The following is a 72,089-nucleotide window of genomic DNA, read 5'->3' on the forward strand; positions in this document are numbered from 1 at the left end:
TTGTTTTTGACATGTTTTAGAAAATGAGTTCTTTGTTGTCATGTGTGCAGCATTCCACATATTTTTCTAGTTGACTCAACACGTCTCTCCAAGTTTTTTCCCCCCACTTGGCCCCTTGGCTGATTTTCCGGATAGTTGAGACAGATCCAGCACTGCTCCCTGTCTCTGCATGTTCACTGACCCCACAGGATTCCAGGAAAAGCTCAAACCACACTTTTCTCCTCAGGCCTTCCCTTTTACAGTAAACCATTCATCATTACACAATCCGACATGCTACAGAAGGATGTAAACAAGGATCTTTGTGAGACACAAAGCATGAAACTATTTTTTTTTTCTTTTTGCATCCCAGCTTTATAATAAGCTCTGATTGTGGATCCAGCAAACTTTTCTGATCTTTCTGGACTCTAACAAACCTAAAAACTGAAGTGAATCTGATAAAATATGATTAGACGGCTATTGTTCTCAGTGGTAGCCTCAATAACAACATTTGTGAGACACAAAGTTCTTTTGAAACATAGTTCGCTGACTTAGTAGACTGAGAACTTTCCAGGACGTTCCACAGAGCAGCATCTGGTTCAGGAATGGAATAAAGTTATATTCAGGAAATTGTTATTTGTTGTTAATGTGATAGTGATTCTAGGGAAAAGTGATAAAGTTAATATTTTTAGCCAGTAATATGAAAAGAGATATGAATAATCTGAGCACAAAACACATACAGATACAGCTAACGGCATCCTGTTATCCCTCTAATGTAGGATTTGATGTGTAATGACCAAAATGCCATGATGATGCAACATGTTCGTTGAGTTAGAAGAAGTGAAAATTGCACCATCAGAGACAAATGCTTGAGAAACAGGATGTTTATCAACACTTTGTGTACTACTCAGTCACGAGCCAGCCGGGAACATCAAAGTTCTGATCCGATCTTTTACTCCACTCCCTGGTTTTCCATGAGCCTTCCCTGTGCTGCAGCCAGCACACCTGTCTCTCATCAGATCATCCATGGCTCCACTGACTACTTTTTCACGTTACCCATAATGCTTTGTGCCTTGGGGGGAAACCAAAATATAAACAAACTAAAACAACACAGCGTCACACACTGACAGAGTAATCTTTCGAATTTAAATCTCCTTAAAACCTTCAAAGAAGTGTCAAAACTAATGAAACCAAAGCTTGAAGAAATCTGCAAAGCCTTTTCTGTGGGCTTTGAGAATTCAATCGGTAAAAAAGCGCTTGTAAATATCCTATTGAACACTTTGAACATCTCGACTTCAGGTGACAGTGAGTCAGCCGACTGCTTCGTCTGTCGACACAGGTGTTCCAACAATTACTGACCTGCAGAAGAGCTTCGAAAACACAAGATTGACACTGATCAGAGATGAATCCAGAGTGAAATCGTTTTTGCTGGGTGCTGGTTATGACAAGAGAGCTGTAATAAAATACAAAGCTCCTTGTGCATGGGAACACGAGCACGGAATTCACTCAGTCCAGTAAGTACTCATCTCATCTCATTTCATTATCTCTAGCCGCTTTATCCTGTTCTACAGGGTCGCAGGCGAGCTGGATCCTATCCCAGCTGACTATGGGCGAAAGGCGGGGTACACCCTGGACAAGTCGCCAGGTCATCACAGGGCTGACACATAGACACACACAACCATTCACACTCACATTCACACCTACGCTCAATTTAGAGTCACCAGTTAACCTAACCTGCATGTCTTTGGACTGTGGGGGAAACCGGAGCACCCGGAGGAAACCCACGCGGACACGGGGAGAACATGCAAACTCCACACAGAAAGGCCCTCGCTGGCCACGGGGCTCGAACCCAGGACCTTCTTGCTGTGAGGCGACAGTGCTAACCACTACACCACCGTGCCACCCCAGTAAGTACTGTCAAATTTATTCTTTAAGTTGATTTTGATTTGACAGGGTCAAATGCTAAATGCTACAATCCTGACATAAACAATAAAAGGTGAAAGCTGTACCACCTTTCAGATTTTAAGTGTCGGTCATAAAAAGAATTTTCCCCGACACCCAATTATTTTTGTTTCGTGGACTGAAAGCTACTGAATTTAAATCACAGACTTCCAATTTTATTATTATTATTTATTATTTTTTTAAATAGAACAATTAATGGGCGGCATGGTGGTGTAGTGGTTAGCGCTGTCGCCTCACAGTAAGAAGGTCCTGGGTTCGAGCCCCGGGGCTGGCGAGGGCCTTTCTGTGTGGAGTTTGCATGTTCTCCCCGTGTCCGCGTGGGTTTCCTCCGGGTGCTCCGGTTTCCCCCACAGTCCAAAGACATGCAGGTTAGGTTAACTGGTGACTCTAAATTGAGCGTAGGTGTGAATGTGAGTGTGAATGGTTGTCTGTGTCTATGTGTCAGCCCTGTGATGACCTGGCGACTTGTCCAGGGTGTACCCCGCCTTTCGCCCGTAGTCAGCTGGGATAGGCTCCAGCTTGCCTGCGACCCTGTAGAAGGATAAAGCGGCTAGAGATAATGAGATGAGATGAGAACAATTAATGAATTTCGAGCCACGTGGCCCTAAATACTTCACTATTTTCTCCTGCTTCACCATGACCCAATTCACGTCATGCATCACGTGGTGAGCTTTCCCCGTTCATGCAAGGCATTGTGGGATACAGATTTGAAACAGGAGAGAAAAATGGAGGACGTGAGTGTGCAAATGAAATGTGAAAGACCGACTACAGTAACGGAAAGAAAGTGAGAAGAAAAGACGTTATGTTATATACGAAGGAAAGGAAACGCAGGACCAAACTAATAAATATGGGCGCTCAGCGAGCACCTCGGTGTGATCAGCTGTTCGTTTAGCGACAGACTGATGGAACTGTCAGTGCACGCTCAAAGGGAAACCTGTAGATGGCAGTAATGCAACACTGTGGATGCCAGCTGCCGTAAAACCCAAAAGAAGAAGAAGAAGGTAAACCTGCGCATGCGCACACGGACTTCCTCTGTCTGCTTGACTGCGCCAAGCGAGCGATTTCATGCACATTATTTGCTTTAATCCCCTCAAATTAAATAACTTCCCAGCCACAGAATAGCCTGATATTTTGTTAAATATTACAGAAATAAACAGATATCACAATCACTACATTTCAGACGGAACTAAATTTCACTGATTCTGAATGAGAAATTTTCCATTTGTCATGAAGGCAGCATTCAAAGTGCGGTGATCTTGAACCAGGAAACATCTGTAGCTTTTGAGAAGCAGATGTGACGTTAAATAATGCGACCTTTATATTTAGCTGGGATTAAAGGGATCCGTCAGTGGATTTACTATTAACCTCATGTTAAGTAAAAGTATTTGTAGATTTCAACAGTCAAACATTCATTTTCAGAGACCAAGTGGTCTAGAAAAATAAATTTTCATTAAAATACCAGACGGGGCTCCCATGGAAGTGACGTATGCGATGACGTGGCATTGTGGAAGTTTGAAGCAACTCGGCTGTTTATATCCCCTGCTTCCGTCTTGCTTCCATCTGTCTGCACCTAACCCCCCCGCTCCTCGGGAACAGATGCCACTGCTCACATCCCCAGAAGATACAGAAGAGAGAGTTTCATTGTGCTCAAATGAACATGTGATAAATAAAGGCTTTAAAAATTTTTCCTAAAAGTAATGTTAACTCAGTTCCTCTTTCCCCTTTGGGTTATGTGAGGGTTTTCCAAAATCAGACATTTGCCATTATGAACATTTGAAGTAAAATAAGCTTTTTTGTGTGCGTTTATTAAACTAAATACTTCCGAGAACAGGATCAGTGTTATACTTTAATGAATTTTTGAAAATGCTTCTTTTTCAAACTGGCTTCATTTTAACCTTTGCGTTTTTGCTTTCCAAATGTTTTTGCCGTTTTACAGTTGGTCTAGTGTACCGTTATGTAGCACTTTGAGATTTGCCTCAAATGTGAAATGCAGTGTGTGCCTCTATGTGTCAGCCCTGCGATGATCTGGCAACTTGTCCAGGGTGTAACTCGCCTCTCACCCATAGTCAGCTGGGATAGGCTCCAGCTCCCCTGTGACCCTGTACAGGATAAGTGGCTACAGATAATGGATGGATGGAAGTTCAAGAAGCAGCTTTGTGACCAAAAGGTCACCAGTTTGATTCAGTTGGACAATGTGTGCTTGGGGAGAATGAATGAACACATCCATGTGCAAGACACATAACATCCTCCCCCCCCGGTAACAGATGCCACTGCTAACATCCCCAAATGGGTTAAATACAGAAGAGAGAAACTCGAGAAAGAGTTTCATTGTGCTCAAATGAACATGAGATGAATAAAGTCTTTTAAAAATTTTCCTAAAAGTAACGTTAACTCGGTTCCTGTTTCCCCTTTGGGTTATATGAGGGTTTTCCAAAATCAGACATTTACCATTATGAATATTTGAAGTAAAACAAGCATTTTTTTGTGTTTATTAAACTAAATACTTCTGAGAACAGGATCAGTGTTATACTTTACTGACTTTTTGAACATGCTTCTTTTTCAAACTGGCTTCATTTTAACCTTTGCGCTTTTGCTTTCCAAATATTTTTGCCGTTTTACAGTTAGTCTAGTGTACCGTTATGTAGCACTTTGAGATTTGCCTCAAATGTGAAATGCAGTATACACTCCCCGGCCACTTTAATAGGAACGTGCTGTTGATTCTAATATCCCTGATCTTGGCTGCAGGAATGGAACCCAATGTGTTCTGCTTTCTGTTGCATGCTGACATGCTTTTCTGCTCACCACGGTTGTAAAGAGTGATGATATGAGTTACTATTTCCTTCTTGGCAAAAAACCTCGAACCAGTCTGTCCATTTCCATCTGACCTCTCTTATCAACAAGACATTTGTTTCCACCCACAGGACTGCCGCTCACTCACTCAGTGTTTGTTTTTCGCACCATCCTGTGTAAACTCTACAGACTGCTGTGTGTGAAAACCCCAGGAAGGAGATCAGCAGTTTCTGAAATACTCAAACCAAATATACTCCTCTGGCTCAAACCAACACCCATACCACAGTGAAAGACAGAAAGTCACACTTCACTGTGAGATCACAATTTTTCCCATTCTGATGTTTGAACATTTTGGAAATTAACTGAAGCTCTTGATTTGTACCTGCATGGTTTGATGCATCAAGGGATCGGCTGATTAGGGAACTGCATCAAACAGCAGGTGGATCAGGGGCGCAGATAGGAATTTTGAACTGGGGGGGACTGAGCTGTCAGCAAATGATTCCGTTTTGTGTGTGTGTATGTGTGTGTATATATATATATATATATATATATATATATATATATATATATATATATATATATATATACACACACACTACCGTTCAAAAGTTTGGGGTCACTTTGAAATGTCCTTATTTTTGAAAGAAAAGCACTGTTCTTTTCACTTTAAACTAATCAGAAATCCACTCTATACATTGCTAATGTGGTAAATGACTATTCTAGCTGCAAATGTGTGGTTTTTGGTGCAATATCTCCATAGGTGTATAGAGGCCCATTTCCAGCAACTCTCACTCCAGTGTTCTAATGGTACAATGTGTTTGCTCATTGCCTCAGAAGGCTAATGGATGATTAGAAAACCCTTGTACAATCATGTTAGCACAGCTGAAAACAGTTGAGCTCTTTAGAGAAGCTATAAAACTGACCTTCCTTTAGTTTGAGCAGATTGAGTTTCTGGAGCATCACATTTGTGGGGTCGATTAAATGCTCAAAATGGCCAGAAAAATGTCTTGACTATATTTTCTATTCATTTTACAACTTATGGTGGGAAATAAAAGTGTGACATAACATTTTAACATAGCCTATGGAAATCCAAAGTTTGCACATTATCATCACGCACAGAAATTGCAAAACTGCAAAACTAGTTTTAAAACTGCTAAGTTCCAACTGTTAACCATAGCGAGAGGCTGGGCTACGTGTGTGTGTGTAAAGTGTAAACCAGTGCATCCTGACTTTCTAACTATGCCTGTGTGTTGCGTGAGCGGCAGTCAGTCAACAACTCTTCGCAAAGTTTCCTTATGAAACAATATGCTCGCTGAAATTATGGCAGGGAACGCCAGATTAAACATTAAAACTGCCTTCTGAGCACTGTATCTACAGGCTACCACCGAAAGAAGGAGGCTACCAGAAAGGCATCACTCCGTACGATTTTACTTTCACTACGACATTACTTTGAACAGACTATCAAAAAATTGCAAGGTGATATGATGAAGTAAGGCACAGTTTAAAAAAAAACGATGCAATCGTTTTCTGCCTTTTGGCACCCTTCATCATGCCGTGTTGGGGTCCTGAACTAGGAGGCGCTGTCCCCGATATGCCTGTCAAACTTGTGGGTAACCATAGCAACCAAGCTCGAGCTCGCAACCCGTGCAGTCTGCGCAGTTGCAGCTGTATATACTGCTGTGCACCTCAATAAACCGAATGGTAATTAGTCTTTTGATTTTTCCGTGAGGTTTGCCTTATGCAAAGAAGACAGCATAGACGTTTTTTCCTCCCTATAAGTGGGGGGGACCGAACGAGGTGAATTTAAATCTGGGTGGGACGAATCCCCTCCGTCCCCCCTCTATCTGCGCCCGTGAGGTGGATGTAGGGGTGTTCCTAATAAAGTGGCTGGGAAGTATAAATAAACAAATATTATCGGGGTGAACAAAGTACTGAGAAAAGGGAAAGTATAGATAATGTGTCAAAAGTGGAAGTATCAAAAAAAAAAACGGGCTCAGGTGAAAGGAAAGTGGCTAAGTCTAAAATGTACTCAAATATGAAAAGTTTTTAAACTGATGAAAATAATGCCATGTTTTCATGTGAAAAGAAAATATGTTGGTTTTTAGGCAATTACACCATTTTATCTGCAAATATCTTTCAATCTCTTGCCATATTTATCATTAGCCTCAATCAGATGCAAACTCATGTTAGCTTTTCAAATTGATGCTTGTCCGCCCTTGACGATTCAAAGTTGATGTAGTTTTGCTAAAATTCTCGCCTTGACTAAAACTGAACATCTGCATGCAGTACTTGGGCATAGAAAAAGGTAGATCTGTTTCTACATGGGAAGCCATGTAGAATGGTTAGAGATGCAGCTTTGGGACCAAAAGGTTGTCAGTTTGATTCCCTGACCTAGCAGGAATGGCTGAAGTACCCTTCAGCAAGGCACCTAACCCCCAGGCTGCTCTGGGTGTGCTGTACATCGCTCTGCTTAAGAGTGTCTGATGAATGACATTAATGTAATCTACTTTATTTGTCAACATCCTGAATTGTGGTGTAAATACAGTGATATTATACACAAAACCTGGCAGCCGTGGTATAAAGAATAGTTACGAATTTAACTTTCAGACTTTCTGGATGATAAACAGGCCTCAAGATTCATATGATAATGAAAATCTCCTCACTGGGCAACAGGAATATGTTTACCTCAGCCGAGCAGACAGGTTTATCTTTGTGCTGAAATTGGGCTGGAAGCCTTGAGAAGTTGATTTGGAAAAAAAAAAATTTGTATGCAAGCAGTTGAGGACTGAACCTTGATGGGACAAAACCTATGTATGACAAGTCAAGCCAAGTCAAGTTTATTTGTATCGTGCTTTTAACACCAGACATCATCACAAAGCAGCTTTACGGAAAATTAAAGCCTTTCAACATATGAGATAATTTTATCCCAAGTAAATTTATTTATTCCTTATGATGAAGCCTGAGGGGGCGGCACGGTGGTGTAGTGGTTAGCACTGTCGCCTCACAGCAAGACGGTCCGGGTTCGAGCCCCGTAGCCAGCGAGGGCCTTTCTGTGCTTTTTGTACCTGTAGTCTGTACAACGACAATAAAGTTGAATCTAATCTTCTCTAAAAATGTTCCATAGACTGGTGAATCATTAACTGCAACCAGGAGAACTGAGGAGAAAGGTGTGGTTTTAGTTGAGCTTTTCTCATAATCAATGTCAGAACATTACTCGGATCAGTGATCAAGCAGAGATAAAGAGCAATCTCTGATCTGTAATAACAAACCATGAAACCAAGCAAAGGTACAAGAAGAAAAAAATAGAGAAAAAAAAGTGACTAGACTCGAGAACTGTATTACTGGATACTGTATAATGTACTGTGTGAGAATGGATGACAACGAACTCACATGATTTTTATCTAAATAACAACAACAACCGGGCGGCACGGTGGTGTAGTGGTTAGCGCTGTCCCCTCACAGCAAGAAGGTCCGGGTTCGAGCCCCATGGCCGGCAAGGGCCTTTCTGTGCGGAGTTTGCATGTTCTCCCCGTGTCCGCGTGGGTTTCCTCCGGGTGCTCCGGTTTCCCCCACAGTCCAAAGACATGCAGGTTAGGTTAACTGGTGACTCTAAATTGAGCGTAGGTGTGAATGTGAGTGTGAATGGTTGTCTGTGTCTATGTGTCAGCCCTGTGATGACCTGGCGACTTGTCCAGGGTGTACCCCGCCTTTCACCCGTAGTCAGCTGGGATAGGCTCCAGCTTGCCTGCGACCCTGTAGAACAGGATAAAGCGGCTAGAGATAATGAGATGAGATGAGATGAAACCTGAGGTGACGATGGTTAGGAAAAACTCCCTCAGTCGACACGAGGAAGAAACCTCGAGAGGAACCAGACTCAAAAGGGAATCCATCCTCATCTGGGTGATAACAGATAGCGTGATTATAAATTACTCACTTCTATAACTGTGTCCTATAGCGTCACAAAGTACAACTGTGTCACCAGGAAATTCATTATAGTTTTAACAGGAAGTCTGTTTTGTTGAAGTTATAAACTGTTCATTGATGGAGACTTGAAGTGAAAAACTGTTCATGACAACTGCAGTCCGAAAGTTATCAGCCATCACAGCAAGACTGTAAGTGTTCAAAGGCATGTTCCAAGTGAGACTTTCAACTGTCCACATGGGGCTGTCCTCCACAACACAGGAGCAATGTGATGAGACTCCAACCAGAAGTAGGGCATCAGGATGGATCAAGCAAGTCTGAAGAACAGAAGAGGTCGGCATCTTACTGGTGTCTCAGCCATACCTGTCAACTTTGAGGTTTGAAAAAAAGGGATATTTCCCAGATTTTTAACTAAAAATAAGGGAAAATTTCGGAAAGTCATACCCTTCACCAAAAGTGGGTGTGTAGTTGAATGGGGGGCAATTTTCTATCTAGTATTTGTGATTTCCTGTACTCTGGTGCATGTTGGTGATAGCCAAGACCCAAACTCAATATGCTTATGGTTTATAGAGTGCATTTGTGAATAAACTATACATTTATTTTTATTTGCTTTCAGTGGTACCAGTTATTTCCCAAATTAAGGGCTAAAATACGTATCTTATGTTAAAATAAGAAAGGTCATTATATAACCAGTCAATAAATTAAATTCCATTGCAATTTATTATGGTTTTACCATAATCATGGCCTCGAAACACTAGATAGATAGATAGATAGATAGATAGATAGATAGATAGATAGAGAGTAATAAAGAGTAATATAAAATATTAAACCAAGAGTGATTTAAAATGGGTAAGTTTCAGATAGGCGGCACGGTGGTGTAGTGGTTAGCGCTGTCACCTCACAGCAAGAAGGCTCTGGGTTCGAGCCCCGGGGCCGGCGAGGGCCTTTCTGTGCGGAGTTTGCATGTTCTCCCCGTGTCCGCGTGGGTTTCTTCCGGGTGCTCCGGTTTCCCCCACAGTCCAAAGACATGCAGGTTAGGTTAACTGGTGACTCTAAATTGACCGTAGGTGTGAATGTGAGTGTGAATGGTTGTCTGTGTCTATGTGTCAGCCCTGTGATGACCTGGCGACTTGTCCAGGGTGTACCCCGCCTTTCACCCGTAGTCAGCTGGGATAGGCTCCAGCTTGCCTGCGACCCTGTAAAAGGATAAAGCGGCTAGAGATAATGAGATGAATGATGAGAAGTTTCAGATAGAAAATAAAATAGACAATGAGTGGATAAAACAGTTAATACACCAATTAGTTTACACTAGGCTGTTTATGAGGTCTTAGCCAGGACATACTTAATGTAAACATGTGTAGCTTACCTTTGATTATTTGGGAGGCTTTCGTTTTCCCCATGGAAAATTTCTTTGCGATGGAAGAGTCTGGGAACATTCCAGCCACGCACTTGTTGAAATCATCAAAGAAAGAGAGGCTAATGTTTTTCTTAGCTATTAGCATCACCATCTTCACCTCAAACCTAATCAGTGTTGCCAGATACTGCTGACGTTTTCCAGCCCAAAATATGTTCAAAACCCGCCAAAATGCACTTGAAACCGCCCAACTTGGGCGGGAAACCTCCCAATCTGGCAACACTGGACCTAATCACTTGTTCAGCCTCGCCTCCAGACAGAGTTATGTAATTACTGATGCCTGAGAGGGCGGGGACGTGAATTCATGGCCCGACTTCCTGCTGTAAACTCCTGTCAGAGGCGCGTCATGAATTCTGGACCTACCGACTTTTTTATATTGTGAAAATACGGGACTTTTATCTCATCTCATCTCATCATCTCTAGCCGCTTTATCCTTCTACAGGGTCGCAGGCGAGCTGGAGCCTATCCCAGCTGACTACGGGTGAAAGGCGGGGTTCACCCTGGACAAGTCGCCAGGTCATCACAGGGCTGACACATAGACACAGACAACCATTCACACTCACATTCACACCTACGCTCAATTTAGAGTCACCAGTTAACCTAACCTGCATGTCTTTGGACTGTGGGGGAAACCGGAGCACCCGGAGGAAACCCACGCGGACACGGGGAGAACATACAAACTCCGCACAGAAAGGCCCTCGCCGGCCATGGGGCTCGAACCCAGGACCTTCTTGCTGTGAGGCAACAGCGCTAACCACTACACCACCGTGCCGCCGGGACTTTTATATAATGTGAAAATACGGGATATTTTCGGGAAAATAAAAAAACGGGAAGACAGCGGGAAATAAGTCAAAATAAGGGATTTCCCGGGAAAAACGGGAGGGTTGACAGGTATGGTCTCAGGATTGACATGCAACTCAGAGAGGGATAGACAGAGGGAAGAGATGCAGGCGGGGGAGGATCATGTCCATAAACCAACAATAAAATTATTCCTCTTCTCTATATTTGTGCCTGCTTGCATTTTTATTCATAAAATCAGAAAATTACTTCATAATCCACAATCCATTCCAAGTTCCAACCAATTCCAGGTTCAGTAACATGACACTAATTGAAGATGATGTCTTGTTGCTTTTTAATCCAACCTAAACACTGCCACTTGTACCATATTTCTTTACAAAGAAAATAAATATGCTAAAATGCTTTCCTGTGTTAAAACGCTGACCACTTGCTGTGCACAGAGCTGCATTTCTCTGCTGGAAAAAAATAATTCATTTTAAAAATGTTATACAAATTATACATTCACTGCATGTGTTTTTCATCTCTCACAAATTTTCCAAATTTGACTTTCCATTGCTGTTAGCTCATCAGGCCGACAGGTGATGATTTATGCCATCATGTGCCATTTTGGAGGGACGTCCAGTTCTTGGTAATGACACAATTGTCCCATATTTTCTCCACTTCTGGATGACGGTCTTCACTGTGCTCCATAGAATATTTAATGGCATGGAAATGTTTTTGTACCCTTCTCCTGGCTGATACCTTTCAACAATGAGATCCCTTTGATGCTTTGTAAGCTCTCTGTGAACCCTGGCTTTTGCTGGAGGATGCAACTGAGTAAATGTCTGAACTATATTTGGTGTTAATCAGAGTCATTTTAATTGATGGCAGGTGTGAACCCAAAAAGACTGAATGCTGCAATTAAAGCAAAAGGTGCTTCAACAAAGTATTAGTTTAAGGGTGTGCACACTTATGCAACCAGCTTATTGTATGTTTTTTATTTTTTATGTTTTCCCCCTAACATATTTGTTTCTTTTTCAATTGAATTGTACAGGTTATAGGTCACATTAAAGGTGGGAAAAGTTTTGAAATTAGTTATCATGGTCTCATATTTTTACATCAGAAAAACATATCATTTTAACAGGGTGTGTAAACTTTTTATATCCACTGTTTTTCCTTCCTGGCAATAAAAGCTCGAACCACCACTGCAAATCTGTCCATTTTCTGATCTCTGACCCTCTCTTATCATTACATGACGGAGCCCTGGGGCAGAAACCACGAGCCACTCCACCATCAACAAACCTGAGTGAACAAGAAACAATGTCGTTAATCGTGACTCATTGTTGTACCGCTTCCAACTAGCAAAAGGAAGTGAGGTTTATAAAACAACTTTGTTTAAATTCTCCTCACACTGGATTTATCAGAATTATAACAAGTATGAAAACATATCCATCATTCTAAACATATCACATCATGCAATCAGGAAGCGTGGCAGAACTCCACTGCACATGGCCCATAGGATCACATGTATGTTCACTGATGTGACATCACATCCACATGTCAGCACTCACTCATGAAACAGGCCTTTGTGCACCCTTAGTGCTTTGGCCCACGAATCCCTGCTTGCAGTTATATTTATCATTGCAGTCATGTTCCTGTTGCTGTGGTCTTTTAAAGTTTACTCCAGGTCATGTTTCTAGGCAGCGCTGATGGTAATCGTTCTGTTCCTGCTGGAAATACTTCTGCTCTGTGGAGCAAAAACAACAGCAGGCTTGGCTCTGATTCTCTCTGGAGCTCTGTGTCATGTTCAGACATCACATCTGGTCGCACAACTGCTTTGTGGGATTTTTTTTCTTTTCTTTTTTCATTCGGGTCTTGTATTTCGGCTCAATCTCAAGGCAGGAAATCTGCATCACTGGAACTGTAAACATAATTTCTGAAGAATAGGAGGAGTTTAGGATAACGTTACACTGACGGAATGAAAGTGCTTCGTCACTGAGAGACAGAGAGAGAGACTGCACTGTTAAAGGACAGGAGGTAAAATAAGCCTTTTTGTCTTGATTAAACTAAATTATTTCTATTGTTTTTAACAGACATGTAACAGGAGCAGATCAGTGTTTTCTTTAAAGAGAGATAAAGGAGTGAAAAATGTTTTAAAATGGCTTCTTTTTCTGGTTTTGTCTTGCAAACTGGGTGACTGTGTAGAATTTTACTCCATAGTTTTACCTCAAATGACAAGTTCAGTGTAAATAAAGTGATTATTTTCAGGATTGAACACAATACTGAGAAATGATACTGAAGTGAAAGTATAAATAATATGTCAAAGTCTTGGTTCAAAATGGATGTAGCCAGACAGAAGAAGAAGAAGAAAAAAAGCAGTTCAGGGTTATTTTTAAATGCACTTGATTTATAAAAAGTTAATATTTCCAACTGATTTGATCTGATGAAATTAATGTAAGGTCACCTCTAATATGTTGAAAAAAATGTTAAAATGTAAAAAAAAAAAGTCATCAAACCTACCTACCTTTGCAGTCGGGGCTCTGATCCACGTCCGTTTAGAAGGTGTGATGTTATCAAATTCCCATTAGCACTGTTTACACTCATCAGTCCTGTTTGTTTGTTTGTTTGTTTGTTTGTTTATGAATCACACTTAAACTGAGAACCTTTTCGAAGGTCTTCCTTCACTGCACAGCGCCTTGGAAATTTATCAGCTTTAAGCTTCCCAGCTCAGAGACATGAATATCAGAAAACCTGTGACCATCTCAACACATACAGTGGTGCTTGAAAGTTTGTGAACCCTTTAGAATTTTCTATATTTCTGCATAAATATGACCTAAAACATCATCAGATTTTCACACGTCCTAAAAGTAGATAAAGAGAACCCAGTTAAACAAATGAGACAAAAATATTATACTTGGTCATTTATTTATTGAGGAAAATAATCCAATATTACATATCTGTGAGTGGCAAAAGTATGTGAACCTCTAGGATTAGCAGTTAATTTGAAGGTGAAATTAGAGTCAGGTGTTTTCAATTAATGGGATGACAATCAGGTGTGAGTGGGCACCCTGTTTTATTTAAAGAACAGGGATCTATCAAAGTCTGATCTTCACAACACATGTTTGTGGAAGTGTATCATGGCACGAACAAAGGAGATTTCTGAGGACCGCAGAAAAAGGGTTGTTGATGCTCGTCAGGCTGGAAAAGGTTACAAAACCATCTCTAAAGAGTTTGGACTCCACCAATCCACAGTCAGACAGATTGTGTACAAATGGAGGAAATTCAAGACCATTGTTACCCTCCCCAGGAGTGGTCGACCAACAAAGATCACTCCAAGAGCAAGGCGTGTAATAGTCAGAGAGGTCATAAAGGACCTCAGGGTAACTTCTAAGCAACTGAAGGCCTCTCTCACATTGGCTAATGCTAATGTTCATGAGTCCACCATCAGGAGAACACTGAACAACAATGGTGTGCATGGCAAGGTTGCAAGGAGAAAGCCACTGCTCTCCAAAAAGAACATTGATGCTCATCTGCAGTTTGCTAAAGATCACATGGACGAGCCTGAAGGCTGTTGGAAAAATGTTTTGTGGACAGATGAGACCAAAATAGAACTTTTTGGTTTAAATGAGAAGCATTATGTTTGGAGAAAAGAAAACACTGCATTCCAGCATAAGAACCTTATCCCATCTATGAAACATGGTGGTGGTAGTATCATGGTTTGGGCCTGTTTTGCTGCATCTGGGCCAGGATGGCTTGCCATCATTGATGGAACAATGAATTCTGAATTATACCAGCGAATTCTAAAGGAAAATGTCAGGACATCTGTCCATGAACTGAATCTCAAGAGAAGGTGGGTCATGCAGCAAGACAACGACCCTAAGCACACAAGTCGTTCTACCAAAGAATGGTTAAAGAAGAATAAAGTTAATGTTTTGGAATGGCCAAGTCAATGTCCTGACCTTAATCCAATCGAAATGTTGTAGAAGGACCTGAAGCATTCAAGTTCAAGTTACTTTATTTGTACCCGAAGGTAAACTTGTTTTACAGTGAAGTGAGTCAGCTTTCTCTTCCACACATGCCAAACAACACTTAAAAGATCTAACATAAAACACATAAAACACAGCGTGATAAACATATAACATTTAAAAAAAAACATGATCAAAAACGTCACATAAAACACAACATAAAAACATAAACACATAAAACCCCACATGAAGCTAAGACTTATTAAAAAGGGGTCATTCCATGTCAATTCACACAAATGCCCAAAACCTCCCCAGTGACACCTCTTCAATTTGCCTTATTTTTATTTTCTTAGTGCCTTATGATGTCAAATGAAAGAATCCAAAATTTTAGCTTCCTAGCTCGAACGTTTTTTTAATTTTGGCCCTTCAAAGTTTGGGTGCCACGCCCACTTTTGGGGTCTGGGAATTGCACACTTAATTTGCAAGCATTTTTGGAGGCCCATATTTTTTGTTCTAAGGGGGATATAGACCTGTAAATTGCTATATCTATGTATTCTGGCCCTATCTATCAGATTCTGCACCTAAAAATAGCATAGGTTTACTAACTTTATAGATATTAACCCCTTAAAAGTGGATTTTTTAATGACAATAATTTTATTTTTACATTTTGGGGGTCCATATCTTGGAAAGTTTTTATGTTGATGGCATTTCAACTGATTTATCATCATATTTGGGAACTCTACTGTGTACTTAGAGAGTTTCAGGGCACTCAGAGCTTTAGTGGGGGTACAGGAGGGCCCCAAATATGGCTTCGGGACAAAATTGCCATTTGGTACGTCCTACTTCAGGCCATTAGTTGGCCATGTGGGCACATGATGACTGGAATGAGCCTTTAACCCTATCAACAGACACCTTTTATCAAACTTTTAAGCCAATAAAAACTTTGATTATCCAACTCTTTCCATATAAACTAAGCATTTGTATATGGTACTGTTTTTGCATCTCATCTCTCATCTCATTATCTCTAGCCGCTTTATCCTTCTACAGGGTCGCAGGCAAGCTGGAGCCTATCCCAGCTGACTATGGGCGAAAGGCGGGGTACACCCTGGACAAGTCGCCAGGTCATCGCAGGGCTGACACATAGACACAGACAACCATTCACACTCACACCTACGGTCAATTTAGAGTCACCAGTTAACCTAACCTGCATGTCTTTGGACTGTGGGGGAAACCGGAGCACCCGGAGGAAACCCACGCAGACACGGGGAGAACATGCAAACTCCACACAGAAAGGCCCTCGCCGGCCCCGGGGCTTGAACCCAGAACCTTCTTGCTGTGAGGCGACAGCGCTAACCACTACACCACTGTGCCACCCCCTGTTTTTGCATATTTTCTGAATATCCTAAGTTCGGAAAGTAGGTAAACTATTGTTTTGACTGCCTATTCATGTTTAAGGTAGTAAAAGCACACCCATATAGTGATTTTAATCTATGGGAAGATTATTTATACCCAATACCCCATTAGTTATATTGACAATTACAAGGGATAAACCCTTTCCCGGCTGTTTCACGATGCTGTTTTTTTTTTTTTACATTTGACACCTTTCCATGTATCCAACCAAACTCTGACCACTATACACTTAATAGTTAAATGCATCTTTCAAACAGGAACGGGAAAGATGCAAATAAGGGGATGATCCCAAGAAAAACATCCTAGTTGCTTTACTACATTTGTTCTGACATCCGATCTGGAAGTTAAACTTAGACTCATCAGTTTTTTTTTTCAAGAAAAGGGGAAGGGGCCCCTCGCCACTCATGTGGGGAAAATTAGCATATCAATTAGTAAAAAGGGGAAATTTTATATATATATATATATATATATATATATATAAAATATTCATTCATTCATTCATTCATTCATTATCTCTAGCCGCTTTATCCTTCTACAGGGTCGCAGGCAAGCTGGAGCCTATCCCAGCTGACTACGGGTGAAAGGCGGGGTACACCCTGGACAAGTCACCAGGTCATCACAGGGCTGACACATAGACACAGACAACCATTCACACTCACATTCACACCTAAGGTCAATTTAGAGTCATCAGTTAACCTAACCTGCATGTCTTTGGACTGTGGGGGAAACCGGAGCACCCGGAGGAAACCCACGCGGACACGGGGAGAACATGCAAACTCTGCACAGAAAGGCCCTCACCGGCCCCGGGGCTCGAGCCCAGGACCTTCTTGCTGTGAGGCGACAGCGCTAACCACTACACCACCGTGCCGCCCCTATATATAATATATAAAAAATAAAAAAAATCTCCTTCTCACCCCCGGAGAGGGGGTGGTATCCATGTCATCCTCAAGCTCGGGTCCTCTACCAGAGGCCTGGGAGTTTGAGGGTTCTGCGCAGTATCTTCGATGTTCCTAGGACTGCGCTCTTCTGGACTGAGGCTTCAGATGTTGTTCTTGGGATTTGCTGGAGCCACTCTCCCAGTTTGGGGATTACTGCCCCAAGTGCCCCCACTACCACGGGGACCACACAACCCTTGACCTTCCACATCCGTTCCAGCTGCTCTTTCAACCCTTGATACTTCTCAAGTTTCTCATGTTCCTTCTTCCTGATGTTGGTGTCAGCTGGGATTGCCACATCTATCACCACCACCCTCTTCTGCTCTTTGTCCACCACCACTGTGTCCGGTTGGTTAGCCAGGATCTGTTTGTCAGTCTGGAAGCTGAAGTCCCACAGAACCTTGGCCTTGTTGTTCTCAGCCACTTTCTGTGGTATGGCCCATTGGGACTTGGGTACTTCTATTCCATACTGGTTGCAGATGTTCCTGTATACTATCCCAGCCACTTGGTTGTGCCTCTCCATGTACGCTGATCCAGCTAGCATCTTACACCCTGCTACTATGTGCTGGACTGTTTCAGGGGCTTCTTTGCACAGTCTCCATCTTGGGTCTGATCTACTCTGGTAGATCCTGGCCTCTATGGCTCTTGTGCTTATGGCCTGTTCTTGTACTGCCATGATTAGTGCCTCTGTGCTGTCTGTCAGTCCTGCATTATCCAGCCACTGGTAGGATTTCTTGATATCAGCCACTTCCTCTATCTGACGGTGGTACATGCCATGTAGGGGTTTGTCTCTCCAGGTTGTCTGTTCCTCCTCCTCCTCTGCACTCTCATCATGGTTCTGCTGCCTGAGACATTCACTTAGCAGTTCATCCTTTGGGGCCATCTTTCTGATGTATTCTAGGATTTTCGATGTTTCATCCTGGACCGTGGTCTTGATGCTCACTAGCCCTCGGCCTCCCTCTTTCCGCTTAGTGTATAGTCTCAGGGCGCTGGACTTGGAGTGGAACCCTCCATGCATGGTGAGGAGCTTTCTAGTCTTGATATCTGTGGCTTCTATCTCCTCCTTTGGCCAGTTTATGATACCAGCGGGGTATCTGATGACTGGTAGTGCGTACATGTTGATGGCTCGGACCTTGTTCTTACCATTCAGCTGACTTTTCAGGACCTGCCTTACTCTTTGGAGGTATTTGGCTGTGATTGACTTCCTTGTGGCCTCTTCATGGTTTCCATTAGCCTGTGGGATGCCAAGGTACTTGTAGCTGTCTTGGATATCACCTATGTTGCCCTCTGGTAGGTCAATCCCCTCAGTCCGGATCATCTTGCCTCTCTTTGAGATCATCCGGCCACACTTGTCCAATCCGAATGACATCCCTATGTCATCGCTGTAGATCCGGGTGGTGTGGATCAGCGAGTCTATTTCTCGCTCGTTCCTCGCATACATATATATATATAATTTTATTATAATCATTATAAACATGAAGGGGGCATGGGTATTCATGAGGAACTCTATATATTTTTGATACATACCTTTCTTCTATACAATTGTTTTTAAAGTATTGATCATAAAGACATCTAAATGTTAACAGTTTTATGCTATGTGTTCATTACTTACAATTATTGGTTGTTTCAATATCAAAGTCTTGAGCATATGGCTCAAACCCACTGGTATTTTCATGAACAGTTAGCATTAAAAAAATCAAAGAGATATCTGTAAACAAATGTTTCACTTTTGTAACAATTATTTTGTATACAAAGTAAAATTAATTTGTAACAAACTGTGACATCACACAAAGGCTCCCAAGCTGAGTATTTGCTTGCTTATAAATATCTAAACTGAATTCACAGAGAAAAGAGGATTGTTTCAATAAGGTCATTGTCGGGAGGGGAAGACACCAATATTCGGTGTCAGTTTGTTAACCAAAAAATCCCCTGCTCATGGAAGATGGAACAAAATACTTGCAAGATTTGCTTGTCACTAAATGATGACTGCCATAAAGTTGTATATTCTAGGCTGGGTGCCATTTCAAGACGTTATATGTCGTGTAAATGCGCCAGAGATTCAAGGTCATAGTGCTTGGCATTATAAACTTGTTGCGGTTGATGTAGAAAGAATTGAGATGCTTCTTCCAAAGTACATTCATGCTTAACTGTCAGTGTCAGTCAGCAAGCCTGGTTATGGTTTTATATTGAATTGAATCGTTTTGTATTGTGCCTACATGTATTTTACAGCAGTAAATGGCGTCCATGCCTCATTAAAATTGTCTGATCTGATCACATGACTAATTTATTCTTAAGTAAGTGTAGTTTAAGTTACGTGTGTGTGTACAGTGTGCAAAGGGTTAATAAATGTAAACTGTCAGTTTATATATTCAAATATATGTGTTCAGTGATATTATCCTTGTTTTAATCTTACTATTTTATAATTTGAATGTGTTTTAGTACCTTTTGATTTGAATTGGCAGTTAAAACAATAGCTGACCTGGTTAATAACCTGATATGGTTAAAAATCTTGGTGTTTTCATTGACAGCGAGCTAAACTTTGACAGTCACATGAAAGCAATCACTAAATCGTCATTTTATCACCTAAAAACATTTCCAAACTAAGAGGACTTGTGTCAAAAAATGATCTGGAAAAACTTATACATGCCTTCATCTCTAGTAGGGTTGATTACTGCAATGGCCTTTTCACAGGCCTGCCAAAAAAGACCATCAAACGACTTCAGCTGGTTCAAAATGCAGCGGCGAGGGTTCTCACACGAACAAAAAGAACAGAGCACATTACTCCAATTCTAAGGTCCCTTCACTGGTTTCCAGTAAGCTACAGAATTGACTTTAAAGCATTGCTGCTGGTGTACAAATCTCTAAATGGTACAGGGCCCAATTACCTCTCTGATATGTTGCAGCGGCCTAACCCAATCAGATCTACCAGATCGCAGCAGAAAAATTAACTGGTAAAACCTGTTGTTAAAACAAAGTGTGGTGAAGCAGCTTTTAGCTACTATGCAGTGCAGCTATGGAACCAACTGCCAGAGGACATCAAAAATGCTCCTGCTGTTGGCAGCTTCAAATCTAGACTAAAGACCAAGCTGTTCTCAGATGCTTTCTGCTAACTGATAAATATCATCATTTTTACGTTTTAAACTTTACTTAACTTTTATTCCATTTTATTCTGCTGTTTTTACTGAACTTTCTCTCTTCTTCCCCCTTTATTTTATGTAATTTTATTTTCTATTGTTTACTGTTTTGCTTTTACTTCTGTAAAGCACATTGAACTGCCACTGTGTATGAAATGCGCTATATAAATAAACTTGCCTTGCCTTGCCTTGCCTTGACCTACTTTCCGGACTTTTCGGATTTTTCAGAAAATATGCAAAAACAGTACCATATACAAATGCTTAGTTTATATTGAAGGAGTTGGGTAATCAAAGTTTTTATTGGCTTAAAAGTTTGATAAAAGGTGTCTGTTGATAGGGTTAAAGGCTCATTCCAGTCATCATGTGCCCACATGGCCAACTAATGGCCTGAAGTAGGACGTACCAAATGGTAATTTTGTCCCGAAGCCATATTTGGGGCCCTCCTGTACCCCCACCAAAGCTCTGAGTGCCTTGAAACTCTCTCAGTACACAGTAGAGTTCCCAAATATGATGATAAATCAGTTTAAACCCTATCAACACAAAAACTTTCCAAGATATGGACCCCTGAAATGTCAAAAAAAAATTTGTGTCATTAAAAAAATCCACTTTTAAGGGGTTAATATCTCTAAAGTTAGTAAACCTGTGCTATTTTTAGATGCAGAATCTGATAGATAGGGCCAGAATACATAGATATAGCAATTTACAGGTCTATATCCCCCTTAGAACAAAAGATATGGGCCTCCAAAAATGCTTGCAAATTAAGTGTACAATTCCCGGACCCCAAAAGTGGGCGTGGCACCCAAACTTTGAAGGGCCAAAATTCAAAAAACGTTCGAGCTAGGAAGCTAAAATTTTGGATTCTTTCTTTTGACATCATAAGGCACTAATAAAATAAATATCAGGCAAATTGAAGAGGTGTCACTGGGGAGGGTGTGTGAATTGACATGGAATGACCCAAAGGCTTCTGACAGCAGGAACAAAACTGTTTTTATAACACTTGGTTTTACATTGTGGCACTTTAAATCTACGTCCTGACGGGAGAGGCTGGAACTCACAATGTAGTGGGTGAGAAGTGTCCTTTAAAATTGATCCAGATATCCTCTGTACCTGTCTGGAGTACAGTGATTCTGGATTTAACTGCATCTCTCCCGTCAGCTTACTGGACCACGTCACTATTTGGTTCAGGCACCTCTTATTTTTAGACGACAGATTACCAAACCGGCGGCACGGTGGTGTAGTGGTTAGCGCTGTCGCCTCACAGCAAGAAGGTCCGGGTTCGAGCCCCGTGGCCGGCAAGGGCCTTTCTGTGCGGAGTTTGCATGTTCTCCCTGTGTCCGCGTGGGTTTCCTCTGGGTGCTCCGGTTTCCCCCACAGTCCAAAGACATGCAGGTTAGGTTAACTGGTGACTCTAAATTGAGCGTAGGTGTGAGTGTGAATGGTTGTCTGTGTCTATGTGTCAGCCCTGTGATGATCTGGAGACTTGTCCAGGGTGTACCCCGCCTTTTGCCCGTAGTCAGCTGGGATAGGATCCAGCTTGCCTGCGACCCTGTAGAACAGGATAAAGTGGCTACAGATAATGAGACGAGATTACCAAACCAAGACGCCAAGCAGAAAGATAAAACTGATTCAATAAAAGCATGATAAAACAGGGTCAGCAGTTTTTTTGTCAATGTGAAATGACGACAGTTTCCTGAGGCAAAACAGACACTGGTTCCCCTTTTAATATTCAGCTTCACAGTTTGCCTCAAAAGTCAGTTTACTATCAATGACTGTGCCAAGATACTTATATGTTTCAACACATTCTACTGGAGCTGTTGACCTCGACTGGGGACATTGTCGGGCGGTGGAAGGAATACTTTGAGGATCTCCTCAATCCCACCGTCATGTCTTCCACTGAGGAGACTGAGGCTGATGACTCAGAGGTGGACTCGTCCATTACCCAAGCCGAAGTCACTGAGGTGGTTTGCAAGCTCCTCGGTGGCAAGGCACCGGGGGTGGATGAGATCCGCCCTGAGTATCTCAAGTCTCTGGATGTTGTGGGGCTGTCTTGGTTGACATGCCTGTGCAACATCGCGTGGCGGTCGGGGACAGTGCCTCTGGAGTGGCAGACTGGGGTGGTGGTCCCTCTTTTTAAGAAAGGGGACCGGAGAGTGTGCTCCAATTATAGGGGAATCACACTTCTCAGCCTCCCAGGGAAAGTTTACTCCAGGGTACTGGAGAGGAGAATTTGACCAATAGTCGAACCTCGGATCCAGGAGGAACAATGCGGTTTTCGTCCTGGTCGCGGAACACTGGACCAGCTCTATACCCTTCATAGGGTGCTCGAGGGTTCATGGGAGTTTGCCCAACCAGTCCACATGTGCTTTGTGGATCTGGAGAAGGCATTCGACCGTGTCCCCCGTGGTATTCTGTGGGGGGTGCTTCGGGAGTATGGGGTTCGGGGCTCTTTGCTAAGGGCTGCCCGGTCCCTGTACGAACGGAGCAGGAGTCTGGTTCGCATTGCCGGCAGTAAGTCAGACCTGTTCCCAGTGCATGTTGGACTCCGGCAGGGCTGCCCTTTGTCACCGGTTCTGTTCATAATTTTTATGGACAGAATTTCTAGGTGCAGCCAGGGGCCGGAAGGAATCCTGTTTGGGAACCACAGGATTTCATCTCTGCTTTTTGCGGATGATGTTGTCCTGTTGGCTTCTTCAAACCAGGACCTTCAGCATGCACTGGGGCGGTTTGCAGTCGAGTGTGAAGCGGCTGGGATGAGAATCAGCACCTCCAAGTCCGAGGCCATGGTTCTTGACTGGAAAAGGGTGGCTTGCCCTCTCCAGGTTGGTGGAGAAGTCCTGCCTCAAGTGGAGGAGTTTAAGTATCTCAGGATCTTGTTCACGAGTGAGGGAAGGATGGAGCGTGAGATCGACAGGCAGATCGGTGCAGCCTCCGCAGTGATGCGGTCGCTTTACCGGTCTGTCGTGGTGAAGAAGGAGCTGAGCCAAAAGGCGAAGCTCTCAATTTACCGGTCGATCTACGTTCCGACTCTCACCTATGGTCATGAGCTTTGGGTAATGACAGAAAGAACAAGATCGCGGATACAAGCGGCTGAAATGAGTTTCCTTCGCAGGGTGGCTGGGCGCTCCCTTAGAGATAGGGTGAGAAGCACAGTCACTCGGGAGGAGCTCGGAGTAGAGCCGCTGCTCCTCCACATCGAGAGGAACCAGCTGAGGTGGCTCGGGCATCTTTTTCGGATGCCTCCTGGATGCCTCCCTGGGGAGGTGTTCCAGGCATGTCCCCCCGGGAGGAGGCCCCGGGGAAGACCCAGGACACGCTGGAGGGACTATGTCTCTCGGCTGGCCTGGGAACGCCTCGGTGTTCTTCCCGAGGAGCTGGCTGAGGTGTCTGGGGAAAGGGAAGTTTGGGCTTCCATGCTTAGACTGCTGCCTCCACGACCCGGTCCCGGATAAGCGGAAGAAGACGAGACGAGACATTCTACTGTCCGACCCTTTATAAAAGTGAGTTTCTGTGCCTGGGGGAGTTTCCTAAAATCAATTAACATGTTGTAGCGGTTCGTGTGGGAGGGGTGGAGCACAGAAGACGGCAGGACAGAGATCTGGGTCAAAATAGGGCTTTATTGCCACACTTTTCAGTGAACAACCCAATAGACAGACAGACACACACATTCAGCGTCTAGTTCGGGGATGAGCTCCTCTGCTCTCGCTCTCCCTCCTTAAGTAGGGCGCGGTCACTGGGAAGACACACAAACAGGTTAATTGCTCTCAGGTGTAGTGATTCTGCCACTTACCTTCCCTGACTCCGCCCTCCTGTCACAGACCGGCGCTTGACCATGCCCCCGCTGCCACACATGTCTTTCGTTTTTAATATGTTCATCTGCAGAAAGGATTCGTTACACCACTGAACAAAGTCCTGAATGACTGGACCGTGGCAGGTTTCATTGTCCTTCAGCAGACTGACAATGACGGAGTCATCTGCATGCTTTAAAATGAATCTGCCCTCCCTGCTGCTACGACACATGTTTGTGTAAAGGATGAACAGGAGAGGTGACAGAACGCATCCTTGTGGGGAGCCAGTGGAGGAACAGACCTGATCGGTCAGAGTGCTGTTCACTCTCACTCTTTGTGTTCTGTTTGTTAAGAAATCTAAAATCCAGCCCACAAGATTAAAACTTAGATTAAATTGTTCTAAAAGCCTCTCTGTTAAAATGTGGGGTTGAATGGTATTAAAAGCAGATGAAAAATCAATGAATAAAAGCTTTGCATGTGTTCCCTTTCCCTCAAGATGTTTAAGAAGCAGGTTCATTAAAGTGACTGTGGCATCCTCAACTCCTCGAAGTGGTCTATAAACAAACTGCAGAGGATCCAGGTCACTCTCTGTCTTCTTTATGACTTCAGACCTCACCAACTTTTCAAAGGTTTTTATCACAATGGATGTCAATGCAATGGGTCTAAAATCATTCAGGGATTTTGGGCATTTTATCTTGGGAACAGGGACAACTACAGCCTCCTTCCAACATTTTGGGACAAGCTGAGTCTGTAAGGATTTATTAAAAATATAATAAAATATTGGGCACAGTTGTTTGGCACACGATTTGAGCAGTCGACCACAGATGTTATCAGGTCCCTGGCTCTTATTTGTCTTTATGGAAGAGAAAACCTTCACAATATCTGTGTGTTCAATCTTAAAATGATGGTTGTCTTCAAGTTTATGACTCACTTCCTGCATCTTTTTGCTAAAATCCAAAACATCAAATCGAGAATAAAAACAATTAAGAGCATTTGCTGGATCAGAGTCCGAGTCAAAACCCTCTAAAGTGACAGTGCTTCTATTTTTTTGGTTACTTATGCCTTCCATGGCTTTCACACTTGACCAGGCAGAGCCAAGATTATTTGCAGCCATTTTGTCTTACAGTTTAATTCTATAGTCCTGTTTTGCTTCTAAAATGTTAATTTTCAGCTCCTTAGTGGCTGTGTGCAAAGCAGGGACAGAACCAGACTTGAAAACACATCTCTTAGTCTGTAAACTGGATTTCACAGATTTTGTAACCCAGGGCTTGTTACTGGGGAAAATTCTGACCTTCTTGCATGGTATGATCATGTCTCTGCAGAAGGCCACATAGGAACATGTTACTGTACATCTGCTAGTTCATCTAAATCCCCAACAAATGCCTCTATAAACATATTCCAGTCTGTGCAATCAAAACAGTCCTGCAAGCACTGCACGGACTCCTCTGTCCAGTTTTTAATGTCCTTTGTTTGGACTTTTTCCCTCTTTAGAACAGTTCTGTATGTGGGTAGAAGGTGGACACAGTTGTGATCTCCATTTCCCAGAGGAGGTAAAGGAAAAAATTTATATGCCTCCTTCACTGACCCATAACAGAGGTCGAAAGTCTTATCCCGGCAAGTGGGACATGTTACATATTGAGTAAAGTTAGGAACTGTCTTTTTAAGGGAAACGTGGTTAAAATCACCCAATACAAAGTTCAGGGCGTCAGGCGAGATAGATTGAAGCTTCTGCACAACATCATAAATACAGTAGTTTTACAGGCAGAAGACGCATTGGCTTTTGGGTGAATATACACAACGGTGATAAAAAGCTGGGGAAACTCACAGGGGAGGTAAAAGGGGTGCAGAGATACTGATAAAAGTTCCACATCAGGAGTGCAGATGCGCCCTCTCAAAGTCACAGAAGTGCAGTATCCCAGGTTAGTGTAGAGGCAGACCCCTCCTCCCTGTGTTCTCCCCATCACCTTAGCATCACGATCTAAATGGTGTGGTGCTCCGAAGCCACTGACTGACAGGTCACCGTCCTGGTCACGCTCAGTTAGTCAGGTCTCTGTGACCACCAGCAGTCTTTAAAATCCTTCTGGAAGCGGACATTTTCCTGAAGTTCGTCCACTTTGTTCCTGAGGGACTGAACGTTCGCCAGGATCATCAAGGGCAGTGGGGTCCGGTTGAGCTGCAGTTTCCTCAGCCATAGCCGGACACCCCCTCGCTTCCCTCTCTTCTGCCTTCCATTCTCCTGTGCTCTGCCGGAGCATTTATTCTCGTGTCTTCATCTCAAAATGAGGTCTGGAACCTGTAGCGTGATACTTGGCATGCCAGCCGGCCTCACACAGTTCAGTTTCAGCAGCTCATTCCTGCTGTACTGCCTCCTGGCTTCGTTTGCACAACTGACATACAGCATGAACAGGAGAAGTAATAAAACAAACAGCTCGGGGCGTAACGGACCCATATTAAGTCAATAAAAACACAGTGTACACTTAAAATCTCAAGAAAGAAACTTATACATACTTAAAACCAGACAAAACAAAATAAAACAAGATAAAACAAGAATGAACGTGACGCTGACGCAAGAATGCCAACTCTCACTGCCGGTCGCAGCTTGCGCATGCGCCCCCCCCCCCTCTTGTGAGCAGTTCATGTGAGGAAACCCACCAACATCCCAGAGTTGAAGCTGTTCTGTACGGAGGAACGGGCTAAAAGTCCTCCAAGCCGGTGTGCAGGACTGATCAACAGTTACCGCAAACATTTAGTTGCAGTTATTGCTGCACAAGGGGCTCACACCAGATACTGAAAGCAAAGGTTCACATACTTTTGCCACTCACAGATATGTAATATTGGATCATTTTCCTCAATAAATAAATGACCAAGTATAATATTTTTGTCTCATTTGTTTAACTGGGTTCTCTTTATCTACTTTTAGGACTTGTGTGAAAATCTGATGATGTTTTAGGTCATATTTATGCAGAAATATAGAACAGTCTAAAGGGTTCACAAACTTTCAAGCACCACTGTATGAAGGCAGATGTTTTAGCTCAGATTAGCTCATCTACAGAGAGCCACCCAAAACTAAAACACACTTTTACATGGTGATAAAAAAGGATAATGTGTTAAACTTTATCGCATACATGATATCATGGTTCAACAAAAAAAGACATGATGTGATAAATGGTGAAAAAAAATCACAATTTAATATACTGTGTGTGTCGAGATCATGAACATCATGGGTGGTAACTAGTGGGAAATACACCACTCGTACTTTTCATCGAAACTATGTCCAGGATATTGAGTAACAAATGTCTCAATATTCTCACTCATGAGGAAATTGAGGAATTGTTTTGATAAAATTGGGAACTTTTTGTTTGTGAATGTGTCGATATAATAAAAGAAAATCATATGTTGGATTGAAGATGTGAAGTTAATCTTCTTGTGTTGAAAAACTTGCATTTTTCAGACAAAATACATCACGGATCTGAGTGACATATTTAAACTAGATTGCATTTCCTCTGCAGAAACTGCTGGAGTGTGCTTGCTCAAATGTTGCCAGCAACAGTAAAGGGTTAAGATATGAGAATGTGTTTTCGCGCTCTGAAATCCTTGTTTGAAATGGCTTTGGTCAACAGCTCTCGCTCCTTCTCTGGCTCAAAGTCTCTTTGTGGCGGGATAGCCCCAGCAGCAGAGAAGACAGAGGAGACCAAATAGTTTTCAACGAAAAGTCTTTATTTATTTATTTTCTTTCTTTTTCTCTTTTTTTTTTTTTACCAATGTGCAAATATTTACAGTGTCAAGCATGCATGAAAAAAATATACAAAAACTGTACAAACCGAAAATAAACAAGCATAAATAGCCAGGCTAAGTCCTCAGACCCTGAACTACTAGCCAGAGCAACTTCAATTAACAAGCCACGTTCACTTCACCACCAACCCTCACCTACTGAGACTCTTGGGCCTAATATAGACCCCTTCGCATGTTTGTAAACAAACCGCCCGTTGCCAGGATGCGCGCGCAGCCTGGACTCAGAAACAATGGCGCTGCCCATAGACCGGCATTATGAGCTGTCAGATTATGCAAAACAATTTTGTTACAAGATCGAGAATGCTACATAAATAAGTTAACTCTAACAAGTGGACATCGCCTACCGGATCCGCATTTAATTAAAGAGTGGACGGACGATGTTAGTAAGTTCCCTGGTATACAATGGCCAGATATATACTCGTACCTTATTGACAAGACTTCAGTGTACAGGAGGTAATAGCATGAAAGGAATGATAGTGTAAAGAGTGCAGCTAAGAGAAATCAGAGCTGCGTAAAAAGCGAGAGGCAGAGAGCAGAAATGAAACTGAACGGGGCGGGAGCTAGGTTAGAGCAATCAACGTAAGTTGGCATTTAGAGTGAGGGCACACAATTTTACCTTTCCATCCTTGCTTTAAAATTGTGATTTTCGGCAAACACAAATAATGATGGCACAAAATCTGGACTGCTTGAGTCAAGCGAGACCTCTCCTACAAACAAAATTGCATGCAAAGCTAAGTTAACATGCCTGATGAGCATCAACAACGCTTTTTCTGAGGTCCTCAGAAATCTCCTTTGTTCGTGCCATGATACACTTCCACAAACATGTGTTGTGAAGATCAGACTTTGATAGATCCCTGTTCTTTAAATAAAACAGGGTGCCCACTCACACCTAATTGTCATCCCATTGATTGAAAACACGTGACTCTAATTTCACCTTCAAATTAACTGCTAATCCTAGAGGTTCACATACTTTTGCCACTCACAGATATGCAATATTGGATCATTTTCCTCAATAAATAAATGACCAAGTATAATATTTTTGTCTCATTTGTTTAACTGGGTTCTCTTTATCTACTTTTAGGACTTGTGTGAAAATCTGATGATGGTTTAGGTCATATTTATGCAGAAATATAGAAAATTCTAAAGGGATCACAAACTTTCAAGCACCACGGTACCTTATTGAACCCTCCAAATGGCTTTTAAGTTATTACCCCTAAAACACCTCCATCACAATGGGCTGCTCCACAAAGAACCCGGGACACCCCTCTATTCCCCCCCCCACAGTGGAACAGTCCATCTGTTTCCCCTAACGACACCCAGAAGAGCGTTTTGAATGCCTGGTGAGTGAATTGCTACCGGAGTTGTAATAACAAAAGTTTTAACCAATAAATGAAGTTTTTAACAGCCAGTGTGAATTATTATCTAGTTATTATTATCTCATCTCATTATCTGTAGCTGCTTTATCCTGTTCTACAGGGTCGCAGGCAAGCTGGAGCCTATCCCAGCTGACTACGGGCGAAAGGTGGGGTTCACCCTGGACAAGTCACCAGGTCATCACAGGGCTGACACATAGACACAGACAACCATTCACATTCACACCTACGGTCAATTTAGAGTCACCAGTTAACCTAACCTGCATGTCTTTGGACTGTGGGGGAAACCGGAGCACCCGGAGGAAACCCACGCGGACATGGGGAGAACATGCAAACTCCACACAGAAAGGCCCTCGCTGACCACGGGGCTCGAACCCGGACCTTCTTGCTGTGAGGCGACAGCGCTAACCACTACACCACAGTGCCGCCCTATTATTATTATCATTATCATTATTATTATTCCGTTTCACCCGTTTTTTGCTAGCTGTTAGTATGCTAGCTGTTAGCATGCTAGCAGTGATTTAAAAATGCCGGAAAATGGCTGCCTGCGCGCGCTCTGTCAGCGTCACGGCTCAGCCCCTCACACTCTTTCACAGCATTTTGAAGGGAGAGTTCTCCTCTCCACCTTTTTATGTGTTTTTCAATTTAATTCAGAGGTTTTTCAGGGTTTAAAACATGGATTTTGGCTGTAAAATCGCAGTTTTAATTTTTTTTTTCTGCTGCTCCCACTCTAACGTCTAGAGTGGGGGAGCTCCTTATGACATCATCACTCCAAAGTTCTACCTATTCATTTCAAAGGCACGGAATTTTGCCGAAAAACAGGAATACCGAACAAATGACCATTTAAACAAGCACACCATTCCAGACCGGGCCCTACGTTTCAGCGTTGGAATGGTGTCTCTATCTCGAAAGCCCTAGGAGCAGTAGTGGATCCAAAAAACGGGTGAAAACGAATAATAATAATAATAATAATAATAATAATAAAACTTAAGAAGAACAATAGTGTGCCTTTGCAAGCACACTAATAATATCGGCTGGCTTTGTTTTTCATGGTCTATATTCCATTCAGCTAGCACGATACTGAATGAGTTGAAGATGAGTAACTGAATGGAATATATCTGATAGACCACAAAAAAGCCATAATAATAATAATAATAATAATAATTATTATTATTATTATTATTATTATTATACATACACATTCCTTTTGGGTGTTCAATGTGCCTTTGTCTTTCAAAATTCTCTCAAAATCTTACATATTTAACGAAGCAAACCTGGAGGCCATATACATACATATATATATATATATATATATATATATATATATATATATATATATATATATATATATATATATATATATATATTGTGTGTGTGTGTGTGTGTGTGTGTGTTTCCATCAGTGTAATAATGAAATAATAGTGGATTGTCTTTATGTCCCTATTTTTAAAACATACATGGAATGGACCTTTGAGATTCACAACAAGTTCTTTGAAAGCCCAGTAACAAAATATAGTTCCTCAAATTTTCCACCCTTCTCTTCCACTTCTCCTTTTTCTTCCACTTCTCCTTTTTGTTCATCTTCTTCTAACTTTATGGTTTTCTCTTTAAAGCCTCAGAAACAACATTAGACTCTTGGAGTTGATTTAAAAACCTGTACAGAACCGAGAAATAACATTTTAATGATGTCGTCATTTCTACTCCAGTTTCGTCTCACATTATCCCATCACACTGATAGTGAAAGTGTTTTTTTGTTCACAGATTAATCACACAGAGGTGCTTTATTAAAGATGGCCAGCGATTCGAACCCGGTCACTAATGTGGGAAGTGGCTACACCATCATCACTCAGGTTCTTCCCTCATCAACAGCCCCGACTACAGCCGGACAAAATCCCTGTCAGACAATCAGCCCACTGCAGAAATTCCTGAAAGGAGAACCGAAAGCTCTGGGAGTAAGTTATACAATTACATCATAAATAAATAAATGAATGAATGAATAAATAAACTTTATTATTATTAAATCTAAACATGTTATTTTTAAAAAATGTGTCACACATTATTTCACAAGAAAATGCAATAATTAACTTCAAAAAAACATGAAAAGAAAAACTTGTTAAAATTTGGTGTTTTTCTTCATATTGTTCATATTAAATTACCGAATAAAATATTTTAACCTCTCAAATGAATACACAAATATGGAATAATAAAATGAATAGGAAAATAGACAGTAAAAAAAAAACATGAAAATGTAAGAAAGTGCTCAAAAATAAAAAAAAATAAATTAACCCAGTGTAACCAGAAATGAAACAAAACAATAATTATTATAATATAATTCCGGTATATTTAAAAATGACATGAATAAAAAATACATTTAAGCCTCAATGAAATTAATACATTAATAAAATATCTGATTACATTTTTAACTAATTCTGTAAATATTAATATAAAATAACGTAAAAAATACAAACTTTTTCTAAGACTATTTGATATCTCCTTTCCATTTTATCACATAAATAAACAAACCAAAAAGAAAACAACCTTCACACCAGCAAGCCAAAACGGTGTGACCTCCTGTCGAATTTGCTGTTGGTCATCTGCGTGCCTCCAAAACAGCTCTGACTCACTCAGACAACGAATCTACAACAAGACCTCTGAAGGTGTGCTGTGCAGTCTGGCAGCAAGACCTTATCAGCAGATCCAGGACACCACCTGGAGCTCTTCATCATTTCATCATGTTCCTCAAACCATTTCCAATGTGCAGTGAAGGGGTGTACCTGGTCCTCAGGAACGTACGAGGTGAATGCAGGACCCCAGGGAGCATCACACCAGCTTTTCTTCTTCACATTGTGCATCCTGGTGACCTTGAGTTGACGTTGAGTCAAGTAGATCAGACACACTGACACATGCCGTTATTACAGGACATCTGTGACAGTCACCATGTTTTGGCTCGGTGATGTACAGTGGGGCAAAAAAGTATTTAGTCAGCCACCAATTGTGCAAGTTCTCCCACTTAAAAAGATGAGAGAGGCCTGTAATTTTCATCATAGGTACACTTCAACTATGAGAGAGAGAATGAGGGGAAAGAATCCAGGAAATCACATTGTAGGATTTTTAATGAATTAATTGGTAAATTCCTTGGTAAAATAAGTATTTGGTCACCTACAAACAAGCAAAATTTCTGGCTCTCACAGACCTGTAACTTCTTCTTTAAGAGGCTCCTCTGTCCTCCACTCGTTACCTGTATTAGTGGTACCTGTTTGAACTCGTTATCAGTATAAAAGACACCTGTCCACAACCTCAAACAGTCACACTCCAAACTCCACTATGGCCAAGACCAAAGAGCTGTCAAGGGACACCAGAAACAAAATTGTAGACCTGCACCAGGCTGGGAAGACTGAATCTGCAATAGGTAAGCAGCTTGGTGTAAAGAAATCAACTGTGGGAGCAATTATTAGAAAATGGAAGACATACAAGACCACTGATAATCTCCCTCAATCTGGGGCTCCACGCAAGATCTCACCCCGTGGGATCAAAATGTTCACAAGAACGGTGAGCAAAAATCCCAGAACCACACGGGGGACCTAGTGAATAACCTGCAGAAAGCTGGGACCAAAGTAACAAAGGCTACCATCAGTAACACACTACGCTGCCAGGGAGTCAAATCCTGCAGTGCCAGATGTGTCCCCCTGCTTAAGCCAGTACATGTCCAGGCCCGTCTGAAGTTTGCTAGAGAGCATTTGGATGATCCAGAAGAGGATTGGGAGAATGTCATATGGTCAGATGAAACCAAAATAGAACTTTTGGGTAAAAACTCAACTTGTCGTGTTTGGAGGAGAAAGAATGCTGAGTTGCATCCAAAGAGCACCATACCTACTGTGAAGCATGGGGGTAGAAACATCATGCTTTGGGGCTGTTTTTCTGCAAAGGGACCTGGACAACTGATCCATGTAAAGGAAAGAATGAATGGGGCCATGTATCGTGAGATTTTGAGTGAAAACCTCCTTCCATCAGCAAGGGCATTGAAGATGAAATGTGGCTGGGTCTTTCAGCATGACAATGATCCCAAACACACCGCCCGGGCAATGAAGGAGTGGCTTCGTAAGAAGCATTTCAAGGTCCTGGAGTGGCCTAGCCAGTCTCCACATCTCAACCCCATAGAAAATCTTTGGAGGGAGTTGAAAGTCCGTGTTGCCCAGCAACAGCCCCAAAACATCACTGCTCTAGAGGAGATCTGCATGGAGGAATGGGACAAAATAGCAGCAACAGTGTGTGAAAACCTTGTGAAGACTTACAGAAAACATTTGACCTCTGTCATTGCCAACAAAGGGTATATAACAAAGTATTGAGATGAACTTTTGTTATTGACCAAATACTTATTTTCCACCATAATTTGCAAATAAATTCTTTAAAAATCAAACAATGTGATTTTCTGGATTTTTTTTTTCTCATTTTGTCCCTCATAGTTGAGGTATACCTATGATGAAAATTACAGGCCTCTCTCATCTTTTTAAGTGCTAAAAAGCTTTTAAAGTACTAATCAGACTTGAGCTGGCAGCTGCAGTTCTGGCAGTGCGGATCAACAGGATTCTGGAGAGGGAACTAGAATTCATTCTAGAACCACCAGTCTATTGGACAGACAGCACCTCAGTCATCAAGTATATCCTAAACGACACCTGCTGCTTCCAGACATACGTGGTCAACAGAGTAGCTACCATCAGAGACCTGTCAGAAAAGTTTCGGTGGCATGTGAGCAGTGGCCTTAACCCTGCAGATGATGCTTCGCGAGGCATGTCAACTGAAGCCTTTCTGAAGTGTGAACGATGGCTGAATGGACCAGATTTTCTGAAGCAGCCTGAGCAATCTTGGCCAAGACTTCCAGAGATCACCCTCACTGTTTCTGATGATGTGGCAGTGGGGGCGTGGTCAAGTGCCGGTCTGTGACAGGAGGGCGGAGTCAGGGAAGGTAAGTGGCAGAATCACTACACCTGAGAGCAATTAACCTGTGTTTGTGTGTCTTCCCAGTGACCGCGCCCTATATCAGGAGGGAGAGCGAGAGCGGAAGGAGCTCATCCCTGGACGAGACGCTGATGTGTGTGTCTCTGTGCATCCGACACATATTGTTAAACTGAAAAGTGTGGCAATAAAAGCCTTGTTTTCACCTGATCTCTGTCCTGCTGTCCTCTGTGCTCTACCCACCCACAGGGAAATTACCACAGTGGTGCCAAAACCCAGGACAGTGGAGCACCAAACCAGCAGCCCCATGGAATCCTCCCCGTTCACCGATCTGGTCCACGCCCTCGCCATGGCTCAGCAAAGCCAGTACCAGGCGCTCGTCACGCTCCAAAAGGAGCAGGAGCGGTGCTTCGAAGCCCTGGTGCTGGCCCAGCAGGAAGATCGCGAGGCATTCCGGCATCACCTCGCGTCGGCGGGGTCCACCAGCGCTCCGGCCACGGGCCCGTCTCCCCTCATTGTCACCAAGATGGGCCCGCAGGACGACCCTGAGGCATTCATCACGTTGTTTGAACAGGTCGCCGAAGCCTCGGGGTGGCCGATGGAGCAGCGCGCGGCGCGCCTCCTCCCCCTGCTCACGGGAGAGGCACAGCTGGCCGCGCTACAGCTCCCCGCCGACCGCCGGCTGGCCTACGCGGACCTCCGCCGGGCCGTCCTCCAGCGCGTGGGGCGCACACGGGAGCAACAGCGCCAGCGCTTCCGCGCGCTGCGACTGGAGGAAGTCGGCCGGCCGTTTGTGTTCGGCCAGCAGCTCCGGGACGCCTGCTGGCAGTGGTTGAGGGCCAACAATCGCGACGCCGAGGGAATCGTCGACCAGGTGGTACTGGAACAGTTCATCGCCCGATTACCAGCCGGAACCGCGGAGTGGGTCCAGTGCCACCGCCCGGCGTCGCTGGATCAGGCAGTCGAGCTGGCGGAGGATCATCTGGTGGCAGTCCCGGCGGCAGGACAGCAGATGGCATCGTCTCTTCTCTCCTCTTCTCTCTCTCTCTCTCTCTCCCCCTCCTCCTGTGTCCCGTCCTCGCCCCATTCCCCCACCGCGGAGGCGGGGGCCGGCACCACCCAACCGGCCCACCGCACCCGTGGTGCCCTCCTGTTTCTCCCTTCTGTGTCTGTCTCTCCCCCACCTCAGGTGAGTGAGCCCCAGATCACCGGTGCAGAGGGAAAGCCCGGGCCGGTTTGCTGGCGCTGCGGGGAGCCGGGCCACCTTCAACAGCAATGCACAGCAATGGAAGTGGGCGCGGTGGTTCGGATCCCCGACGCGCCAGAGGCCGCCCTCGATCGGGCCGGAGCGTATCGCATACCGGTGAGTATCCAAGGGGCTACATATCAGGCGTTGGTGGATTCTGGTTGTAATCAGACCTCAATTTGCCAAAGCCTGGTTCAAAACGAGGCATTGGGGGGAGCACAAGGGGTGAAGGTGTTGTGTGTGCACGGGGATGTTCACCGCTACCCTTTGGTGTTGGTCCACATTATTTTCAGAGGGGAAAAATTTATAGTGAAGGCTGCGGTTAATCCTCGCCTTACCCACTCGTTAATTTTGGGGACTGATTGGCCGGGATTTCGGGGTTTAATGATGCGCCTAGTAGAGAGTGGGTCCTACCATTTGACAGGGGGAGGTCCCGGTGTCGCTTTGGCGGGAGCAGCTGTCACAGAGCCGTCTACGTCATCTCCGCATCAGAGTGAGGAGCTGCTGGCTACTCCTCTCTCTATTGGGGAATCCCTCGCGGATTTCCCATTAGAGCAGTCGCGAGACGAGACTCTGCGGCATGCTTTTGACCAAGTGAGAGTAATCGATGGTCAAACGCTCCAGCCGAACGCCACCCCGTCCTTCCCCTACTTCGCGATTATGAAGGATAGATTATACCGAGTGACGCAGGACACTCAAACTAAAGAGCGAGTCACGCAGCTTTTAATTCCGAAAAGCCACCGGGAAGTGGTATTCCAGGCGGCTCACTTTAATCCCATGGCTGGACACTTGGAGCAGGATAAAACACTAGCCCGAATAATGGCCCGATTCTATTGGCCAGGGATTCGCGGCGATGTCCGTAGGTGGTGTACGGCATGCCACGAATGCCAGTTAGTAAACCCAGTGGCCATTCCAAAAGCGCCTTTGCGCCCTCTACCGTTAATCGAGACCCCGTTTGAGAGAATTGGGATGGATCTCGTCGGGCCATTAGATCGGTCAGCATGAGGGTACCGCTTTATATTAGTTCTGGTGGACTATGCAACACGATACCCGGAAGCAGTGCCTCTGCGCAATATCTCAGCACGCAGTATTGCAGAGGCACTCTTCCGCATCATCTCCCGAGTTGGAATCCCGAAAGAGATTCTGACTGATCAAGGCACTACGTTTATGTCACGAACACTGCGCAAACTGTATGGGTTATTGGGGATTAAGCCGATCCGCACCAGCGTGTATCACCCACAAATGGACGGTTTAGTGGAACGATTCAACCGCACCCTCAAAAATATTATTAAGAAATTTGTAAGTGAGGACGCACGTAATTGGGATAAGTGGCTCGAACCCTTGCTGTTCTCAGTGCGAGAGGTCCCCCAAGCCTCCACGGGGTTCTCCCCGTTCGAATTATTATATGGGCGTAAGCCGTGCGGCATCCTGGACGTGCTGCGGGAAAATTGGGAGGAGGGACCTTCACAAAGTAAGAACGAAATTCAGTACGTTATGGACCTGTGCGCAAAACTCCACACGCTCACCCCCCTAACTCAGGAGAATTTGCGGCAGGCCCAGGAACGGCAAGCCCGCCTGTACAACAAGGGTACGCGCCTTAGAGAGTTCACTCCGGGAGATAAGGTACTCGTACTGTTGCCCACGTCGAGCTCCAAATTGATTGCCAAGTGGCAAGGACCCTTTGAGGTCACACGGCGAGTCGGGGATGTCGACTATGAGGTGAGGTGAACGGACAGGGGTGGGGCGCTACAGATTTACCACCTCAATCTGCTTAAACTCTGGAATGAGGAGGTCCCCGTGGCAATGGTGTCGGTAGTTCCGGAGAAGGCGGAGCTGGGGCCGGAGGTTCAAAAAGGGACATTGGCATCACGTACCTCTCCGGTCCCCTGTGGAGACCACCTCTCCCCGACCCAACTCACGGAGGTCGCCCAGTTGCAGACCGAGTTTTTGGATGTGTTCTCGCCCCTGCCCGGTCGCACTAACCTCATAGAGCACCACATAGAGACGCCCCCGGGGGTGGTAGTGTGTAGCCGCCCTTACAGGCTACCCAAACACAAAAAAAAGGTGGTTCGGGAAGAACTTCAGACCATGCTCGAAATGGGCATCGTCGAGGAGTCCCACAGTGACTGGAGCAGCCCGGTGGTCTTGGTACCCAAGGCCGACGGGTCGGTCCGGTTCTGTGTGGACTATAGAAAAGTCAACGCAGTGTCTAAATTCGACGCATACCCAATGCCTCGTATTGATGTGTTGCTCGATCGACTCGGCACTGCTTGCTTTTATTTGACACTGGATTTGACGAAGGGATATTGGCAGATCCCCTTGACTCCACTATCCCGAGAAAAAACGGCCTTTTCCACACCGTTTGGTTTACACCAATTCGTCACCCTTCTGTTTGGGCTGTTTGGGGCGCCCGCGACGTTTCAGCGGCTGATGGACAGAGTCCTCCGCCCTCACGCCACGTATGCTGCAGCGTATTTAGATGACATAATCATCTATAGCAATGACTGGCAGCGGCACCTCGAACATCTGAGGGCCGTCCTTAGGTTGCTGAGGTGAGCGAGGCTCACAGCCAACCCAAAGAAGTGTGCGATTGGGCGGGTGGAAGTACGGTATCTGGGCTTCCACTTGGGCAACGGGCAGGTGCGTTCCCAAATTAATAAGACGGCAGCAATTGCGGCCTGCCCGAGGCCCAAGACCAAAAAGGGGGTGAGACAGTTCCTGGGGCTGGCTGGCTATTATCGTAGGTTTATACCTAATTATTTGGACGTCACCAGCCCGCTGACTGATCTCACTAAAAAGGGGGCACCAGATCTGGTCCAGTGGACGGAGCAGTGCCAGCGGGCTTTCTCAGAGGTAAAGGCTGCACTGTGTGGGGGCCACTTCTACACTCCCCTGACTTTTCTCTCCCCTTTATGTTGCAGACTGATGCGTTGGACAGAGGGCTGGGGGCGGTTTTGTCCCAGGAGGTGGAGGGGGAGGAACGCCCTGTCCTGTATATCAGCAGGAAGCTGTCGGTGCGTGAGGGGCGCTACAGCGCCATAGAGAAAGAGTGTCTGGCCATCAAGTGTGTGGTTCTCGCCCTCCGGTACTACCTGCTGGGGCGCCCTTTCACCCTCTGTTCGGACCACACGCCCCTCCAGTGGCTCCACTGCATGAAAGATGCCAACGCGCAGATCACCCGTTGGTATCTGGCGCTCCAACCCTTTAATTTCAAGGTGGTCCACAGGCCGGGGGCGCAGATGGTCGTGGCGGACTTCCTCTCCCTTCAAGGGGGGGGGGGGGGGGCAGTCGGCTGCAGGCCGGACGGACTCAGGCGGTGGGGGTATGTGGCAGTGGGGGCATGGTCAAGCGCCGGTCTGTGACAGGAGGGCGGAGTCAGGGAAGGTAAGTGGCAGAATCACTACACCTGAGAGCAATTAACCTGTGTTTGTGTGTCTTCCCAGTGACCGCGCCCTATATCAGGAGGGAGAGCAAGAGCGGAAGAAGCTCATCCCTGGACGAGACGCTGATGTGTGTGTCTCTGTGCGTCCGACACATATTGTTAAACTGAAAAGTGTGGCAATAAAAGCCTTGTTTTCACCTGATCTCTGTCCTGCCGTCCTCTGTGCTCCACCCACCCACAGGGACATTACCACAGATGATGATCCGGAAATCAAGAAGACTGTTGCGGTTCTCAGTACAGCAGCAACAGAGATATACAATCCAGTCATCAAGTTCATACAGCACTTTTCCTCCTGGAATCACCTGAGAAGAGCTACAGCAAGGCTCCTGCAATTCAAAGACCTGCTTATACAGTTAACCAGGAAAAGAAAAGAAATGACACTCTCAGACCAACAAATGGAGGATACCAAGAAAAGATTAAAAGTACTTACCTTCGAACATCTGTCAGTTGAGGATCTCACACATGCCGAAAAGGCCCTCCTCCCATGTGTTCAGCAGCAACATTTCCCAGAGGAGTTCTCAGCACTGGAGATAGGGAAGGCATCTGTCAAGAAAGGCAGCAGGCTTTACAAACTCGACCCTATTCTTGATGATGGAGTACTGAGAGTGGGCGGTAGGCTGAGTAAGATGGCAATGCCAGAAGAATTTAAACATCCAGCCATCCTACCCAAGACCAGCCACCTAACCAGACTGCTCATCAGGCACACGCACATTTCAGTCGGCCATGGAGGAAGAAATCAAACCCTGGCAAAGCTGTGCCAAAAATTTTGGACACTTAAAGTTAATTCAGCCACAAGAAGGACCATAAGAGATTGTGTCTTCTGTAGACGCTGGCACACTCCACCTACTGTGCAGAAGATGGCTGACCTGCCTTTAAGTTGCATGTTACTAGACCATCCTCCTTTCACCTTTGTTGGGGTTGATTACTTCGGCCCTATTGAAAAGAAGAGAGGCTGGGCGATGGTAAAGAAGTATGGTGTTATATTCACCTGCCCTGTCAGCAGAGCAGTCCACTTAGGGCTGGCACATTCCTTGGACACTGATTCCTGCATTGCCGCTCTTCGGAGAGCAGCAATGCAGGAATTATGTGCAGGAGGGGTCAGGTCAAAGAGATGTTCTCTGACAACGGCACAAACTTTGTGGGGGCAGAACGTGAATTGAGAAACTCACTAGCACTTCTGAATCACAGCAAGATCCAGCAAGCCCTATCAACTGAGGGAATAAAATGGACTTTTAATCCTCCCTTCGGCTCACACTATGGAGGCTCATGGGAGAGACTCATCCAAACCATCAAAAAGGTCCTCTACTCCATTGTTAGGCAGCAATTGTTGGATGAAGAAAGCCTGCAGATGGTTCTCTGTGAAGTAGAGACTATCTTGAATGATAGACCCATCACTGTAGTTTCTGATGATGTGCGTGATCCAGAACCCCTCACATCAAACCATCTGCTTCTGTTGAAAGGACAACCCCTGCTGCCACCAGGAGTGTTTAAGAAGGATGACTGCTATGCCAGATGGAGATGGAGACAGGTGCAGTATATCGCTAACCTGTTTTGGAAGCGCTGGGTCAGAGAATATCTTCCTCTGATGCAGGAAAGGCAGAAGTGGAATGTGGTGAGAAAGAACCTTAAACCAGACAACATCGTCTTGATCACGGATGAAACATCACCATGTAACTCATGGTTAATGGGAAGAATAATAGAGACCATTCCAGACAGCAGAGGACATATTCGACGGGTCAAGATTTGGACCAGAAGCAACATTCTGGAGCGACCCATCACTAAGCTGTGCCTTCTTCTGGAGGCTTGACATGACTTGACATGACTCTGACCTTACTGATTTATCTTTCTTTCCCTTTTTCTTTGTACTTTGAAGATTTTTTTTTTTGCCTTTTGAACATGATTTTTTCATTCTTTCCACTGAATAGAACTGTTATAAATTTGCTGATATATAATGCATATGGACTCTAACACTAAAACAAATTAACTATACTTGATGGCTCCATATTTCATCTCATCTCATTATCTCTAGCCGCTTTATCCTTCTACAGGGTCACAGGCAAGCTGGAGCCTATCCCAGCTGACTATGGGCGAAAGGCTCCATATTTATTACTGTAATTGTCAGAATACTGTAGACAATTAGGGGCCGGGATGTTGGAGCCATTTTTGCTATTTTGTTGTTTCATTTTGTTAGTATGAATATAATAAGTTAAATATTATTATTGATTATGCTGATGTAGTCAGTCTGTGTCACAGGGTGTTTGGGCAATAATGGGTACAGATTTAGATCCATGTTAGATACTACATGGCCCCACCTCCTTTCACCTTATGCACACAGGTGACACAGGTGATTTTGAATCAGCTGGCAGGAGTAGGAAGGGGACACAGTTTTTTGACTGTGGCAAACAGAAATGTAAAAGGATTTAAAATAAATAAACGTTTAAGTTAAGAAAGTAATCCACGTGTCATTAACCTCACTGGCTGCTCCTGTCAGAGCATCTCTGCACAAATTTTGAACTGCGTCGGAGGCCGCAACACACATTGACTGAACTGAAATCGACACTCGCGTTTCTGACTTCTGGTTTTGAAAAATCTAATTCCGACCACGAAGATCTCAATATTTTTCATCTAAAACAAGTCCAGTTCAATTCTAAAATAGTTATTTATTTATATGAATCAGTTCGATTTGGAAAAAATAAGTAGGTAAAGCTCTGAAAACTCACTTCACAGTCTCCCGTTAATCATAACATCAAAACTAGCAGAGGTAAAATTTTGTTGATTCCTTTATAAGAAACAGTGAGAGCGAGAGAACATCACTATAAAAGTGATCTGATTGATATTGACGAGCAATCCAGTGGGAAACCGATCAGAAGAGAGAGAGAGCCTGACTGCTTTCCCGTGACTCAAAAAGAAAAACACAATGAGTTTCCCGATGTCAAATACTTTGCATAAGAAACATGAATATAGTTTGCAAAAATACTGCAAGTTTATTTGTGCGTTTCTGTTTTTTGTTTTTAACCACAGACTGTCCAAATAATGGTCGGTGTGTTGACGATCTTGTTTGGTATCGTGCTCGCGATCTTTCCTGAAAGCATCAGCGTGGTCTCTGGAGTCGTGTTCTGGGGCTCGCTGTTGGTAAGGCTTCTTCAGTTTTCTTGACTTTTATATGTATATTATTCAGTGTCAGTTTCAGGGAAAAAAAAGAAAAAAAAACTATTTCTGCTCTTGCAGCACATCAGCGCTGGTTCTCTGGCTGTTGCAGCAAACAACAAACTGAATCGCTGTGTGGTAGGTAAACACCAACAGCATTTTTACACCAACTGTGTGTGTGTGTGTGTGTGTGTGTGTGTGTGTGTGTGTGTGTTTCCACCTTCTTTCACATGGAAAAACACACACACACACACACACACACACACACACACACACACACACACACACACACACAAATGGAGGAAAAGCAGTTTGTCTTAAATTGATTCTTTCTTGAATTGCTGAATGAATTTCATTAATGCTTTCTATCTTTTCATTTACTTTCCTAATTAATCTCGCAATTAATTCCGTCTGCTCCTGCAGTATTTTGAAACGTTACCTGTAGTCACAGTTTAACAAGCCACCCTAAAATGAAGAGTACTGTATACCTGGAGTACATGTATACCTGGAGTACTTTAAAAGACATGGACATCCTTCCTACGTACGTCCATCCACCGGCACTGGTTCTTCGATATCACAAAACAGAAGTCACAAAAAAAGCTGAAACTTTGAGACAGTAAATAATGAAATGAAACCACGAGTCCAAGAAAACGGGATAATGTCCATGAAGGAAAAAAAAGTCTTTTCGTTCAATAAATAAATCAATAAATCATTAAAACAATTTTAATTTGAATCAACGAAGACCGTTTTCATGTTTAATGTAAAGCACATTGCTAAAATCACTGTAGTTATGTTAAAAAAAACCCAGATAGGCTTACTGTGGATGAGCCGACGACTGATGAATATTTATGTTAAAAGTTTGCTCTTGTTCCTTCAGTTCGAGTTTCATTTCTAGAATTTTTATGGATTCTGATTGAGAACTAGCTGGGGTCTGATTTTTGTTTTTTTCCCCTCAGGTGAAGGCCACTATGACGGTCAATATTCTTAGCACAGTAGTTTCAGGAATTGCCATCATCATACTTTCCATAGATTTGGTGATCGCCCCGATGTTTGGATACTGCTACGATGAAGATGAGTATGGTTGCAGGAATTGGTATCTTGCAGTGGTATGATTTATTTATTTATTGCTATTTTAGCATGAGGTGCGTAAGGGAAGAAAATACCCAAATAAAAGAAATTAAAAACAATACAAATAAAATGAGAAGGGCTCGATATTAGAATATGCAGATGGTTACCCATCTGCAGGGCTCGAAATTAACTTTTTTTCTTTGTGTCCCCCAGTGGTCCCGAATTCTGTGTTGTATTGTCCCGAATGGAAGCAATAGTGTCCCCATTTTTTTCCTCTCTGAAATAACCAGTGGTTAATATTATCATATGAAGTTTCTATTATATTTGTAACTATACGATTTTGAACCCTTTATATCATTTTTACAATAAGTCACAAAACACAAGCGACACATGTCCTATACATCATCATCTTCAAAATTACAGTTATTGCATTTTCAGTTTATTAAACTTTGGCGATCTCACTGTATGAATAGATACCCGTTTATTTAAAGGGGCCAACTAGCTCATTCAGAAAATGTTTCAACTCACTACATCTGCAGTACACTTTAGCTGAAAATAAGACCCCTTTTATGTTTGTTTCATCTACTTATACCTTGAATATCTGTTGGCATATATAAGGCCAACTTATCATTTTCACCATTACCGTTATCCATTTTTATGTAATATACCTGTTGCCCCATTCAGAGATGTTTTGAAAGCCATCAGCCATACCATCAATGGATGAAATGCACACCCATGTTGCAAGTAGTACAATAGAAGGTTTGACCCAAAAAACGAAATATTTTAATCCAGTCTACAGTGTAAAATAAAGGAAAAACGCCATCCAATCATATCGAGGTACCACCTCAAAATGATTGGATACTGACACGTCAATCAGACTGAAGCCCGCGAGCAGCCCGGCCCTTCTGTGTGTGGGTGTGTGTGAGAGCGAGCAGAGTGTCGCACAGAGCGCAGGATTCTCTCAGTGCGCTCCTTCCAAACAACGGGGATTTACACGAAAACGGAAGGAGATGTTCACAAAATTCTTTCACAGTGAGCGCCACAAGGCTCTCCTGAACACACGGATGTAATTTTTTTTTGTATGTAGTGTAAAAAATGAGGTCACTAGAGCGAGTTAAAAACGAGTGACTTTTCTGCCACGTTTATAATGGGAGTCTATGGGGCTGCGCGGCTGTGCTCTCGTTACTTTAAGCCTTCTCATTCAAAAACTGTAAATCCTATCGCTCAGGTAGACACATTGTGTGAATCAGGACAAGTGTGGCTACTACTTTTGAGAAAATTGTGTGTGTGGAGTGAAAATTGGGGCTGAAAACACAGTTTAAATGAGAAAGTTTGAGCTATTTTTTCCAAGCTCTTTACACTCTAAACTAACGAGCTGCACTGGTGTGTAACGCAATAGACACCCATTATAAAGCCGGAATTTCTCAGGCTTTATAAGGGGGAGGAGGGGTGGAGACGCGGGGGTGGGAGTGTTTCTTTTCAAAATATGGCTTGCGGGAACCGTTATTCCAAAATCTTGTACTGCACCTTTAATGTAGAACTTTTTTTCTAGATCTATTTTTTTTCCATTGTCCCGGGATTGTCCCAGATATGATAATTTTGTGTCCCGATGACATTTTTTATGGTCCCCGGGACATCGGGACACCGTTAGTTTCGAGCGCTGCCCATCTGGGACGTTGATCCATACATGTATAGGTCTACTGAATACACAGCTTTCAACTGATTATATCAGAATCTGGATCCTGATCTGGATCAAGATCAAAATCACATCTTGAACAAAGGATAATACTAAAGCTGTCCGCCAAATTTCATCCAAATCCATTCACTACTTTTAGAGTGATGTTATATATAGATATATAGCTATCTCCTGGATCCACATACATACATTTCTGGATTTGCATCAAAATCGAATTAATTGTTCCTCAGCCCATGGATCAACTTTCCTTCAAATTTCATCCAAATCTGTTCATGACTTTTCGAGTTACATTGGGAACAAACAAGCAAACAAACAAACTCATGGAGGAAAAAAACATAACCTCCTCTAAGAAAGTTTGCGGAGGGAAAAAATAATAAATTAATATGTACCATCATAAAGCAAGTGAAAATATGTTAAAAATCTATTAAAAAAGTGAAAATATTTTCTGAAAATTTGAATACAAAATGTATAATATAAATTTATGTAATATATAATTTAGCTGCAGTGATATCCATGTTGCAGTGGAATAATTATTTATTTATATATATATTTACATTTTAGCATGAGGTGTGTGTATGGGTAAAAAAAAGGCATAAATAAATTATATAATCACTCAAAGCATAATTTAAAAAAAGTGCAAATATTTTCTGCACATTTTAATCCAAAAACATAGAGTTGTGAACAAACAAAGAAACAAAGCGGTGACTTTAAGTGGAAAGACTTTTTGCCGTGTATTTTTTGTGATGGTGGATCTTCATTTCAGAGCCAGATCCGTGGAATCACCGGCGTTCTGCTGCTTTTCTCTGTGCTGCAGTTCGCTGTCTCTATTGCAGTTTCAGCTTTCACCTGCAAAGCCGTCTGCTCCAGTGAACCAACTGTAAGTTATTATTATGATTATTTCTTTTTTAGCAAAAGATGCAAGATTGTCATGTGTCACATAGCTTTCATTCTCAGGAGATGGCAAGCTGATAAACAGACACGATTGCTTGGTTTGATATCCAAACACATGCTTTGCCCTGCTACTGTCTGATCAAAATAAACTCATCATAGCTCAGCTCCAAGCTAACTCAGCTGTCTGGACACTCGGTTACATCTTTCACTGATTAAACCCACCCGGTGAAAAAGCCTTCACTGGAATAGAAGGTCAGCTGTTCAGTGAAGCTCTACGTTCCTTCCATTTTTTTGTTTCCTGTCCATTTTTGTAGACAGCTTTCAGCAAATATTCATTTTATTTCTGGCTTTCGATGGCCAAGTTTGCTATCCAAAGCCAAAAATAAAATGTCTGTAGCTGTTTTGAAATGGAATCTGGTTCAGCCATGTTCTGAGGTTCATGACAGCAACGAATGTGACCTTTATATTTCACTGGGATTAATATTGAGTATTGGAAGTGTAGTGAACAGTTTGAACTGTTGTGATGCGTATATTTTATTATTGTGTAACTGAAGCTCTGTGATTGTGTCCAACAGCTGAGCATCGTCAATGTGGTTCAGAACCCTGAGATGTGTGTTCCTGTGGTCAATTCCTATCCAGCACAACAACCTCAGCTGGTAAGAGAAACCTGCAGGATGCCGTTATGAAGCGCCACAGCACTGAAGAATCCAGAGTCACGTTTACACACCAAACACATTTTTGTTTTTTGATTGATCTTTTTTGATTGAATAAAATCCCAACACACCTGTTTGGTTGAAAAGTCCATCTTCAATGAGGAAGAGAAGTTTATAAATCTTTTAGTTGTGGAAGTGAAGCTCACTGAAAGAGCATCTCCTCAGAGTGCGCTACATCTTCCAGTAATGCAGCTCGGCCATTTCAGCTAATCCCCACCACGCACACACACATTTTACAGTGTGCTCTGTGGATTTCACTGCAGTAACTCATCAACGTTGATATGATTTGACACTGATCAAGGTTCAGATTAGTGAGGATCCTTTTATGTCAATTTACACAAACTCATGAGTGATATGTAGGAAATGAATATTTGTTTCCAACTTATTGGCTTTCCATCAACACTATATTTCTTAAAATGCCTTTACGAACAAATTATGACTAAATTAGTTCATTTTTGTGTCCAGGATGATAAATGAGGTCAGTTGTAATGAGGAACAGATGAGCTTCAGTCTGTAAATGGACTGTACACCGACATGGCAAGGACAGATCACGTTATTTAAAGGTGTCTGACTGTCCTCTCTGTGGGGGAAGATGGAGTGAAGAATCTGGATCTGTGGATATTAAAGTATAGAACATAACCCATTTAATCGACTGGACTTTGACTGGAAACCATATGATATATATCTACAAACTGTATCAAGTCAAAGTCCCCATCACACCAGGATCTGGTCTTCCCAGGTAGTCTCCTGTCCCAGTACTAACCTCTTTGAGGCGTATGGGTGCAGCGCTGATCTCCGTTTTGAGAGCCCTCAGCCCCTCGCCTATACAGCTAGGGTTCCAGTGGGGGGGCGGGTCCTCTGGTAACCCTTCCCCACTCACATCTGTATTGCAGCGTGCCTTGCCAGACAGCAGTAGGTGCCATTTTTATGATGGTCTTTGGTATGACCCGACCGTGAGTACAACTCATGATCTCCCGGTTGAGAGGCGGATACACTAACCACTAGGCTAACTCAAGGTCTACATAGTGTATGACCAACACCAACAGTTTTTCCTCTTTGTGATCCATCATTTACTCTTTACACCATTACAAAGCATAGCTGAGAATACCTACACCGTGTTCTCCATTTCTTTATTTCCTTCTTTCTTTATTTATTTTACAGGGGGTCAGTACAATGAACGCTGTCGCCATGAGCAGTGCACCCATGGAAAGTCCTCCAGCGTACTGCGAGAAAGGCCACCCAGATGACTGAGGATAATTAGAAATAAGAAATGATTCTTAACACTGTGACTTCACACACGATGGAAAACACAACCACGTTCTGTAGTGCTTACACAACACGACTTCCTGTAACCGCTAAACACACTTTCAACATTCATTTATTTTATACGGATATTGATTTGTTTGCTTGTTTGCTTCATGAAGACTTTGCTTCTTTAAGATTTGCTCCAGTCCTTCTGAACACTTATATTTTCTGGGAAACTTAATTGTTTTCCTGGAAAAACAAAAACAAATAAAGAAATGTATACCACAGCGCTGTTGAATTCTGGATCCTGATTGGTCAGAACGAAGGTGTTGATTAATTTTCTATAACAGTACCGCTGACTGTAGTGCAGCTGCAAATCATGGATTTATACACGGAGCTCCCGATGAGTGTAAAATGTGTTCGTAAATACTATGAACACTGATCTATTTTGACATTCATGATTCTTCTGATTCTTAACAGCTCTCCTCTCATCCACACCATCATTTTAAAGGGTCCCTCACGGAAAAATAAACAAACATCGGCGAGAAACATTACATATTTTGTACAAATGTATTGTGATTCCCCAGTACTGTCACACTGTGTCACATAAAGCAGGGCTTTAAAATTCTTTTGTACTCCCGTTCACTTTAGTTCCACTTCTGGGCATCGCCGTATTGTCATTTTGTGGGCGGTGTTAAAAGTCAGCATGACGTAGAATCATTGATAGGTTTCCTGCATCCTGATTGGCTTGCTGTTCCTGACACCGCAATGTCGTCAGATGAACAAAACATTGTTGAAAACATGGCAGAATGCAAAGCCTGTGGTTGCAAAAATAATAAACGTGATAATAAGGCAAAGCATTTTTTCTGTGTTCCATTGCCAACAACCAAGCAACGTAAACGACTTGCTAAACAGCAAACAGCAGCTACACAACTTGGGAACGGGTCACACTTTTAGAAACGCTGGCTTTTGATAGAAATTCTGCTGTTTGCGAGGACCAGTTTGAGCCCGATTGCTTTGAAAGGAATCTCCAGGTCGAGCTCTTGGGCCACACAGGTCGCGTTCAACTCAAACCCAGTACTGTGCCAACAATATTCCAACACCGTCCATGGAAAAGGGATTCAGGCCATGCTAGCTTATTTGCGAGAATAGTACAGATATTCAAATCGAATACATATTTAGGCATTGTATAAACACAGCTCCTGATGAGTGTGAAATGTGTTCGTAAATAATCCCACCTTATTTTTTTTGAAAAGCAAGTTAAAAAAAACATAAAGCTGAATAAAAAAAATCTATCTTTTGTAAATAAAGATGCAAATTTCATTGTCTGGTGGTCAAGTGTTTATGAGATATGTTGCCTTACACTTACGATCGGGTTCCCTGTGGTGGTACACGTATGTCGTTTCTCATTTGTGCAGACATTGTACGGTCACAAAAGCCATCAAAGATCAGTTCAACCATATTCTTTGAAGTATGTAGCTTCACGCACGACGAGATCCACTATTAATGAGCTCATTCTAATAGGTTATCACATTTTTATTCATAAAATCAGAAAATTACTCCATAATCCACGATCCATTCCAAGTTCCAACCAATTCCAGGTTCATTAACATGACACTAATTGAAGATGATGTCCTGCTGCTTTTTAATCCAACCTAAACACTGCCGCTTGTACCATATTTCTTTACAAACAAAATAAATATGCTAAAATACTTTCCTTTGTTAAAACGCTGACCGCTTGCTGTGTACAGAGCTGCATTTCTCTCCTGGAAAAACTAATTCATTTTAAAAATGCTTTACAACTTATATATTTACTGCACATGTTTCTCATCACTCGTAAATGACTTTCCATTGCTGTTAGCTCATCCAGCTGACAGGACATGAGTTTATGCCATCATGTGTCATCCATCATCCAGCGTCATCCACATTTCATGAAAATCGCTTCTTGTTTCTCAATTCTTCACTGATTTTTATTCTTTTTTGGCAGAAAGGTAGGTCCACCTGGGGCGCATATAGCTTCTACCTAAATTTGCATAATTGCAATTAATAATGAATATATGGAGTAATTAATCAATCCCTAACGAGCAGTTTCCACACAAATCACTTCTCCCTCAATTCTTCACCGATGTTGATTCTTTCTAACAGTAAGGTAGGGGTACCTAGGGTGCATATAACTTCTACCCAGATTTGCTTCATTGCAATTATTAATGAAGTTACAGATTAATTAAGCCTTAATGAGCAGTTCAACAAAAATTGGTCAATTCCTCTCCATTTTGGAAAATCTTTCAGGCATTTTAAATCAGGTGTCACTCTACTGTGAGTCAAAATGGGTCCTTTAAGCTGCACTTGATTATAACACCTGAACATGCATCAGCTTCACTGCAACATCTTCATTGAGTTAGAGGAAGTGAAAACTGCAACATAGGAGACAAAGATGTTTGAGAAAAAGGATGTTTATCAGCACTTTGTGTCCTACTCTGCAACTTTTGCTACATCTACACTCACCGGCCACTTTAATCGGAACTCGTTGTTGATTCAAAGATCCCTGTTCTTGGCTGCAGGAGTGGAACCCAGTGTTTTCTTATGTCTGTTGTTGCATGCTGAAATGCTTTTCTGCTCATCATGGTTGGAAAGAGTGATTATATGAGTTACTACATTGGATATAAAAAGTGTACACAGCCCATTAAAATGATAGGTTTTTCTGATGTAAAAAAATGAGACCACAATAAATAATTTCAAAACTTTCCCCACATTTTATGTGACCTATAACCTGTACAATTTCACTGAAAAACAAACAAATCTGTTAGGGGGAAAAACATAAAAAAATACAAGCATGTACAATAAGGTGATTGCATAAGTGTGCATTGCTGGGGGCTAGCAGAAACACCAGCATGTCCACTGTGCCCGGGACTAGGCTCCCTAGAGCACATCCTAAGCTGCTGCCCTAAAGCTCTGGGAGAGGGGAGGTACACCTGGCACCATGACCATGTGCTGAAGGCAGTAGCTGACGCCATCTCCCCGGAATCCAGCAGGGGAAACATCAGCTCCCATCAAGGCACAACATCACCTTCGTCAGGGCAGGGGAGAAAACTCAGGCGACACACAAGGTCTCGACTGGGCTACTAGCCACAGCCCATGACTGGCAGTTGAAAGTGGACCTTGGGAGGCAGCTGAAGGTCCCAGAGCTCATTGCAAGGACGTTACTCAGGCCAGAATTGGTCTTAACATCTGAGTCCACTAATCAAGTAGTGCTGTGGGAGTTTACAGTCCCCTGGGAAGACCGGATGGAGGAAGCCCACGAATGCAAGAAGGCCAAATACCTGGAGCTGGTAGAGGCCTGCAGAGAGAGTGGCTGGAGGGCCTGCTGTGAGCCAATTGAGGTGGGCTGCAGGGGTTTTCTAGGGCAATCTGTGCACCAGGCATTCAGGCTCCTTGGCATCAGAGGGTTGCTAGAAAGAAGAGCCACCAGAAACATCAGTGAGGCTGTTGAAAAACCCTCAAGCTGGCTGTGGATCAAGAGGGGAGATACATGGCATAGCGCACTGCTTGGACACAAACCGGGGACTGATCATCCCTGGTTAGGTCGCCCAGGTGAGGGTGTCTGATGATGTAAGACCCGAAACACCCAATGACCCTGGGTTCATCACTGACTATGTGTCCAAGCCACACCATCAAGGTGTTTCATGGAATTATCATTACTGGCCTGCCAGTGACTTCCAGGAAAGGCTGGATGACAACCCTGAATAGTGCGGTGACAACTGGAGAGACAGTGGACAGCACAGAGAGATGGCAACCAGGGCAGTGAGGGTTAGCACCCTGAGCTGCAGCTCCCATGAGGGAGCCCCTATGCTAAGCTACAGAAAGTCCCAAGGAAAGATACCCCCAGGGGTGCCCGAGGGGGGGGGGGGGGGAGAATGAGCATCCCAAACAAATGGATCTCAGGGTACATGACATGAGCGATGGATTATTGACACCAAGAGCAACCTGTTTCTGTGGCAAGGTCTGTAAGAACCTGAGAGGCCTGAGGATCCACACAAGGAGGAGGCAAGTCGAACAACGCACAGAGCCAGTGTCTAGCATTGGCCCTGGTGAGACAGAGGAGGAGCAGGACCTGGAGCAACCCCACAGTGTCCAGAACCTCCATGCTCTACATGCTGCCCCTAGCAAGCCATCGGAACATCGCCGGACCTTATGGCCTGCCGCACACAAGGAGACTGAGTGGCACCAGTTGGATGAAGACGTTAATTCTACCTTAGAAGTAGTTTCTGGAGGGGAGTCGATCAGCAACTCCAGCTGATGTCTTCTCTGATCATCAGCATTGGCGCTGAGAGATTTGGCATCAAACAAACAAAGGCCAAGAACACCGCCAGGCCAAACCGGCATGAGACCAAGATCTCCCAGCTCAGGAAAGAACTGAAGGCCCAAAAACAGCAATACAGGAAGGCACGTGAGGAGGAAAGACCAGCCCTTAAAGATCTTTGGAACATCTTAAAACAGAAGCTTATCTCCCTTCGACGTGCTGAGTGCCAAAGGAAAAGGGGCAGAGAGAGGGCTCGCAAGTGCACTGCCTTCATAGCAAATCCATTTGGATTTACTAAACAGCTGCTAGGGCAGAAGTAGAATGGGACCCTAGCCTGCCCAGAAGAGGAGATGAATCAACACCTCTGTGACACATACAGCGACAGCAGGAGAGAGGAAGATCTGCCCCCCTGCAGAGAGCTGATTACACCACCAGAACCCTCCACCCCGTTCAACATCAAAGAGCCCACCCTAGCAGAAGTCAGGGACACAGTGAGAGCTGCTCGGACCAGTGCAGCCCCAGGGCCGAGTGGAGTGCCATACAAGGTCTATAAACATTGTCCGAGACTCCTTGAGAAGCTGTGGAGACTCATCAAGGTAGTATGGCAGAGGGGAAAGATAGCCAAGCAGTGGTGATATGCTGAAGGTGTCTGGATACCTAAGGAGGAGAATGCAAGCAGCATCTCACAGTTTCGCACCATCTCCCTGCTCAGCATGGAAGGCAAGATCTTTTTCAAGATTCTTGCTAACTGTCTAACTGAGTACCTCCTGAGGAATTCCTATATTGACACAACAGTGCAGAAGGGATTTCTAAACAACCAGGCATGCCAGGCTGTTTAGAACACACAGGAGTGGTCACTCAGTTGATAAGGGAGGCAAGGGGAAACCGAGGGGACCTCACAGTTATTTGGCTTGACCTTGCCAATGCCTACGGATCCATTCCACACAAGCTTGTGTGAACAGCTTTGACAACATACCACATACCAGAGAAGATCAATGAACTCATTTGGGACTATTACAGCAGTTTTAGTCTGAGATTCACCTCTGGGACAACAACATCAGCATGGCATCCCCTGTTGGGTCACCCAGGTGAGGGTGTCTGATGATGTAAGATCCAAAACACCCAGTGACCCTGGGTTCATCACTCACTATGTGTCCAAGCTGCTCCGTCAAGGTGTTTCATGGAACAAGCACATACAATAAAGGTGGTTGCATAAGTGTACACATCCTTAAACTAACACTTTGTTGAAGCACCTTTTGATTTAATTACAGCATTCAGTCTTTTTGGGTCGGAGTCTATCAGCCTGCCACAGCTAGACTTGGCAATATTTGCCCACTCTTCCTTGCAAAAGCGCTCCAAATCTGTCAGATTGCGAGGGCGTCTCTTGTGCACAGCCCTCTTCAGGTCACCCCACAGATTTTCAATTGGATTTAGGTCTGGGCTCTGGCTGGGCCGTTCCAAAACTTTTTTGGGGTCATTGTTGTGCTGAAAGATGAAATTCCTCTTCAGCTTCAGCTTTCGTGCAGACGCCTGAAGGTTTTGGGCCAAAATTGACTGGTATTTAGAACTGTTGATAATTCCCTCCACCTTGACTAAAGCCCCTGTTCCAGCTGAAGAAAAACAACCCCAAAATATGATGCTGCCACCACCATGCTTCACCGTGGGTATGGGGTTCTTTTAGTGATGTGCAGTGTTGTTTTTGTGCCAAACATACCTTTTGGAATTGTGGCCAAAAAGTTTAACCTTTGTTTCATCAGATCGTAACACATTTTCCCACATGCTTTTGGGATAGTTGATGTAATTAAATCAAAAGGTGCTTCAACAAAGTATTAGTTTAAGGGTGTGCACACTTATGCAACCAGCTTAGTGTATGTTTTTTACTTTTTATGTTTTTCCCCCAAACAGATGTGTTTGTTTTTCAATTGAATTGTACAGGTTATAGGTCACAATATATAAATTTAGGCACTACCTAAAAGCAGAGCTCCCATCTGTTTCTGGGTTGTCAAATTTTCTTAAATCATAGCAAGCCTCTTTTGTTTTATTTAATTACCATTATAGTTATAAAAAACTAGATTTTTCAAAGTCAGGATAAAGCCAGTTGAGTGTGATTGCTCTCACTTTCATCTACTCTCAGACGTTTTTAACTAAGCTTATTGTGATGTTTTAATAAGTAAAAGGGCATCTACATTCGATTAATTTTTCCTACCTGATGCTGAACAAAGTCTTTCTCTCCACAGTTGTTCTCCTGTTGTCTTGCGGGTTTCTTTTTTGCTTTTTTGTGGTCCATAGTCTACCTGTACAAAATTATCAGCAGCTGTTCACTTGAGTAGACAACAGTTTGTTAGAATGAAGAAGATTTTTTTTTTATTGAGTACTACCAAAAAAATTAAGAATAAAAATTCAGGCATGACACATGCGTGTTGTGCATGGAGATGAACGACTACTACTCTACTTCACGTTTCACTACTCACTTCACTAGTTGTTGGGTTTCCCGTGGTGGCAGGCATGCATACATAGGACTGGAACCATCAGAAAACAACTTGATGGGTTTCTTTATGTATCCACACTCTATGCCTATGGAGCTCCGTAAACACTGGCCACTAGGTGGTGTGTCTCATCTCATTCTCATCTCATTATCTCTAGCCGGTTTATCCTGTTCTACAGGGTCGCAGGCAAGCTGGAGCCTATCCCAGCTGACTATGGGCGAAAGGCGGGGTACACCCTGGACAAGTCGCCAGGTCATCACAGGGCTGACACATAGACACAGACAACCATTCACATTCACACCTACGCTCAATTTAGAGTCACCAGATAACCTAACCTGCATGTCTTTGGACTGTGGGGGAAACCGGAGCACCCAGAGGAAACCCACGCGGACACGGGGAGAACATGCAAACTCCACACAGAAAGGCCCTCGCCAGCCACGGGGCTCAAACCCGGACCTTCTTGCTGTGAGGCGACAGCGCTAACCACTACATAGGTGGTGTGTATGACTGGTAATTACTATAGCACTAGCCAGAGGGCGGTGTGTATGACTGGCAATTACTAACACTGGCCACTAGGTGGTGTGTGTCTCATCTCATCTCATGAGATAACCACTACACCACCATGCTGCCGGCGGTGTGTGTATGACTGGTAATTACTAACACTGGTATGGTGGTAGGCACGCACAAGACTGAAACCATCAGAAAACAACTCAATGGGTTTCTTTATGTATCCACACTCTATGCCTTTGGGGCTCTGCTCGCACAGGCCTTTGGCCCGCACACGAGCTCCACTATTAATGGTGGGAAAAGTTTTGAAATTATTTATCATGTTCTCATTTTTTTCACATCAGAAAAACATATCATTTTAACGGAGTGTGTAAACTTTTTATATCCACTGTTTTTCCTTACTGGAAAAAAAGCTCGAACCACCACCGCAAATCTGTCCATTTTCTGATCTCTGACCCTCTCTTATCATGACATGACATGGGGCAGAAACCAGGAGCCACTCCACCATCAACAAACCCGAGGGAACAAGAAACAATGTCGTTAATCGTGACTCATTGTTGTACCGCTTCCAACTGGCAAAAGGAAATGAGGTTTATAAAACAACTTTGTTTAAATTCTCCTCACACTGGATTTATCAGAATTATAACAAGTATGAAAACATATCCATCATTCTAAACATATCACATCGTGCAATCAGGAAGCGTGGCAGAACTCCACTGCACATGGCCCATAGGATCACATGTATGTTCACTGATGTGACATCACATCCACATGTCAGCACTCACTCATGAAACAGGCCTTTGTGCACCCTTAGTGCTTTGGCCCACGAATCCCTGCTTGCAGTTATATTTATCATTACAGTCATGTTCCTGTTGCTGTGGTCTTTTAAAGTTTACTCCAGGTCATGTTTCTAGGCAGCGCTGATGGTAATCGTTCTGCTCCTGCTGGAAATACTTCTGCTCTGTGGAGCAAAAACAACAGCAGGCTTGGCTCTGATTCTCTCTGGAGCTCTGTGTCATGTTCAGACATCACATCTGGTTGCACAACAGCTTTGTGGGATTTTTTTTTCTTTTCTTTTTTCATTCGGGTCTTGTATTTCGGCTCAATCTCGAGGCAGGAAATCTGCGTCACTGGAACTGTAAACATTTCTGAAGAATAGGAGGAGTTTAGGATAACGGTACATTAACGAAATGAAAGTGTTTAGTTGCAGAGAGAGAGAGAGAGAGAGAGAGACTGCACTGCTAAAGGACAGGAGGTAAAATAAGCCTTTTTGTCTTTATTAAACTAAATGATTTCTATTGTTTTTAACAGACATGTAACAGGAGCAGATCAGTGTTTTCTTTAAAGAGAGGTAAAGGAGTGAAAAATGTTTTAAAATGGCTTCTTTTGTGGTTTTGTCTTGCAACCTGGGTGACTGTGTAGAATTTTACCCCATAGTTTTACCTCAAATGTCAAGTTCAGTGTAAATAAAGTGATTATTTTCAGGATTGGACACAATACTGAGAAATGATACTGAAGTGAAAGTATAAATAATGTGTTAAAAAGTCTTGGTTAAAAATGGATGTAACCAGACAGAAGAAGAAGAAAAAAGGCAGTCAAGGGTTATTTTGAAATGCACTTGATTATAAAAAGTAAATATTTTCAACTGATTTGATCTGATTAAATTAATGTAAGGTCACGCCTAATATGTTGAAAAAAAATGTTCATTTAAAAAAAAAAATTGTCATCAAACCTACCTAAGGACTCTTTGCCCTCGGGGCTCTGATCCACGTCCGTTTAGAAGGTGTGATGTTATCAAATTCCCGTTAGCACTGTTTACACTCATCAGTCCTGGTTATTTATTTATTTATTTATTTATTTATTTATTAAACGGGGCGGCACGGTGGTGTAGTGGTTAGCGCTGTCGCCTCACAGCAAGAAGGTCCTGGGTTCGAGCCCCGGGGCCGGCGAGGGCCTTTCTGTGTGGAGTTTGCATGTTCTCCCCGTGTCCGCGTGGGTTTCCTCCGGGTGCTCCGGTTTCCCCTACAGTCCAAAGACATGCAGGTTAGGTTAACTGGTGACTCTAAATTGAGCGTAGGTGTGAATGTGAGTGTGAATGGTTGTCTGTGTCTATGTGTCAGCCCTGTGATGACCTGGCGACTTGTCCAGGGTGTACCCCGCCTTTCGCCCGTAGTCAGCTGGGATAGGCTCCAGCTTGCCTGCGACCCTGTAGAAGGATAAAGCGGCTAGAGATAATGAGATGAGATGAGATTTATTAAACGTACTTAAACTGAGAACCTTTTCCAAGGTCTTCCTTCACTGCACAGGGCCTTGGAAATTTATCAGCTTTAAGCTTCCCAGCTCAGAGACATGAATATCAGAAAACCTGTGACCATTTCACCATTTCAACACATACGAAGGCAGATGTTTTAGCTCAGATTAGCTCATCTACAGAGAGCCACCCAAAACTAAAACACACTTTTACATGGTGATAAAAAAGGGTAATGTGTTAAACTGGCAGCATGGTGGTGTAGTGGTTAGCGCTGTTGCCTCACAGTAAGAAGGTTCTTGGTTCGAGCCAGCGGCTGGCGAGGGCCTTTCTGTTTGGAGTTTGCATGTTGCCCGTGTGGGTTTCCTCCGGGTGCTCCGGTTTCCCCCAAAGACATGCAGGTTAGGTTAATTGCTGGCTCTAAATTGACCGTAGGTGTGAATGGTTGTAAGTGTTTATGTGTCAGCCATGCGATGACCTGGCGACTTGTCCAGGGTGTACCCCGCCTTTCGCCCATAGTCAGCTAGGATAGGCTCCAGCTTGCTTGCGACCCTGTACGACAGGATAAGCGGCGACAGATAATGGATGGATGTGTTAAACTTTATAGCATACATGATATCAGGGTTCAACAAAAAAAGACATGATGTGATAAATGGTGAAAAAAAATCACAATTTAATTTACTGTCTGTCGAGATCACTAGCATCATGGGTGGTAACTAGTGGGAAATACACCACTTGCACTTTTCATAGAAACTATGTCCAGGATATTGAGTAACATATGTCTCAATATTCTCACTCGTGAGGAAATCGAGGAATTGTTGTGATAAATTTAGGGATTTTTTGTTTGCTTGCCGTGCTTGGCCAACCTCACTCTACTCTGCTGCTCTGGGGCCGGGAGAGAGGGGGAGAGAATGGTAACAAAGTTAGTTTATTTATTTATTTATTTATTTGGATCGTAAGGAATTTTTTGCAAAATATCAGAATGGATTTCGACGTGGTACAGTAGGTCAAGAATGGACTCAACTGCTGTATTAGATCTAGACATCAAGAAGGCAATTATGAACAGGGAAGCTGTGATAGCAATGTTTTTAGATATTGAGAAAGCACATGATTCTATGTGGAAAGAGGGTCTAGTAATCAAACTATATGGAACAGGAATACATGGAAGAATGTTCAGTTGGATAAAGGACTTCTTGAGGGAGAGAATGTTACAGGTAAGGATTGGTGGCGTATACTCTGAAGTAGTTGAAATTGAGAATGGAACTCCCCAAGGGAGTGTTATTAGTCCCATGTTATTTAATATAATGATCAATGATATATTCCAAAATGTAGGTGTTGGCTATGGGTTATCTTTATATGTGGATGATGGAGCCCTCTGGAAAAGTGGAAGGACTATAGGATATCTGACTAAGAAAATCCAAGTCGCTCTGACCAAAGTTGGGGGTGGGCAGGAAGGTGGGGGTTTAAAATATCAGCAGCAAAAACTAAAGACATGATATTTGGATTTAAAAGAAAGGTCCCTGATAAAGGATTAAAAATGTATGGATCACTGATAGAAATTGCTAAAGAATTTAAGTTTTTGGGGCTTTGGTTTGATGAAAAACTTACTTGGAGGGTCCACATAGAGAAAGTGGTCAATAAGTGTGAAAAAGTCATTAACATCCTTCGCTGCCTGGCTGGAAGTGACTGGGGAGCAGAAAGACAGACCATGATAATGACTTATCAAGCTATGATCAGATCAGTCTTAGACTATGGTAGCATGGTATTTGGGGCTACAGTTGCATCAATCTTAGTACGTGAGCTAGATGTAGTCCAGACAAAAACTCTAAGAATATGCAATGGTGCCTTCCGATCAACCCCAACACTGGTGCTGTTGATTGAAACAGGAGAAATACTTCTGAGACTGAGGAGGATTAAGTTAGGCCTACACTTTTGGTGTAAGATCTGTGCGTATCCATCTAACTTTTCCTCTAAATGGTTACTGAGGGGGGTGGCACGGTGGTGTAGTGGTTAGCGCTGTCGCCTCACAGCAAGAAGGTCCGGGTTCGAGCCCCGTGGCCGGCGAGGGCCTTTCTGTGTGGAGTTTGCATGTTCTCCCCATGTCCGCGTGGGTTTCCTCCAGGTGCTCCGGTTTCCCCCACAGTCCAAAGACATGCAGGTTAGGTTAACTGGTGACTCTAAATTGAGCGTAGGTGTGAATGTGAGTGTGAATGGTTGTCTGTGTCTATGTGTCAGCCCTGTGATGACCTGGCGACTTGTCCAGGGTGAACCCCGCCTTTCGCCTGTAGTCAGTTGGGATAGGCTCCAGCTTGCCTGCAACCCTGTAGAACAGGATAAACCGGCTACAGATAATGAGATGAGATGGTTACTGAGGGACATTTGTGTATTTTCTGTCAAAGAAAAGAAAGGAAATTACCTGCATACGGTAAAAGATTGGGTTGGAAAAGTGGGTATTGATGAATCAAAAATGGTGACCCATCCATGTTGGCCAGCTGTGCCATTATGGTTACTCCCTGAGCCAGAAACTGATTTTAATTTACTATTTAAAATAAGGGAGGGGGATATTGAGGAGGTGAGCCAAGGTGCAGAAAACTATATTGAGTGGGTATGGAACTCACACCTGCAGGTTTTCACAGATGGATCCAAGGATCCTGAAAGTGGAAGAGCTGGGTTTGGGTTCTATGTGCCTATGCTTCAGGTCCAGCAAGGAAAGCGGATCTCAAATAGGATATCTGTCTTCACAACAGAGTTAACTGCTGTAATTTGGGCTCTATGGTGGATAGAGGAAGTGAGACCAGAAAACGTGGTAATATGCTCTGACTCCGCTGCTGCTCTGATGGCCTTGAAGCATGGGACATCGGAAGCATGGCCTGATTTAATAAATGAAGCATTAATATGTCTATATAGGACAGAGACAATAGGTTGCAAAGTGGGTCTGCTATGGGTGCCAGCACATGTTGGGGTAAAAGGCAATGAGATGGTGGATAAAATAGCAAAATCTACACTAACAAGACCAGAAGAGGAGTTAAGTATTTTACTTGGCAGAATGGAGTATCGCAACATTGTCGAAGAACTAACTGATAACGAATGGCAGAACGATGGAATAGTGAGAAAAAAGGAAGGTGCTACTTCTCTATTCAGAAGTATGTTAAGAAAAAAGTATTCATATCAGTGGGGATAGAAAGGATATTTCCAAACTAACAAGGCTAAGGCTGGGACACTGTGGCCTAAACAGCAGCCTAAAGATAATTGGTAAACATCAAGATGGGCTATGTGAATGTGGCAGTGCAGAGACTACACAGCATGTCCTTTCACACTGCAAAAAATACAGCGAAGTAATAAATAAATTGTTCATTGAGGTAGCTGGTATAGGGGTTTCTTCCTTTTCTTTAAACACACTTCTGGGTCAAAATGAGAACCATCCGCTCATAGAAAAGAAAATTCTGTCTTTTCTGCATGCTACGGGTCTATATCCCCGTATTTAAATGTTGAAGTGACTGTTACGTTATGTTAACTCTGGGTGGCAGTAATACAATGTAAAGCGTCCAAACTGCCAGAAATCCAAAAGAAGAAGGAGAAGAAGAAGAGAGAGGGAGAGTGGTTACTGGGCCTGGCTGGGGCCTGTCTCTCTTTCTCCTTCTTCCTCTCTTTTGCATTACATTCCACCATGTTGATTCTCGCCACACTTTTGTTTTGCTCTACACGCATTGATATCAGCTACATTTGAGTTAATTTTGGATCTAAAGATACATCGGTGTGGTCTCCCCCTTTCATGTTGTGTCCACCTTGAGCCAACTGGACATAACAATATAAAAAAAGAAAATCACACATTGGCTTGAAGATATGCAGTTTATCTTCTTGTGTTGAAAAACTCACATTTTTCAGATGAAATACATCACGGATCTGAGTGACATATTTAAATAATATTGGCTGGGTTTTTTTTCGTGGTCTATCAGATATATTCCATTCAGCTAGCATGATACTGAATGAGTCAAAGGCGAGTAGCTGAATGGAATATATCTGATGTACCACAAAAAAGCCAGCCAATATAATAATAAAAAATAAATTAATAATAATAATAATAATAATAATAATAATAATAATTATTATTATTATTATTATTATTATACATTCCTTTCGGGTGTTCAACGCGTCTTTCTCTTTCCAAATTGTCTCAAATTCCTCTGTATTTAATGAAGCAAACCTGGCGACCATGTTTGTTTACAAATTCTCCCAGTCCCTCGCTAGCACCGAAGTTTTACATCTCCAACGTGTGACGTCATGTTGTCTTGACAACCGTGCAATATTGTAAACCATATTCAACGCTCATTCCCCATTGGGTAGAGTGACGTAATACACATAGGATAAGCGATATCCTAACAATGTTGGATGCTATCAAACCAAATGAATGGAACCCGCGAGGAGGGAATAGAACACGTTTTTATTCCATCAAAAAAGTGTCCTGTGTGTATAATAATTCCCCATATTTCACTCTGATGACGTCACTCCCAGTGTTTTTCCGCTAACTAGACACATGTTGTCAAAATGGCGAGCCAGTTCAAAATTAAAAAAATTTTCATTGACTCGCATATTTTTTTCGCTTCACTCACTCATGAAATATACATTCATCCCTTGAAGATAAACTTTATATCTTTTCACCACCGTGTAATATCCTTTATATGTACACACACACACACACACACACACACACACACACACACACACACACACACACACACACACACAAATATACACATGGCTTCTAAGGGGCCAAAGAAGACTCCTTATTTTATATGTTTCCGTCAGAGATTTGCAACAAGTTTTTTGAAAGCCCAGTAACAAAATACAGTTCCTCAAATTTTCCACCCTTCTCTTCCACTTCTCCTTTTCTTCCACTTCTCCTTTTCTTCCACTTCTCCTTTTCTTCCACTTCTTCTAACTTTATATAAATATGGTTTTCTCTTTAAAGCCTCAGGAACAACATTAGACTCTTGGAGTTGATTTAAAAACCTGTACAGAACCAAGAAATAACATTTTAATGATGTCGTCATTTCTACTCCAGTTTTGTCTCACATTATCCCATCACACTGATAGTGAAAGTGTTTTTTTTGTTCACAGATTAATCACACAGAGGTGCTTTATTAAAGATGGCCAGCACTTCGATCCCGCTCACTAATGTGGGAAGTGGCTACACCATCGTCACTCAGGTTCTTCCGTCATCAACAGCCCCGACTACAGCCGGACAAAATCCCTGTCAGACAATCAGCCCACTGCAGAAATTCCTGAAAGGAGAACCGAAAGCTCTGGGAGTAAGTTAAACAATTACATCATAAATAAATAAATACATTTATTATTATTATTAAATCTAAACATGTTATTTTTTAAAAATGTGTCGCACATTATTAAACAAGAAAATGCAATAATTAACTTCAAAAAACATTAAAATAAAAACTTGTTAAAATTTGGTGGATTTTTTCATATTGTTCATATTAAATTACCGAATAAAATATTTTAACCTCTCAAATGAATACACAAATCTGGAATAATAAAATAAATAGGAAAATAGACAGTACAAAAATAAACGTGAAAATGTAAGAAATTAAGTGCTTGAAAATAAAACATAAATTAACCCAGTGTAACCAGAAATGAAACAAAACAATAATTATAATTACAATATATTTGAAAATAATAATAACTCTAATAAAAATACACTGAAGCCTAAATTAAATTAATACATTCATAAAATATCTGATTACATTTTTAATTAATTCTGTAAATATTACTATAAAATAACATGTAAAAATATAAACTTTTGCTAAGGATAATTGATATCTTTCTATTTTATTACATAAAAAAATAATCTAAAAAGAAAACAACCTTTACACCAGCGAGCCAAAACTGCGTGACCTCCTGTCGAATTTGCTGTTGGTCATCTGCGTGCCGCCAAAACAGCTCTGACTCACTGAGACAAAGAATCTACAACAAGACCTCTGAAGGTGTGCTGTGCAGTCTGGCAGCAAGACATTATCAGCAGATCCAGGACACCACCTGGAGCTCTTCATCATGTTCCTCAAACCATTTCCAATGTGCAGTGAAGGGGTGTACCTGGTCCTCAGGAATGTACGAGGTGAATGCAGGACCCCAGGGAGCATCACACCAGCTTTTCTTCTTCACATCGTGCATCCTGGTGCTTCCTGGTGACCTGCTTCCATCGCTTCAAGGTCCAGTTCTGACACTTTCATGCCCATTGTAGATGCTTTCTCAGGGCACAAGGGTCAGCATGGGGTCGGTGACTGGTCCTGCAGATACACAGCTTCATAGTCAGCAGTGTGTCGTGTCACATTCCTCCTAATCATCATTAAATCATCAGTAACCTTTCCAGTAGCCCTCTTGTTGGTTTGGAGCAGATGGGATTGTCTTCATTACCCTCAGCACCGTGTCCCATATCCAACACATCGACACCAAGAACCGACTGTCACTTACCGTCGAGTCGAGTACATCGTACACACTGACACGTGCCGTCATTACAGGACACCTGTGATGGTCATCATGTTTTGGCTCGGTGATGTAAATGAGTGTGGTTGGGCATATCAGGTGAAAATTCAAATTAAATCCAAATTGTGCAACTTGAAACTTGTCTCATTGAATTCAGAATTGAATGCAGAACAATAGACTTTTTACAGAATTAAAATATGTTTATCCGTTCTTGAGATATTACAAATCAAAGGATGAAGAAATGGTTTAATTTTTAGAAAACTGTATGAGGATCACATCCAATCAGAACAAAAGGGTTTTTTTCTTAATAACTTTTCTATTTTTCAAGATATTTACATGGAAATTGGTTGAAACACAGATGGTTGTATAGTCAATGCAACATTTGAAAAATTAGTAAAAACAAATTATGCAAATTAGTATTCAATTAATATTACTTATACTAATTCAGTAAAATTTTTAAATCAGTCCACTCTCTTCTTCAAAGTTTTACCAAATGGCTTTATTTGTGCAATATAAAGCTGATCTTAATTCTCATTTATACATCACAAAGAAGGAGAAATCAATGTTAATTATAAAATCTATATAAATAAACACTGAACGTCTCACATCTATCATTCTCTATCAAAATAAAAAAGGAATAAAAGATTATTTCTAATCCCCTCTTTGTGCTCTGTAGGTCTTTGTATTTCTCAGTAGGGCTGACTAGTGTTTATATGAAAGAATATAAATGATTATTTCACAGCTTTCAAGGCGAACCTCGAAAAAAAAAACTGTGAGATCCACATCCAATAAACAATTCACATTAACTGAACTGAAATTGACGCTTACGTTTCTGACTTCCGTTTTTTTTAAATCTCATTCCGACCACTAAGAACTCAATATTTTTCACCTAAAACAACTCCAGTAATTATAAAATAGTTATTTATTTACATGAATTAGTTTGATTTAAAAAAAAAGTAGGTAAAGCTATGAAAACTCACTTCAAAGTCTCAAAACTAGCAGAGGGAAAATGTTGCTGAAACCTTCATCAGAAACAGTGAGAGCGAGAGAACATCCCAATAAAAGTGATCTGATTGATACTGATGAGTAATCCAGTGGGAAACCGATCAGGAGAGAGAGAGAGAGAGAGAGAGAGAGAGAGCCTGACTGCTTTCCCGTGACTCAAAAAGAAAAACATCATGAGTTTCCTGACGTACCACGAGCAGAGTTTTTACTCTGTTGTTCCGACTTCAACCTGCCGTTACTCCCAAAGTACTGAACAGATCTTAACCAGATACATTTCTGTGGAAAGCAGAGATTATAAGCTTTTTAATGAGATGATTCACGATAGAAAATATTCAAGAGTTAATCAATGACAGGTTTGGAAACTTAGATGAGCGTCTGCATGCACAATTTTCACAGCGAGCATCTGATATGCCTACTGAGTGTGATAATTTATTTGTTCTTCACTACAAATACTTTACATAAGAAACATGAATATAGTTTGCAAAAATACTGCAAGTTTATTTGTGCGTTTCTGTTTTTTTGTTTTTAACCACAGACTGTCCAAATAATGGTCGGTGTGTTGACAATCTTGTTTGGTATCGTGCTCGCGATCTTTCCTTCCAGCATCAGCGTGTTCTCTGGAGTCGTGTTCTGGGGCTCGCTGTTTGTAAGGCTTCTTCAGTTTTCTTGACTTTTACACTACCGTTCAAAAGTTTGGGGTCACCCAGACAATTTTGTGTTTTCCATGAAAAGTCACACTTTTATTTACCACCATAAGTTGTAAAATGAATAGAAAATATAGTCAAGACATTTTTCTGGCCATTTTGAGCATTTAATCGACCCCACAAATGTGATGCTCCAGAAACTCAATCTGCTCAAAGGAAGGTCAGTTTTATAGCTTCTCTAAAGAGCTCAACTGTTTTCAGCTGTGCTAACATGATTGTACAAGGGTTTTCTAATCATCCATTAGCCTTCTGAGGCAATGAGCAAACACATTGTACCATTAGAACACTGGAGTGAGAGTTGCTGGAAATGGGCCTCTATACACCTATGGAGATATTGCACCAAAAACCAGACATTTGCAGCTAGAATAGTCATTTACCACATTAGCAATGTATAGAGTGCATTTCTGATTAGTTTAAAGTGAAAAGAACAGTGCTTTTCTTTCAAAAATAAGGACATTTCAAAGTGACCCCAAACTTTTGAACGGTAGTGTATATGTATATTATTCAGTGTCAGTTTCAGGGAAAAAAAAGAAAAAAAAACTATTTCTGCTCTTGCAGCACATCAGCGCTGGTTCTCTGGCTGTTGCAGCAAACAACAAACTGAATTGCTGTGTGGTAGGTAAATACCAACAGCATTTTTACACCAACTGTGTGTGTGTGTGTTTTCACCTTCTTTTGCATGGAAACACACACACACACACACACACACACACACACACACACACACAAATGGAGGAAAAGCAGTTTGTCTTAAAGGAACAGTCCACTGTACTTCCATAATGAAATATGCTCTTATCTGAATTGAGACGAGCTGCTCCGTACCTCTCCGAGCTTTGCGCGACCTCCCAGTCAGTCAGACGCAGTCAGACGCGCTGTCACTCCTGTTAGCAATGTAGCTAGGCTCAGCATGGCCAATGGTATTTTTTGGGGCTGTAGGTAGATGCGACCAAACTCTTCCGCATTTTTCCTGTTTACATAGGTTTATATGACCAGTGACATGAAACAAAGTTCAGTTACACAAATTGAAACGTAGCGATTTTCTATGCTATGGAAAGTCCGCGCTATAATGACAGGCGTACTAACACCTTCTGCGCACTTCGGCAGCGCGTTGATACGGAGCTGAGATATCAATGCGCTGCCGAAGCGCGCAGAAGGTGTTAGTACGCCTGTCATTATAGTGCGGACTTTCCATAGCATAGAAAATCGCTACGTTTCAATTTGGGTAACTGAACTTGTTTTCATGCCACTGGTCATATAAACCTATGTAAAGAGGAAAAACGCGGAAGAGTTTGGTCGCATCTAACTACAGCCCCCAAAAATACCGTTGGCCATGCTGAGCCTAGCTACATTGCTAACAGGAGTGACAGCGCGTCTGACTGCGTCTGACTGACTGGGAGGTCGTGCAAAGCTCGGAGAGGTACGGAGCAGCTCGTCTCAATTCAGATAAGAGCATATTTCATTATGGAAGTACGGTGGACTGTTCCTTTAAACTGATTCTTTCTTGAATTGCTGAATGAATTTCATTAATGCTTTCTATCTTTTCATTTACTTTCCTAATTAATCTCCCATTTAATTCCGTCTGCTCCTGCAGTATTTTGAAACGTAACCTGTAGTCACAGTTTCACAAGCCACCCTAAAATGAAGAGTACTGTATACCTGGAGTACATGTATACCTGGAGTACTTTAAAAGACATGAACATCCTTCCTACGTCCGTCCACCAGCACTGGTTCTTCGATATCACAAAACAGGAGTCTCAAAAAAAGCTGAAACTTTGAGACAGTAAATAATGAAATGAAACCACGAGTCCAAGAAAACGGATGATGTCCATGTAGGAAAAAAACAACAACAAATTTTAAGAACCCTAAGAAGGATTTTTTTTAGAGTGTGGAATATTGGATTCGAGAAGAAAAATTCATGAGTAAGATTTTAATCGGTGAGAGGAGGCGTTATTGTCATTTGCCTGAACGTGGAGATGAACATGAATCCTCTCACTAATTAGAAATCATGTACTGTATCAGAGTTCAGGGAGTGACTGCAGTGTGTTCAATTACCTGAAGTTTCCAGAGAAACAGAACATTTCTGATAAAAGTCCTACATTTGATTTGTGTTTATATTTCATATCAGAATATGAAGAATATGGGTAGAAAGTTGAAAGAGGGGGTGAATACTTGTGCAAGACACTGTAAATGGAGGTAGTAAAATGAAACAAGACAGGATGCTTCAGATAAAAGTATTTTCGTTCAATAAATAAATCAATAAATCATAAAAACAATTTTAATTTGAATCAACGAAGACAGTTTTCATGTTTAATGTAAAGCACATCGCTAAAATCACTGTAGTTATGTTAAAAAAAACAGATAGGCTTACTGTGGATGAGCCGACGACTGATGAACATTTACCGTATGTTAAAAGTTTGCTCTTGTTCCTTCAGTTCAAGTTTCATTTCTAGAATTTTTATGGATTCTGATTGAGAACTACTGTAGCTAGGGTCTGACTTTTGTTTTTTTCCCCTCAGGTGAAGGCCACTATGGTGGTCAATATTCTTAGTACAATAGTTGCAGGAATCGCCATCATCATACTTTCCATAGATTTGGTGATCGCCCCAATTTTCGGATACTGCTACGATGGACATGGGTATGGTTGCAGGAATTGGCGTTTTGGAACGGTATGATTTATTTATTTATTGCTATTTTAGCATGAGGTGCATAAGGGAAGAAAATACCCAAATAAAAGAAATTAAAAACAATACAAATAAAATGAGAAGGGCTCCATATTAGAATATCCAGATGGTTACCCATCTGGGACGTTGATCCATACATGTATAGGTCTACTGAATACACAGCTTTCAGCTGATTATATCAGAATCTGGATCCTGATCTGGATCAAGATCAAAATCACATCTTGAACAAAGGATAATACTAAAGCTGTCCGCCAAATTTCATCCAAATCCATTCACTACTTTTAGAGTGATGTTATATATAGATATATAGCTACCTCCTGGATCCGCATACATACGTATCTGGATTTGCATCAAAATTTAATTAATTGTTCCTCAGCCCATGGATCAACTTTCCTCCAAATTTCATTCAAATCTGTTCATGACTTTTCGAGTTACATTGGGAACAAACTAGCAAACAAACAAACTCATGGAAGAAAAAAATATAACCTCCTCTAAGAAAGTTTGCGGAGGGAAAAAATAATAAATTAATATGTACGGTAGCATCATAAAGCAAGTGAAAAATTTTTTAAAATATATTAAAAAGTGAAAATATTTTCTGAAAATTTGAAGACAAAATTTATAATATAATATAAATTTATGGAATATATAATTTAGCAGCCCTGTGATGACCTGGCGACTTGTCCAGGGTGTACCCCGCCTTTCGCCCGTAGTCAGCTGGGATAGGCTCCAGCTCGCCTGCGACCCTGTAGAACAGGATAAAGCGGCTAGAGATAATGAGATGAGATGAGATGAGATATAATTTAGCTGCAGTGATATCCATGTTGTAGAGGTATTATTTGTTTATTTATTTATATATATATTTTAGCGGCGGCACAGTGGTGTAGTGGTTATCACTGTTGCCTCACAGCAAGAAGGTCCTGGGTTCGAGCCCCGGGGCCGGCGAGGGCCTTTCTGTGTGGAGTTTGCATGTTCTCCCCGTGTCCGCGTGGGTTTCCTCCGGGTGCTCCGGTTTCCCCCACAGTCCAAAGACATGTAGGTTAGGTTAACTGGTGACTCTAAATTGACCGTAGGTGTGAATGTGAGTGTGAATGGTTGTCTATGTGTCAGCCCTGTGATGACCTGGCGACTTGTCCAGGGTGTACCCCGCCTTTCGCCCGTAGTCAGCTGGGATAGGCTCCAGCTTGCCTGCGACCCTGTAGAAGGATAAAGCGGCTAGAGATAATGAGATGAGATGAGATATATTTTAGCATGAGGTGTGTATGGGTAAAAATTCCAATAAATAGAGAAATAAATAAAGAGTAAAATGAAGCAAAAAGTGAAAATATTTTCTCAATATTTTAATGCAAAAAATTATATATAAAAAGTTGTTTATATAAACTTATATACGCAAGTAACTGCAGTGATAGCCATGTTGCAGTGGCATTATTTATTTATTTATTTACATTTTACCATGAGGTGTGTATGGGTAAAAAAAAAAAAAAAGGCATAAATTATATACAGTGGTGCTTGAAAGTTTGTGAACCCTTTAGAATTTTCTATATTTCTGCATAAATATGACCTAAAACATCATCAGATTTTCACACAAGTCCAAAAAGTAGATAAAGAGAACCCAGTTAAACAAATGAGACAAAAATATTATACTTGGTCATTTATTTATTGAGGAAAATGATCCAAAATTACCTATCTGTGAGTGGTAAAAGTATGTGAACCCTTGCTTTCAGTATCTGGTGTGACCCCCTTGTGCAGCAATAACTGCAACTAAACGTTTGCGGTAACTGTTGATCAGTCCTGCACACCGGCTTGGAGGAATTTTAGCCCGTTCCTCCGTACAGAACAGCTTCAACTCTGGGATGTTGGTGGGTTTCCTCACATGAACTGCTCGCTTCAGGTCCTTCCACAACATTTCCATTGGATTAAGGTCAGGACTTTGACTTGGCCATTCCAAAACATTAACTTTATTCTTCTTTAACCATTCTTTGGTAGAACGACTTGTGTGCTTAGGGTCGTTGTCTTGCTGCATGACCCACCTTCTCTTGAGATTCAGTTCATGGACAAATGTCCTGACATTTTCCTTTAGAATTTGCTGGTATAATTCAGAATTCATTGTTCCATCAATGATGGCAAGTCGTCCTGGCCCAGATGCAGCAAAACAGGCCCCAACCATGATACTACCACCACCATGTTTCACAGATGGGATAAGGTTCTTATGCTGGAATGCAGTGTTTTCCTTTCTCCAAACATAACGCTTCTCATTTAAACCAAAAAGTTCTATTTTGGTCTCATCCAGCCACAAAACATTTTTCCAATAGCCCTCTGGCTTGTCCACGTGACTTTTAGCAAACTGCAGACGAGCAGCAATGTTCTTTTTGGAGAGCAGTGGCTTTCTCCTTGCAACCCTGCCATGCACACCATTGTTGTTCAGTGTTCTCCTGATGGTGGACTCATGAACATTAACACTAGGCAATGTGAGAGAGGGCTTCAGTTGTTTAGAAGTTACCCTGGGGTTCTTTGTGACCTCGCCGACTACGCACCTTGCTCTTGGAGTGATCTTTGTTGGTCGACCACTCCTGGGGAGGGTAACAATGGTCTTGAATTTCCTCCATTTGTACACAATCTGTCTGACTGTGGATTGGTGGAGTCTAAACTCTTTAGAGATGATTTTCTAACCTTTTCCAGCCTGATGAGCATCAACAACGCTTTTTCTGAGGTCCTCAGAAATCTCATTTGTTCGTGCCATGATACACTTCCACAAACATGTGTTGTGAAGATCAGACTTTGATAGATCCCTGTTCTTTAAATAAAACAGGGTGCCCACTCACACCTGATTGTCATCCCATTGATTGAAAACACCTGACTCTAATTTCACCTTCAAATTAACGGCTAATCCTAGAGGTTCACATACTTCTGCCACTCACAGATATGTAATATTGGATCATTCTCCTCAATAAATAAATTTCATCTCATATCATCTCTAGCCGGTTTATCCTGTTCTACAGGGTCGCAGGCAAGCTGGAGCCTATCCCAGCTGACTACGGGCGAAAGGCGGGGTACACCCTGGACAAGTCGCCAGGTCATCACAGGGCTGACACATAGACACAGACAACCATTCACACTCACATTCACACCTACGCTCAATTTAGAGTCACCAGTTAACCTAACCTGCATGTCTTTGGACTGTGGGGGAAACCGGAGCACCCGGAGGAAACCCACGCGGACAACATGCAAACTCCGCACAGAAAGGCCCTCGAACCCAGACCTTCTTGCTTTGAGGCAACAGCACTAACCACTACACCATCGTGCCGCTCAATAAATAAATGACCAAGTATAATATTTTTGTCTCATTTGTTTAACTGGGTTCTCTTTATCTATTTTTAGGACTTGTATGAAAATCTGATGATGTTTGAGGACATATTTATGCAGAAATATAGAAAATTCTAAAGGGTTCACAAACTTTCAAGCACCACTGTGTATATATATATATATATATATATATATATATATATATATATGGTATATATATATATATAATCACTCAAAGCATAATTAAAAAAAAAGTGCAAATATTTTCTGCATATTTTAATCCAAAAACATAGAGTTGTGAACAAACAAAGAAACAAAGCGGTGACTTTAAGTGGAAAGACTTTTTGCCGTGTATTTTTTTGTGATGGTGGATCTTCATTTCAGAGCCAGATCCATGGAATCACCGGCGTTCTGCTGCTTTTCTCTTTGCTCCAGTTCGCCGTCTCTATTGCAGTTTCAGCTTTCACCTGCAAAGCCATCTGCTCCAGTGAACCAACTGTAAGTTATTATTATGATTATTTCTTTTTTAGCAAAAGATGCTAGATTGTCATGTGCCACATAGCTTTCATTCTCAGGAGATGGCAAGCTGATAAACAGACACGATTGCTTGATTTGATATCCGAACACATGCTTTGCCCTGCTACTGTCTGTTCCCAATAAACTCATCAGAGCTCAGCTCCAAGCTAACTCAGCTGTCTGGACACTCGGTTACATCTTTCACTGATTAA

General features: G+C 42.6%; 3 protein-coding genes across 4 annotated transcripts in view; all 3 read left to right on the plus strand.

Annotated features, from left to right (window-relative positions):
* Positions 1-12,611: 12,611 nt before the first annotated feature.
* Positions 12,612-47,922, plus strand: LOC132884735 (membrane-spanning 4-domains subfamily A member 12-like). Of its 2 annotated transcripts, none has more exons than XM_060918631.1 (8): positions 12,612-12,877; positions 30,996-31,186; positions 41,897-42,007; positions 42,104-42,160; positions 42,979-43,128; positions 45,550-45,663; positions 46,253-46,333; positions 47,552-47,922. In XM_060918631.1, exons 2-8 carry the CDS (start codon positions 31,025-31,027, stop codon positions 47,639-47,641), a joined length of 765 nt encoding a protein of 254 aa, XP_060774614.1. In that variant the 5' UTR covers positions 12,612-12,877; positions 30,996-31,024; the 3' UTR covers positions 47,642-47,922. The 2 variants fall into 2 exon arrangements, with proteins under 2 accessions (XP_060774614.1, XP_060774615.1); XM_060918632.1 differs by lacking the exon at positions 12,612-12,877 and adding an exon at positions 25,598-25,619.
* Positions 33,737-41,890, plus strand: LOC132884734 (uncharacterized). The gene is made up of 3 exons (XM_060918630.1): positions 33,737-34,323; positions 34,437-35,550; positions 38,877-41,890. Coding segments are annotated over exons 1-3 (1,119 nt in total). The 5' UTR covers positions 33,737-34,321; the 3' UTR covers positions 38,880-41,890.
* An 8,156-nt stretch (positions 47,923-56,078) lies between the features above and the next one.
* LOC132884736 (membrane-spanning 4-domains subfamily A member 4A-like) overlaps positions 56,079-72,089 on the plus strand; it is an 18,036-nt gene continuing 2,025 nt past the window's right edge. Inside the window, exons 1-6 of the mRNA XM_060918633.1 lie at positions 56,079-56,183; positions 62,295-62,485; positions 65,212-65,322; positions 65,939-65,995; positions 67,897-68,046; positions 71,746-71,859. Coding sequence (XP_060774616.1) covers positions 62,324-62,485; positions 65,212-65,322; positions 65,939-65,995; positions 67,897-68,046; positions 71,746-71,859 — 594 coding nt within the window. The 5' untranslated portion in view covers positions 56,079-56,183; positions 62,295-62,323. The remainder of the gene's footprint in view (positions 56,184-62,294; positions 62,486-65,211; positions 65,323-65,938; positions 65,996-67,896; positions 68,047-71,745; positions 71,860-72,089) is intronic.

This window comes from Neoarius graeffei, chromosome 4 (genome assembly GCF_027579695.1).
Source record: "Neoarius graeffei isolate fNeoGra1 chromosome 4, fNeoGra1.pri, whole genome shotgun sequence".
Taxonomy (NCBI): domain Eukaryota; kingdom Metazoa; phylum Chordata; class Actinopteri; order Siluriformes; family Ariidae; genus Neoarius; species Neoarius graeffei.

Bases quoted from the DNA above. Each gene is read 5' to 3' on its own strand.
- LOC132884735 (XM_060918631.1), top strand. From the start codon at position 31,025: ATGGCCAGCGATTCGAACCCGGTCACTAATGTGGGAAGTGGCTACACC. The intron at 31,187-41,896 runs GTAAGTTATACA...TTTTAACCACAG, and splicing joins GAGAACCGAAAGCTCTGGGA to ACTGTCCAAATAATGGTCGG. The intron at 45,664-46,252 runs GTAAGTTATTAT...TGTGTCCAACAG, and splicing joins TCTGCTCCAGTGAACCAACT to CTGAGCATCGTCAATGTGGT.